The following is a 72,089-nucleotide window of genomic DNA, read 5'->3' as shown; positions in this document are numbered from 1 at the left end:
CCACATCTCGGGGCACTTCTCCTATTCTTTGATTGCAGTTTTACAGTTATATTTTGCACAACACTTGTGTCTTCTAGTATATGATATTATCTATTTACTTTTGTGTTTTATCTTTTCCTCCACTAAAGGTAACTGCATTCAGGTTCATTTTGTTCATTGTTGTGTCCTGCACACTTAATAATCCTGCAGTAAATGTCAATGAATAGTATTCAGTGGTGTGGGTTCTGCAGTCAAACAGGCTGGGTTTAAATCCCATCACTGCTTTCAGTTGCCCAGCGATGCTACATAAGTCACATGACATTTTATGATCTCATATTGTTTACCTGAATGGAAGGTTAATGATGCTCTCTCCTAGAGTCCTGGTAATGATAACTGAGACAGCACATGCAAATTCCTGAAATTTGTTCTGGACACACAGAAAATTCCGTAAAAGTTTGAGCTATTATTCTCTGCTACAATCTTATGAGATAAGAACTATCATGATTTTGTGTCTTACAAGTGAGAGAAATTGAAACCTAGTTAAACAATTTGATGAGACTCACAGTAAGTGGCAGAGGTAGGATACAAATTCAGTCAAATTCAACAACATATTTAATGTTCAATCTCTCTTTATAGTATGTGATGCTCAAGCAAATGGAATATAATTTCCCTATTATAACTCCTGACTGTGAGTATATAAGAAAGTATTGGTTTTTATCTATTTATCTTGTATAGCCTATCATGTGTTTTGTCCTTCCAATACTTATTTAAAATCTTCTTTCCAATATTTATGTCAAATCTTGCTCCAGATTTTTTTATATTAAGAAATATCAGAAAACATTTGGTAATAATGATTGGGTAACACCGCTAATTAAGTAGTTTATGATGTCTAAGGGAAAGTTTTTAATGTTCATTCTTTGTTATTATGTTCACCGTGGACTTAAAATGTATGTTCTCTATATTGCTGAAGAGTTTCTTATTAAGTGTAGATACTTTTCTTTTGGTCCAAAATTTTAGAATTTTTTGAACATCAACATATTACTTTAAATAACCTTGGAAGGATAAGTGAGATAATTGTTAACTCTTATGAGGGAAAGTACTTTGTGAAGTGTAGACACCATATAAACAACATGGATTTGAAGTGTGCGTCTACTCCTATAATATCTTGCCCATTTTAAGCCATATGTAGTGGTTCTTGTGCGTTCTGTGAAGAAGTTTGCCAGCCTCATCAGTCTTCATGAAAAACCAAAGCTTTAAGGGCTTTTAACCCGTGGCTCATAGGATCACACCTATGGTCTCTCTTCCACTCTCTAGTGCTAAACCTTTCTTTCAAAAAGACTTATTAGGAAAAGAAACAGGAAAAATAAAAATATTCATGAAGGGGCCGGTGCTTTGGCACAGCGTGTCAACGCCTTGGCCTGTAGCGCCAGCATCCCATATGGGCGCCGGTTCGAGACCCGGCTGCTCCACTTCTGATCCAGCTCTCTGCTATGGCCTGGGAAAGCAGTAGAAGATGGCCCATGTCCTTGGGTCCCTGCACCCACATGGGAGATCCAGAAGAAGTTCCTGGCTCCTGGCCTCAGATCGGCGCAGCTCCAGCCATTGCAGCCATTTGGGGAGTGAACCATCGGATGGAAGACCTCTCTCTCTCTCTCTCTCTCTTTCTCTCTCTCTCTCTGCCTCTCCTCTCACTGTGCAACCCTAACTTTCAAATAAATAAATAAATAAATATTTTTAAAAAATAAAAAATAAAAATATTCATGACATGGAAAGTGATAGGTGCCTTTAAAATTAAATATAGGCAGCATCTTTGAGTTAGTACTATTTAGTGTATCTTCCCCTTTTACTATCTCATATTTATGTATCTTAAAAAATAATATAGCCTACAACTTTATGAATTCAAATAAGAATTTCATCTTCTATGAAGAATGACTGTTGTTGGCAAATTCCCCACTCAGCAAAGAGATGATATTGCCCCGCCCACTGGTTTTAGGTACATGACAGAACTTGCAGTGGTCAAAATGTGTACAGAGGTGCCAGTGCTGTTGCATAGTAGGCTAAGGTACCACCTGCAGTGCTGGTTTCCCATATGGTGCCAGTTCATGTCCCAGCTGCTCCTCTTTGATCCAGCTCTCTACAGTGGCCTGGAAAAGCAGTGCAAGATGGCCCAAGTGTTTCAGCCCCTGCACCTGGGTGGAAGACCTGGAGGAAGCTCCTGGGTCCTAGCTTTGAATTGGTCCAGCTCCAGCCATTGCAGCCATTTGGGGAGTGAGCCAGTGGATGGAAGACCTTCTCTCTGTCTCTCCCTTTTTCTGTAGCTCTGCCTTTCAAATAAATAAAATCTTTTAAAAAAAAATGTGGACAGAATGACACATGCCACGTCTAAGCAAAATATTAAAAACCAGTAGCCCTGTGTCATGACTCTGCTCTCCCAAGGATAGTATGCCCCATGTAGGATTTTCCCCTTCAGCCACAGTTTCAGGACAAAGACCAATAGCAGTGGTAAGCAGTGTTCTCCCTGGGGAGGGTTAAGTGCATTGCTATGATGTGGTGGTGGTTTGAGTTTTTCCTCCAAGGTTTCTGTGTTAGAAGCTTGGTTTCCATTGTTGTGATGTTAAGAGATGATGGGGCCTTTAAGGGGTGGGGCCAAGTGAGGGGGCTTTAATGGCTTTATTGGGTTACCCAGATCAGTCTGGCTTTGTGATCTCTCCTTCCTGCACTCATTCTCACCTTGAGGCACCTGCCATGACATGACATAGCTGAGGGAGTCCTTGGCGGAGCTGGTACTGTGCTGTTTGGATCTGCAGCCACCTCAGGGTTTTCATTACAGTCAAGGAAAACAGACTAATGCGTGCATTATGGCTATGGACAGAAGAGAACCAAACACTTGTGACCAAGAGAGAAGATTTAGGACATTTTATTATTTTTCATAGGTACTCTTGGCTGTACCAGGTCAGAAGATTATCCACAGTGCAGTTAGTTGTATGTGGCATCTGAGGAAAGCTGTATTGTCTCTGCCACACCCCGAACAGCAAAACCCAGAGAAGGGCTGTGTTAACAGCCTCACTCTAGAATGATGACAAATAACAGCAGAATGCAGCCAAAATGCTGCATGAAGACACTACTTAAGACACAGTGCTCTAAGACAATGGTATTTTGGGACTGTTTGTTAACATTGCAAAAACTGCTGATTGATATATTTTCTGCTTCAAGCTTAGCTTCAATTTCTGTACCAACTAGGGTGACCAAATTTTCAGAAAGTCAACCTGGATATAGACATACCAATCAAGTAATATAATATATAATAAAAATGTATACACATATATTATGACCTTATGACAAAGTAATATAAAATAGGTAGTCATACAAAACAATATTCATACAAAAAATTGCTCTGTATTATTTACTTTTCTATTACATACATGCTTTCATTTAAGTGCAAATAAAGAGCTGGTTAATATGACATTTAATAGTAATGGTAGGACTAAGTAAATAATGTGTGCAAAAATATCAATATTTAATACTTTTTTTGGTCTCCTGGTACAACTGTTAACTTTTTGTAAAGACTTTTTTTGGGTATATAAGCTCATAGGTTATTTTATTTTTTAAAATATATAAAACAAGATATATTAAAAGGAAAGTATTCACTAATTAACACTAATTAAAAGATGTTACCTATTAATTTAAAAACTATCTGTTTCTTTCAGTGGCAAAATATTTTTATTTTTCCTGTTCTTTTCCTAGTAACTCTTTTATTTAGTGGGGAAACAATACTGTCAAGTATATAATCCACAATGACTTGCAGCTTTGCTTGTTTTTTTTAAGATTTATTTGTTTATCTGAAACGTAGACTTACAGAGAGAGAGAGGAGAGACAGAGAGGCAGATCTGCTTTTATCAAGCTGGGTTCACACTCGTTCCTGGTGTTAGACTGATGTGATGACATCCAGCCCAATATCTTGTCAACAAAACCATCTGAGCATGGACTACTTAAATTTCACTTACGAGCAACAGTAGGTTTTTAAATTTGGAGAATTTTCTTTTCAAAGATTGTGAATTGACATTTTATTGACAGATTTGCTTTGGTACCCCAGCTATTTGTCAACCAAGTCCTTTGCATTTTGATGTACCGTCTAGGGTCTCTTGTCTAAAATGTCATCAGTTTTTAAACAAATTTGATGCCATCATAAGCTAAAGTTCTTTTTCTCAAGGAAAAGGATTTTAAAATAAATAGATAATTTGAGCTTATGAAAGGAAAGTTGGATTTCAAAGAAGCTAGAATTTCAGAGGAGAAATGGAGAAAGTCCTATTAACTTAATTGTCTTTTTCTAGTGGTGGTTTCTGAGAACTGAGGCAATCCAATTTCCCTCAACAACAGCAGCAACAACAAAGAGTTGTTTTGTTTTAGGATAAGTTTTTGTCTGAACCTCAACTTAATATGACATAAATTAAAGCAACCACTGCATCTTTTTCTACGCTGTTTAGGACTACTTCAAGAATTAACAAACAGGATTGGAAAAAAAATAAAGTAAAAATTTCTGTTTTATTGTGGTTCTTTGAACCATTCCTATCCTCAGTGTATTTCCAAATTAGAGCTCATTATTCTTACCCTGCACAATGAAAATATAATTTTAGGGAGGTTCAACATTTTAACTTATTTTTGTGGCTGGTAACAATGACAGCCATTTGCAAGCATATGTCTGTGTGGCTATATTCTTCCATTTTCATAAGACAAAAATGTACTGATTCTACACATTTTTCGGAAACTAAAACATGACCCAAAAACTGAATATGAAAGCAGCTGATTAGAGATAAACATATTGCACTCCCTTGTGGTGGTATCATGCACAAAGTGTCCAGGATGCTTCACAGCTACCAACGTTTCCTGTCCTGGGTAAGAAACCGATGGAGTGGCATCTTAAATCTACATTTTTTTCCCTGACCTCCAAATATACTGAGAGATGAACAACATACCAACAACCTCTTGTTTCATGCTTCCAGAGTTTTTACAAAACTCTGCGTAGAAGTCAAGAAGAAAGACTTTTTTCAATGAAAAACATTTTTCAAATGAAATTACTTAAGAGCCTAGAGAGAAGATTTTTTTGTTGTTATTCAATCTTTCAATTTTGGTATTCAACTCAGCACTTTAAAACACTCACTTGTAAGTGCTGACAGAATCAGCTCTGCAATATGAGGAACTAAAGCATTCTCAAATACAATCAAAATTTCCACTTTCGTTTGTGAGCATTTTTGTTGCAAAATACGGATCACAATTTGTAACCTCACTCAGTTTCATGAAACAATGAAGAGGATGATGGGAAAATGTGAGACATTCCTGTGGTATGCCCAAGTGGCTTTGGAGCTTTCTATTTTCAAATAAGCATTGGTGGTTCTTGGGAAGCTGCGAAGTTTATTGATTTAGTAGTACTTGCCTAGCTTACTTTTAACTTGTGAGACTGAGTTTCCACATGTGCGCTCCTATCCCTTCTCCATCATCCCCAGTATAAAATCATTTTGGCATGTTATGCAGGATGTTTTGTTTTTGTTATTTTCCTTCAGAACTCTTTCACATGTCATAAGGTTAGCATAGCTATTTAGACTTCATTTTGGGACATGTCTGGTTCATGCTAGAATTGATATTATAAGCACTTTCAGTTTTGCTATCTGAACCCTTAGAAAACATGCCAACAGTTTTTACAATGTTAAAAATTAAAGTAACAGAGTTTTTTCACAGGAGAACTCAGAGATGTACTGTTAATGCTTGTGATTACAATGTGCTTAAATTGTGGCCTTAGCTGTATTATTTAGAGTGATGGAGTAAAGGGATATCTACTGTGGTAAACAGCAATCATGGCTAGTGACATGTCAGAGGCTAAATCAGTTACAGCAACAATGTGGGGGAGAAATCTATGCTATTCACTTAACACTGAAAACTGTTGCTGTCAAGCTCACTATTTTTTGGAATGTGCAATGGTTTTCTGTTTTCTCCAAACACGTTTGTGCTGGTTACTGAACAGCAGGAATTTTGCATTCCAGAGAGGAGTTTCGTGAGATGTTGAACTGTCAGTGCTAAAACTGCAGTAGTCCCAGGCAAGCTTGGAAACCTGGCCAACCCTTTCAACGCTGTTGCCTTATTTGTCTGTTTGCCACAACTTAGCTGAGACAGTGCCCTTTCTATTATCTTGGTTTCATCTTCTAGAACCGTAGGGTCAGTAGTCAGGACCCCTTTTTGGGAAATGTCCACCTTACCACACTTATCATAATGTACCTAAAAATGTTTATTCCAGAGCATATCACCCTAAAATATTTCATCTCAATGTCTCAGGTACTTTCTTATTCACAAAATTATATTCCTGAGTCCTTCCAGTCAGTATGGAAAGAAATCTGTCCAGCAGTTTGAAACTTTAGGACTTTGTGTGTGTGTGTGTGTATGCACATGGACATGATGTGAGTGTGCATGTGTGCTTTTGTGTGACTGTTTCTTCTCCTGAGGATATGATCAAGTTCTGGAGAATTTATTATGAATGTAGTAAGAACCATTTATTTGCTTCAAGCCCTCTCTTGTTAAGTGCTTTGGTCCCATTTTTAAATTTTTACATCTGTTTCCTGTCTGGGAATATCTACCATGATTTATGAAGGTATTTCTTGGAGTATCACAGCTTCTCCATAAGGTAAGCTGAAAATAAATGTTGGGGTGGTGGGAGTGTTGAGACATACTTATAAACACTGTGAGAAGAAATCCCAGGAGAGTACACTACCTAGAGTCATTCCACTTTTGCAACAGAGTTTTTCATGGCTCTTGAAAAACTGATACTTATGTGCTTGTTAAGTTAAAAAATGAGATCAATCATTTGCATCAATGTACATCTTGGATCATTCAATAAGAGAAAACAAATGCCCTTATTTTTTAATTTCCTTAAAAATCTTGTAAAAAAAAATGAAGTAATGCACTCACAGCAATCTATAACAGTATGGAATTAAAATTATAATATGCTTGTATATTATAAGCAGATCTTGAGGTACCTAGACACACCCTCCCTCCTCTGTAATTCTTGAAGTATAAAACATATTGGGGAAAGGTAGACAACAAAGGATAAACCTCTGTAAATTTATGCATGGAAATAAATAAATAGAATGATTCATGAACATAAAAAAAACCAGCATGTATTTTATTTTATATATAGCAGTAATGGATTAGAGATTTAAGAATGCCTGTATTGTGGTGCAGCAGATTAGGTCACTTCCAAGGATGCCAACATCACATGTGAGTTCTGGTTTGAATACCAGCTGCTCTGTTTCTGAATCATCTCCCTGCTAATGCTTCTGGGAGCAGCAATAGATGGTCCAAATACTTGGGCCCCAGCCACCCATGTGGGAGACCTGGATGGTGTTCCAAGTCGCTGGCTTCATCTGGCCCAGTCCTGGCCACTGTGGCTATTTTGTTAGTAAACTAGCAGATAGAAGAGCTGTCTCTCTGTGTGTCTCTCTTTATCTCCCTGTAACTCTACTTTCAAATAAATCAGTAAGTCTTAAAAAATAATTTAAGATACAACTAGAGTTTTTCCCTGACACAATAAATACTTTTATACATATAGGCTGTGCAATTTTGTTAATAATTCTTCACATTTATTGTTTGATCTTTTATTTCTTTTCTTTTGACAGATTTCTCAATAAAAATACTATTTCTTTTTACTGAAATCACATTGGCACCCTTTGTTCCACTGAATGAGAGGTCGACATGTAGAGAATGAATAGATGGTTAAGCAGAAAAATTGATTTGCATTTTAATTTCAGCACCTGTGATTGTTGAGAGACCTAGGATTCCCCAATTTGTAAGTTCCTTAAGAAGGACATGGACAACAGCTTTGCTGGGTTCTGATCCAGAGGCCCCTCTGGTGCTCTCTTCCTACAGGGGCCTCAGTAGCCTTCCTCCTTTAATTTCCTGGCATGTGAGCGGCATTCTTCCTGTAATGACCTCTTAACTCTCCTTCACACCCCTCTCTTCGCTTTGCTTCTCTGCTTCTCCTTTCTTACAGCCTCTACCACACTTTTCCTCTCTTCACCCTCAAACAGAATGTTCCCAGAGATTTTATTTTTCCTGAGTGAATACTGGAAGGTGCCACTAGGTGTAATAGAATACGGATGGGGCTGGCACTGTGGCATAGCAGGTAAAGTCGCTGCCTGCAATGCCGGCATCCCATAAAGGGGGCTGGTTCAAGTTCCAGCTGCTCCACTTCCGACCCAGCTCTCTGCTCAGCCTAGGAAAGCGATAGAAGATGGCCCAAGTCCTTGCGCCCCTGCACCTGTGTGAGAAACCCAGAAGAAGCTCCTGCTCCTGGCTTCCAATCAGCGCAGCTCCGGACATTGCAGCCAATTGGGGAGTGAACCAGCTGATAGAAGAACTCTCTCTCTGCCTCTCCTTCTCTCTCTACGTAAGTCTTTCAAATAAATAAATATATCTTTAAAAAATAGAATGCACAAAAAGAGAGAGTGGTGAAATAAGGTGTTTCATGTTATGCATTGCACCAGATTTGGCTCCCCAAACTCATACAGAAGTTTAAATCCCGAAGTCTTAATGGCAAATTGATTGATGTTCAGGCTTTAAGTAGTAAGGGTAGAGACTTGATCTGCCGGCGCCATGGCTCAACAGGCTAATCCTCCGCCCCCGGGTTCTAATCCTGGTTGGGGCACCGGATTCTGTCCCGGCTGCCCCTCTTCCAGTCCAGCTCTCTGCTATGGCCCAGGAGTGCAGTGGAGGATGGCCCAAGTGCTTGGGCCCTGCACCCCATGGGAGACCAGGAGAAGCACCTGGCTCCTGCCTTCGGATCAGCTCGGTGCGCCGGCCTCTGCGGCCATTGGAGGGTGAACCAACGGCAAAGGAAGGCCTTTCTCTCTCTCTGTCTCTGTCTCTCACTGTCCACTCTGCCTGTCCAAAAAAAGAAAAGAAACTGGATCCAATTATGGTGTCTGCATGATGAGTCTGGTGGAATATCCTTAATTCGCTAGATGGACGGTAGGCTCCTGAGATGATTGATAATATAAGCCAAGTGTGCTTTCTGTCTTTCTTTATTCCTGGCTCTCCACACGATCCTTCCTTTACACCCTCTATCATCCACTGCCCTCTTCAGATGCCAGACTAACGGGGTTACTTGATATCTTAGCACTCTTGGGGATGTACTGTTTAATACTCTCATCTCACTATGACTTGAATGTGATTTTCTCCACCAAAACTCATGTTGAGATTTGGTCCTCATTATGGTGCTATTGAGTCGTGGCCTGGTGGGAAATGTTTGAGTCAGAGTGGTGGAAACCTAGTGAATAAGTTGCCTTTCTTGGGTGAGTGAGTTCTTGCTCTGATGTAAGTGAATCCACAACCCTGAGTATGGGTTGTTATAACGCGCTTGGTTTCCTTGAGTCTTACTTCTTCCTTTTCTCCTATGTGCACCACTTGCCTTTCTACTTTCTGCTATGAGGTGAAGCAATGTGAAGAATTTCCCTCCAATATCCTTTGCATTGCCAAATCCTTTTGAATTGAATCGCCAGATAATGTATCTCTCCATTCACAGAGATGCAAAAGACAAAAGGGGAAATAGGTGTAAAAACAAGCACAAGTTCCTGAGAAATCAAAAGTTGTGCTTGAGATACATGAATCCTAGGAAGCAAAGAAACACACAAATAAAAACCAACTGCAAAAAAACAGACAAGGGTGAACAGAGAGAAACCACACAAATAGAGTCATGTTGATTTTAGTAAGTCACTCAAAAAATCTATTTAAACATGAGACTGAGACTGGATAAAAAGTCTAACCTTAAAAATATGTTCATAAGCAAAGAATATCTAAAATAAGCATAGGGTATGAAAGTTGTTCAGAAAACATAACAGAAACCTTTTCAATTAAAAGAAAACACTAATCACAGTCTTGGATGGATGGATGTAACATTGGCAGCACCGGAACCTCCACCAGTTATTTTTGATAGACATAAAGGCACTCAGACATTACTGTTGTTCGTGGAGTGCCTACTGTGTTTTCCTGCATTCTGTGGTTTATGTGCAGATAAGCAAAGCAAATATTAAGTATTAGCTCTGTTTTTTATTGCACAAAGTCTACTTGGGGAAGAAGGAATCCAGGTTTAAAGACAATATGCACTTGATAGCAAATCTGTTATAAGTGGTAAATGGTACCAAAACTCAGGTGCAAGGTTGAAGTCTTTGAATAGATTATTAAGAAAATAATTATAGTCAGAATTTGAAAGGTAACAGAAATTTTATTAAACACTACAGAGAAACAATCAAATTGTGTTGGGGAATAATCTGAAATATGAATAAAAACATATCTCTAGGGAAATAGTTTATATGAAAAAGAGTGCAAGTGTCAAAGAAATAAAAAAAGGCAAAGATGGAAATGTTGTGAGAGAAAATAGGTAACTTAATGATGAGCAATACAAACTTTGAACTTACATTTTACCAAAAAGGTCCTTCTGATAGAAGCTCATGCTCCAAAAGAGAGAGAGAAATATGCATTTCACAGATTTTCATACTTGGATCTTCAAACATACTCATTTGTGAAAAAGTTTCTATGGCTTCACATTTAACAGTGAACATGGGACACCTGAGTTCTAGGATCCTGGCTATGTATAATAACAAGACATTACAGGGGAGTAATTTAGTAATTAAAAACTGAAAGACAAGAAAGGAGAGCAAAGGGAAACAAAGCAAAAAGTAAGCTGATATATGATGTATCCACATACATCAGTCACTACAGAAAATAAAATAAAGACTAAATTACATGAAAAATGCCATGGTGCTTGGAATATAAATTGATACCAAGACTGGAAAATTGTTAGTGTTTGCTAAAATTATATACATGCAACACTATTCTGCAATTCTTTTAAATATAGTTCTTTAAAAACACATATATCTGTACAAAAAGACATGATGTTCATGACCACACTATTAGTAATTCCTTCAAATTAAAAAGAACCCAAATACTCAAAATCGGACTACTTAAATAACTCCTTTGTGAACTTATACAATGGAATATTATACAGCAATGAGAATAATGAACTACCACTAAGTACAACAATATAAATGAATATCACAAGCATAATGTGGATAAACAAAATGAACAAAAAATTCCAAATAGAAAAAGAGCATGTACAACATCATTAGATGTGTACAAAATTTAAACACAGGCAAAATGAATCTATGAAAACAGATGTCAAGATGTTGAAAATCTTAAGGGGTTTAGTAACTGGGAGAAGGGCATGGACTCTTCTTTTTGAATCTTTGTACATTTGCAATTTAGCATGTTATCTTTTAACAAAATATTTTTACAATCACCAAGTTTTGGTTAAAAGTACATTTTATGCTTACTAAATTCAAGGTGAAATTAAAGCCTAAGGTAAGATTTGGGCAAAGCAGCAAAATTAATAGCTGAGGGCTGATCTTTAGGCAGTTTTGCTGAAAATGTCCAACAGATTTCTAGAATTATTAATCACATTATTTGGAACTTAGGTTGATTGAGTTATCTAGCTGTGAATTAGTTGCTGAGTTAGATATTATAAATAGATCCTTTTAGAGAATTTGCATGCAGTTTTCTTATTGCTTATAAAGTGTTGTGAGAAGAAAAGGTGAGACACGTATACATGTATTCTATGTATCCAACAATAGGACAGCATTGACACTGCTTGCTGTTTTACATCTAATTCAATGGATGGAACCACAGAAGTTACTTTGCACCCATTGTTATGCATCAGTTCAGTCTTAGACAAGAGGATCATAAGTCTAACTGTTGAGACCTAAGAGAATATACTGCGTTTCGAGAAGACCTCAGGATACCATGCCTTCCTTCCCTTTTATTCAAATGACTAATTAATGCTTTTTCAAAATTGAAATTGGACCCTGCTTAGCTTTGGGCAACCTGCTGTGGTCATCATAGGTCATAAAATACGATAAGCTCTTTAACAGTCTGAGAGAATAATTTGATTCTGACCAATAAATGTAATAAGTTCCTTCAGCCTAACTCTGCCCTTCCTTGTGGGACAGATGAATAAAGGTGAAAAGTGAGCCACGGAAGTGGTGCATTGATTCTCTGAGAAGCCAGTGGAATACTCTGGCCACAGGGAAATCATGGAGACGAGATCTGGCTGCGCTCAACTGCCCATGAGGGAGAGACTCCTGAATGCAGTGCAGGAGGGTTGATAACTCCTGCCTTTTCCAGATTCCAGCTAAATGACAGAATTTTAAAAAATACTGTTAATAAATTTTTTAATGCTCAACTCTAACTCTTAGTTTTTGGCTGAGTAGGTTGGTTGAGTCATGAAGGGATGGTGGGACTTAGACAGAAATGAAGAGCATATAGTTCATAACTTCAAGCAGTAGCACATGGGACTTCACACAAAGTAAATTTGCGTCATTGCTAAAGACAGGAAGTGAGACATAAGGGGCCAGAGTTGTAACATAATGGATTTAAATGCTGCCTGCAATATCAGCATCCCTTATGGGGGCCAATTCAAGTCCTGGCTGCTCCACTACCAATCCAGTTCTCTGCTAATGGCCTGGGAAAGTAGCAGAAGATGGGACACTTGTTTGGGCCCTGCCCTCATGGAGGAGACTTGGAAGAAGCTCCTGGGTACTGCCTTCAATCTTGCCTGACCATTGAAGCCATTTGGGGAAGTGAGTCAGAGGATGGAAGATGTCTCTCTCTCTCTCTCTCTCTCTCTCTCTCTCCCCTCTCTAATTCTGCCTTTCAAATAAGTAAAACGCATCTTAAATAAAAAAGAAGTGAGACATACATGCAAATACATGCAGCTCAACATTATTCATGACATAAAACAATCTTCCTGACAAACGGACATTCAATCAGGATAGACAACAAAGTCAAATGAATTTTGCTGAATTTTCCTAGAAAAAGTTGATTTTAAAATCTTCAATTCATGTTTCCATTCCTAACACTCAATAATGTGAACAGATATACAGAGACACAAACAAACCCAAAACAAAACACTAGACTTCCAATTATCAAGAATTCTGATAAATGAAGCTTCCCAAATTCTAGTAAATCCAATTCAGAAAGTGTGTATTATATTTTATTTTCATTTTTATTCTGATACCTTTCATGTTATATGGATGTTTTACAAACCACTGCTGCTTTGTCATCCAAAGAACTGGGAGCACTAATTATGTGTTAATTACCAACTATTTCATAGTTACATTTAAGTTCTAAATCGATAATTACTCTTAACATACCACACTCATTATGAGAAGCCCCCTGTGCATGCACATTTTATTAACAGAACCAATATGATTGCTGCTTTACTTGTATGTTTTATTTATTTCCATATAGGTTTGATTTCTTTGCAGTTTCTCATTTTTGCCTGTTGTATAATTCATGATTTATACAATATTGTAGTGAGCATATGACAGACTCATTTTATTAGCTTACTATAATTTTCACATCATCTAGGAATCAAGCTTGGTCTTGGAATTTTTTTTCATTTATTTATTTTTACTTTTTGCCATCAAATATGTTTCTAACCATTTTCTAAAGACACTTTGAACATGGACCCTTATTGTAAAGTTGCTTTAGCTTCCTTGGGCCCCAAATAACATTAAAAAGTACTGACAGCTGCATTAATTGCTGTAGTTTGGTACATCCTATTGGTAGTTAGCAAGAAATTAGAAAATGATGCTTTATCATCTGACTGAGTCTGACTTCAGTCACTAAGAATTTGATGTGCTGGAATAAAAAATGCAGGACCACATCATGAAGGCATGACACTTAACCAGAATGGGCATCATTGTTCACCCTTGTATTTGTTATAGGATACACACACAAAAAAATCTACCTCTCCATTAGTGACTGAGGTCCTGCTAACCAACTGTGACCAATTTTAAAAGGATAAACATACTGATTAAATTCTCAGATTATTTTAGCTTTTGGATTCTGGAAACATTTAGAATTCAACTTAAGATATTACTTTAGCTGTAAAATTTCTGAAGCTACATTTTTTAAAGTATATGCTCTTTTTTTTTTTCTATTAACCTCTCAATTCATACACAGCCTCCAGTACCTGCTCCACAGTGTTCTAATCTCTAAAGGTTGTCTGGGCTCAGGTCTGGCATTAACAATATGGAATAGCAGAATAGTACTTCTAACATAGTCAAATGTATTTTGATGGAACACAGCCTGTTGGAAAAATGGTATGGGACAGAAGTTTTGTAAGACAGGTTACAACCAAAATATGAGGATGCATGGGATGTTAGTTGAAGCGATTCATTTGGAACAAAAATTACTCCTATCAGGTTCTACCTAAACTATTCCTTATAGATTCCTCACTGCAAAGTTTTTCTATCATTTATCTACCTAACCAAGGGAGAGTAGCTTGTGAATTGTAAATCTGTTAAAATCACACCGTTATGTACTTTCCCATGGTTTCATTTGTTTCATGATAAAATCCGAATTCCAAGCTCAGCACAACAGACCATTCATGATCTGTCACTGATTTCTTCTACAACTCATTTCATTTGTCCTCACCTAATCCATCACTTCCTCAAGTTGCTTTAAAGTAATACATGCACACATTTGGCAATAAAGCCTTCTCTGAACAAAAGGGCTCCCAGATCCAATTTTCATCTATCCCCTTCTTCTCTCTCCAAAAGGAGTTCTCAGACCCTCTTTCTCTCGGGTGTCCTGTGTTACAGAGACAGCATAGTGTACACGGTTGTAGTCTGTAATACCATAGAACTCTGAACTTTCCCTTATTTTGACTACTAGAAGTTTTAAAAATATTTATTTATTTATTTTATTTGAGAGGCAGAGAGAGGAGAGAGAGAGAATCTCCCATCCACCAGTTCAGTCCCCAAATGCCTGCAACAGTCAGGGCTGGGCCATACCAAAGCCGGAGTCTGGGAACTCAGTCTGGGTCTTCCATGTGAGTGACAGGAACTCAAATACTTAAGCCATCACTTGTGACCTCCCAGTGTGCAAATTAGCAGGAAACTGGAATTGGAAGCAGAGCTGGGACTTGAACTCATGCACTGCAATATGGGATGTGAGCATCCCAAGTGGCATCCTAACCACTAATATAAAACACCTAGGGGTTGGCGCTGTGGCACAGTGGGTTAACGCCCTGGCCTGATGCACTGGCAACCCACATGGGTGCTGGTTTGAGTCCTGGCTGCTCCACTTCCAATCCCGCTCTCTGCTATAGCCTGGGAAAACAATAGAAGATGGCCCAAGCCCTTGGGCCCCTGCACCCACATGGGAGACCTGGCGAAAGCTCCTGGCTCCTGGCTTCGGATTGGCACAACTCCGGCCATTGTGGCCATCTGGGGAGTGAATCAGCTGATGGAAGATCTCTCTCTCTCTCTCTCTCTCTGTCTCTACCTCTCTTTGAAACGCTTTCAAATAAATAAAATAAATCTTAAAAAAAAAAAAAACCTACCCTGACAATTAAACTAGTTTTAAATAGCCCAATTATGTAAATATTTTCTCTAATAGACCATGGCCTCTTTAAAATCAGAGATCTTGATTTTCCTGTTTACCTAGAAGGCCTGTTGAATAAATGGATGCTTAAGCCAATGTGTGACATGATTCAGATTGTACTTTAGAAAAATGAATGTAGCAGCAGTAAAAATGAGCTGGGCTGTAAGGAAGCCTACCACAATGTTGGGGACAAGGAGAAGGTGAGGAGTGCAATGTCACAGAACAGCTGTCTTTCAGTAACTAATAATTACTTGTATCAATATGTTGACTTCTCAACAGGAGTTTCTGTTATTCTTATGGCTCCAATATTAAATACACTTTAATAAGTATAATAAATAATAAATATGCTCCCAAATCAATATTTCAATGTTAATTTGTCTTCTAAATTTCAGAGGAGCCCTGTAACAGAGTTGAAATTACATGACTTTGAGTCAGATTGATCTGAGTTCCCATTGTTACCCTGACATTCAAAATTACCTGTTGTAATAATATTAACCAACATATTTAAAAGCTCAGAAGGGGTGGGCATTTAGCCTCGTGGTTAAGACTCCTGTAGTAGAATACCTGGGTTTGCATCCCAGCTCTGGTTCCTGATTCCAATTTCTTGCCAGTGCAAGTCCTGGGAGATGATGGTGAGAGCTCAAGCAATTGGTTCCCTGTCACTCTTTGAGACCTGCATTGAGTTTTTGGCTTCCAGCACCAGCCTCAGGCAAGCGCTGGCTGTTGTAGGGATGCTCTCTCTCTATCTGCCTCTCTAATAATTTTTTTTTAGATAATAAAAATTCAGAGCATTAACTTCTTCTGCAAAAGGGAATGGTTCTCATCGTGAAGAATTATTCTAAGGTATAAATTAGGTAACACTTCCAATAGTCTCCTCCCTGTCCAGTTTCAGTTCTTCCTTCTAGTCTGAGAGTCCTAAGAATGAGCATTCCAAAGAAGCAGTTGTAATAATGGAAGCTTAAAATGTGTTCCATCTCACACAAGCTATCAAATGGAGGTCAGACTTTCTAGGCCAGGCCCAATCCACAAGCCCTTGCCTTTGTTTTCAGCCTCATGCTCAAACCGTGCTCTGCCGCATACCCCTAGTAATACCATTCCTTTCTTGGAGCCATGCCTTTGTGTAACTGCTCCTGTAGCCAGGGTGCATTTTTTTTTTCTTCTGTTGATGCACTCTGCATTCTTCAAGAGAGGCCAAAGTACATTCGTTTTCTCTTTGGAGGGGCGATTATTGAATCTGTTATGAAGGACATGAATTTCCTCATAGTGTACACTAACAGGTATATTAAAATGTTCAAGTGTTTCAGTAAATATTCAGATGATATTGATGTAAAATTGAATATTTGGTCATAAATTGCTGACTACTGAAAGCACACACATGATCCCCTCCTAAAGCATGCTATGGAAATGAATTGAACTACATTAATTCATTGTTTATACACTTCCGTTTTGATTAAGTACACACACAACTGAAATTCGTGTGAAAGCAGCTGTGTGGCTCATAAAGTACTGTGAGGTATTGGAGGCTGCAGTGGTGAGGTAAATACGCATGGTCCCCTTCTCAAATGGGTAGCATTTTGATTGATAAAGAAGCTACAGTTAAATAAAGTCAACTAAACGTCTATTTAACACAGAGCAGAAAACGATTTTCTGGAGGTCTTTAACTTCTGCCTTGTAGGATAGACTGGTAATCACGCTTACTGGGCTCCAAGATGACAAGGTGGATAGGAGACATCTGTTACCCCAATGCCAACCCTCAGAGGAGAGAGATGAAGCAGCCCAGCCTTCAAGCCAATCTCAAAACAAATGCTGCACATTCCATGCAAATATGCCTGTAGCATTCCAGCCAGTAGTCGGTTCCAAGACTCCATCTCACAGTTAGAGAGTCTACTTTTCTGATGCTTGAGGACTTCACCACCATAAAGTTGTCATTCTTCAAAGTTCTGCTTCTTACACTCAATTGAAGGATTTTAGTAAATCCTGGCCAAAAAAAAAAAAAAGGGGGGAAAAAGAAAAGAAACAATAGATTGCATTTTATTTCTTAATTACTGGAATAATTACTTGCCACAAAAGTGTGCTTTTTTAAGAAAATAAAAAAAAAATCATGGGGCTGGCATTGTGGTGTAGCTGATACCAGTATCCCCATGGATGCTGGTTCATATCCCATATGCACAACTTCTGATCCAGCACCCTGCTAATATGCCTGAGAAAGCAGTGGAGTATGGCCCAAGTGCCTGGGCCCTTGTATGTCACATGGGAGACCTAGAAGATGCTTCTGGCGCCTGGCTTTGGCCTGGCTCTGCTCTGCCTGTTGTGACCATTTGGGGAATGAACCAATGGATGGAAGACCTGTCTCTCTCTGTTTCTCCCTTTTTCTCTCTCTCTGTAACTCTAGCTTTCAAATAAATAGATAAATCTTTTCAAAAAAATATTTGACAGGCAGATTGGAGAGGGAAGGAGGGAGGAAGGGGAGGAGGGGGACTGAGAAGGAAAAGGAGGGGGGTGGGAGAGAGAGAGAGAGAGATAGATTTAGGCTCCACTGTTTCATTACCTTAACTTCTACAATGACCAGGGCTAGACCAGGGTCAAATCCAGGAGCTGAATACTCACTGTGCCCTCTTGAATGGCAGGAATTCTATTATCTGAGCCATCACCACTATCGTCTGCATTAACAGGAAGTGGATTCAGAAGTGGACCCAGGTGTGTAGCCAAGACACTCCACTGTGGACATGGATGTCTTAAGCACTAGTCTAAATGCGCACCCCTGTGAGTAGATTCTAAATAAAAACAGGTAATTTGAAATTGGTCTTCCAGGATGGTTTGTCCATCTTGTCAGCAAGTAAGAGAAGAGGATAACTTGCCTTAAGCTATTTGGAGGAAAAGAAAACTTTGCAATTCTAATAAATAATGAAAATGCCTCCCTGGAGTTTTTGAGCCTATTCTTAAATTTATCCAATTTGGAATATACGTTCCTCTAGGGCAAATATTATATTATGTATAACCCCAAGAAATGATACAGATTTTATAAATATTTTAGAAACCCCAGAAATTAATTGCTAGAGGAGGGAGGTAACTCATTATTTCAACATGAACACTCATGGTTTCAGTAGTGCCCATGTGTATGATGATTGAAACCCTTAGACTCAGTGATACATTTCAACCAGACTGTTAGTATTTAGGACAGGAATGAAAATCGTGAGCTGTACCTTCTTCTCCAGAAAAGATATTAGTCAGATACTTTCTGATATCTCTATGGAAACGTTTCTTAATCATAGCTGCATATTAGAATTACCTATAGAGCTTATAAGAGAAACTAAAGGTCAGGTCTATTCCTGGATGTTCCGGCAAATGTCCTGGGGAATGCAACTGGGGGAGTGAAAATAATATCTCTGTGGGATGGTAAATGTGTTTTTTTTTTGGGGGGGGTGGTGGTGGTAGACATATTTTATGTGTGAATAACTCATGGTAAACTCAAAAGTTATTTTTCCAGATCTATGTCATTCTGGCCCAGCTTTCACTTTAAGTTCATGTGCAATTTTCATTATCAGATATTAGCAAGTCCTACAATTAAGACTGCACAGGAAAGATGCTCTTCTGTTGCTACACTGACCCACAGGTTGATGCCTGTCCTCTGAAATGTTAACCCAGATTTTTATTAATTCAGAGTCTTTGCACTCATGGAAGCTTTTTGTAGCTATTTTTGGTAGTTCATGAATTGGGGTGAAAGAAAAATACATTTTATTGGTGCCAAGGGCTGAATTATGGGCCCCCAAATTCATCTATTGAATTGCTAATTCCCAATTCCTCAGAATGCAACTGTATTTGGATTTGGGCCTTTAAGAAGTAACTCCACTGGGGCCAGCGCCATGGTGCAGTGGGTTAATACTCCACCTACGGCACCAGCATACCATATGGGTGCCGGTTCTAGTCCCGGCTACTCCTCTTCCAATCCAGCTCTCTGCTGTGGCCTAGGAAAGCAGTAGAAGATGGCCCAAGTCCTTGGGCCCCTGCACCCATGTGGGAGACCTGGAAGAAGCTCCTGGCTCCTGGCTTCAGATCAGCGCAGCTCCGGCCATTGCAGCCATTTGAGGAGTGAACCAACAGAAGGAAGGCCTTTCTCTCTGTCCCTCTCACTGTCTGTAACTACCTCTCAAGTGAATAAATAAAATCTTAAAAAAAAAAAGAAAGAACTCCACTTACATGAATTCATTATGGTGGGCTAATCCGATGACATGTATGTCCTTGTAAGAAGAGGAGATGTGGACACAGATATGTGCAGAGGGAAGAGTATATGAAGACATAGGGAGAAGACTCACATTCAGGAATGAAAATAGAGGCCTCGGTAGAAACAAACTCTGCAGGCACCACAACTCTGACTCCCAGCCTTCACATCTGTGAGAAGATTAATGTCCATGTTTTAAGCTGCTTAGGCTCTTGTACTTTGTATTGCACCCTAACACATGAATACACTTGGCTGCATTAAAAATCATGGTAAACATTTGCTGGTATCTTCCATTGCATTTATTTTCCTTTTTTTTTTTCCAGTGAGCATATCCTAATTTACTGTTTGGGAATTGATCACCATTGGTCAATTAGTTTGATCTCATCCAACCCTCTGCTTTTGGAAGGGGCTCTGCCTTGTGTAGTCTTAGACTACTTTTGTGTTTAGTAGTGTGGGTATTTAAAATCACCAGAGCTCATAAAAGTATTTAAATCACCAAAGCTCATAAAATAAATACTGGTGGGAGGAGGGTGACATTATGGCACAGCTTGTTAAGCAGCAAATTGAAATGCCAGCATCCATATCTGAATGCCATTTGAAGTGCCGGCTGCTCCACTTCCTATCTACCTCCCTGCTCGTGTGCCTGGGAAAACAGCAGAAGACAACACAAGCACTTAGGCACCCACCACTCCTATTGGAGAACGGGATGGGGTTCCAAGATTGTGGTTCTGTCTGGGCCCAGTCCTGGATGTTGCAGGTTGAGGTTATTTGTTGAACCAGTGGATGAGATCTCTCTCTCTCTCTCTCTCTCTCTCTCTCTCTCTCTGTGTGTGTGTGTGTGTGTGTGTGTTTCTGTCACTCTGCCTTTCAAAGAAATAAAAAAAAATATTTTAAAAAGTAAACAATACATAAAATCACCAGAGCCTGTGATATGCAGTGAGATGCCTGTAAGATGTACAGTTTGGGAACATTTCCTTTTTCCATGGTATATAAAAAAAGAGAGAATGGCAGATATCTGGGTGCTCCTAGGTGCTCTTTTGTTACTATGAGAGGAAAACTTTCCTGAGAACGGGGAAAATAGGCAATCAAATGGGCCAAAAGCAAATCAGTGCAGAAATACATCCAGGGCAGCTGGATCTTGGTTATATATTTCAAAGCATTAATCAAGCTCTACTTGTTGGAAATTTTTTTGGATTATTCAATAAATACCTCATAATGATTAAGCCAGGTTAAAATGACTTTTCTTTTGCTTATATGTTTACATACAAAGAGTTGCATAAGTTGCCTGTGATATTTAATTATGTAACTCTGGACCAGAACATACTTCAGCTCATCAATACACATTGTTGGGAACTTAGGAAGACGCAAATCCAGTCCTTGGTTCAAAAAGTCCTATATTGCCTGTAGTCACGACATCATTGATCGCGCTTCCTTTCACTCTCAGGTCTGTTCTGCCTCAGACTCACTGGCCTTCCTGATAGGGCCAAGTAAATGTCTACCTCTGGAACTTTGTGTGCATGTTATCCCTTCTGCAGGTTGCTCTTCCTCCAAATCTGTATTTGATATGTTCATTTCCTTGTTTCATTCAAAGCCTCTACTGTGAGATCAAGGATTATATTCATGGTGTTTACTTACTGGGTCCTCAATTTTTTGAATACTGCTTGTCACATAGTGATCACTCAGTAATACATCTCAGATGAAAGAGTGACTTAAAAATGAGAGATATTCTTCCCATTATGAATATGACCATTTGTCAGAAGTTTTCTAACTGGAGAGATAACTTGAGTTCTGTAGTATGTCTTGGATCCAAAACAGTTGTTAGGGATGGGGATTTAGGACAATTATGCTCTTGCTTTGCATGAGTTTGTTTTAAGGTTTCCACATAAGTCAGGAGAACAGATGTGGTCAGTTGTGCTAGGAAAGACTTCTCCTTGGAATTTACAATTTCCAGGGTTCAAGCGTTTCAGAATCATTTGAACCTAACCAAAAATACTCAGAGCAAGTTTTAGGATTATAACCTTTGGCAATTTATAATCTCATAGTTAAATACATAATAAGGCCAGCAAAACTATGGATTCAATTTATGGTGTAATTAAGCAACTCATGATTAGATTTTGAATATGATTCTTGGTTATGGAAGCCTGGAAGTTTTAAAGAGAAGTCTTTTACAGCTTCCTGGACCTCTGACTGTTGATTAAGATAAGAATTAAAATTTCAGCCATGGCATTGCCTGCGTATACAAAGGCTGTTGATTTTTGTGCATTAATTTTATATCCTGCTACTTTGCCAAATTCTTCTATGAGTTCCAATAGTCTCTTAGTAGAGTTCTATGGGTCCCCTAAATAAAGAATCACATCATCTGCAAAGAGGGATAGTTTGAATTCTTCCTTCCCAATTTGTATCCCTTAATTTCTTTTTCTTGCCTAATAGCTCTTGCTAAAACTTCCAGAACTATATTGAATAGCAGTGGTGAGAGTGGGCATCCCTGTCTGGTACCAGATCTCAGTGGAAATGCTTCCAACTTTTCCCCATTCAATAGGACACTGGCTGTGGGTTTTTCATAAATTGCTTTGATTGTATTGAGGAATGTTCCTTCCATACCCAGTTTGCTTAGAGTTTTCATCATGAAAGGGTGTTGTATTTTATCAAATGCTTTCTCTGCATCTATTGAGATAACCATATGGTTTTTCTTCTGCAGTCTGTTAATGTGGTGTATCACATTGATTGATTTGCGAACACTGAACCATTCCTGCATACCAGGGATAAATCCCACCTGGTCTGGATGGGTGATCTTTCTGATGTATTGTTGCATTCTATTGGCCAGAATTTTATTGAGGATTTTTGCATCTATGTTCATCAGGGATATTGGTCTGTAATTCTCTTTCAATGCTGCATCTTTTTCCGGCTTAGGAATTAAGGTGATGCTGGCTTCATAGAAAGAATTTGGGAGGATTCCCTCTTTTTCGATTGTTCTGAGTAGTTTGAGAAGAATTGGAGTTACATCTTCTTTAAATGTCTGGTAGAATTCAGCAGTGAATCCATCTGGTCCTGGGCTTTTCTTTGTTGGGAGGGCCTTCTATTACTGATTTAATTTCTGTCTCAGTTATGGGTCTGTTTAGGTTTTCTATGTCTTCCTGGTTCAATTTAGGTAGGTTGCATGTGTCCAGGAATCTATCCATTTCTGATAAGTTTCCCCGTTTGCTGGCATACAAGTCCTTATAGTAATTTCTGATGATTCTTTTTATTGCTGTGGTGTCTGTTGTTACGTTTCCATTTTCATCTCTGATTCTATTGATTTGGGTCTTTTCTCTTCTTTTTTTAGTGAGTTGGGCCAATGGGATGTCAATTTTGTTTATTTTTTCAAAAAACCAGCTCCTCATTTGGCTGATTCTTTGTAACTTTTTTTGGATTCAATCCTGTTAATTTCTTCTCTGATTTTAATTATTTCTCTTCTCCTACTAGATTTGGGTCTGGTTTACTGCAGATTTTCTAGATCCTTGAGATGAATTCAAAACTCATCTATTTGGTGCCTTTCCAATTTCTTGATGTAGGCACCTATTGATATAAACTTTCCTCTTAACACTGCTTTTGCTGTATCCCATAAGTTTTGGTATGATATGCTGTTATCCTCATTTACTTCCAGAAAATTTTTGATTTCTCTTTTAATTTCTTCTATGACCCATTGTTCATTCAGGAGCATGTTGTTCAGTCTCCATGTGTTTGCATATGCTCTAGGGATTCCTGAGTTGCTAATTTCCAAATTCATTCCTTTATGGTCTGAGAAGCTGCATCGTATGATTCTGATTCTTTTGAATTTGCTGAGACTTGCTTTATGGCCTAGTATGTGGTCAGTCCTAGAGAAGGTTCCATGTACTGCTGAGAAGAATGTAAATGCTTTATGTGTAGGATGAAAAGTTCTGTAGATATCTGTTAGATCCATTTGGGCTATAGTGTCATTTAAATCTACTGTCTCCTTGTTGATCTTCTGTCCTGTTGATCTGTATGTTTCTGAGAGTGGAGTATTGAAGTCCCCCAGTACTATTGTATTGGGGTCTAAGTCTCCCTTTAAGTCCCTTAACAAATCTTTTAAATAAACCGGTGCCCTGTAATTAGGTGCATATACATTGATAATCGTTATATCTTCCTGTTGAATTGATCCCTTAATCATTACATAGTGCCCCTCTTTGTTTCTCTTAACAGTTTTTGTGTTAAAGTTTATGTTGTCCGGGCCGGTGCCACGGCTCACTAGGCTAATCCTCCGCCTTGCGGCGCCGGCACACCGGGTTCTAGTCCTGGTCGGGGCGCCAGATTCTGTCCTGGTTGCCCCACTTCCAGGCCAGCTCTGTGCTGTGGCCCGGGAGTGCAGTGGAGGATGGCCCAAGTGCTTGGGCCCTGCACCCACATGGGAGACCAAGATGAGCACCTGGCTCCTGCCATCAGATCAGCGTGGTGCGCCGGCCGCAGCGCACCAGCCACGGGCGGCCATTGGAGGGTGAACCAATGGCAAAAGGAAGACCTTTCTCTCTCTCTCACTATCCACTCTGCCTGTCAAAAAAAAAAAAAAAATGTATGTTGTCCGATATTAAGATGGCTACGCCCACTTTTTTTTCATTTCTATTGGCTTGGTATATCTTTTTCCAGCCTTTCACTTTCAGTCTGTATGTATCTTTGTTGCAAAGATGTGTTTCTTGTAAGCAGCAAATAGATGGGTTTTGTTCCTTAACCCAATCAGCCAATCTGTGTCTTTTAACTGGACAGTTCATGCCATTAACATTCAGTGTGACTACTGATAAGTAGTAACTTTGCCCTGCCATTTGCCAAAGATATTTTCTAATATATGCCTTGTATTCCCTGTGATCTTTTGCTATGAGATTTCCTTCCTTTACCTTCTTTCATATTGATGACCGTGTTTCTGTGTTTCTGTGTGTAACACATCTTTAAGCATCTTTTGCAGGGCAGGATGAGTGGCGACAAATTCTTTCCATTTCTGTTTGCTATGAAAGGTCTTTCTTTCACCTTCATTCACAAATGAGAGCTTTGCAGGATATAATATTCTGGGCTGGCAGTTTTTCTCTCTTAGTACCTGGGCTATGTCTCGCCATTCCCTCCTAGCTTGTAGGGTTTCTGATGAGAAGTCTGCTGTGAGTCTAATTGGAGATCCTCTGAGAGTAATCTGACATTTCTCTCTTGCACATTTTAGGATCTTTTCTTTATGTTTCACTATGGTGAGTTTAATTATAACATTGAAATCCAAATGGCCAACAGGCAAATGAAAAAATGTTCAAGATCACTAGAAATCAGGGAAATGCAAATCAAAACCACAATGAGGTTTCACCTCACCCCGGTGAGAATGGCTCACATTCAGAAATCTACCAACAATAGATGCTGGAGAGGATGTGGGGAAAAAGGGACACTAACCCACTGTTGGTGGGAATGCAAACTGGTTAAGCCACTATGGAAGTCAACCTGGAGATTCCTCAGAAACCTGAATATAACCCTACCATACAACCCGGCCGTACCACTCTTTGGAATTTACCCAAAGGAAATTAAATTGGTAAACAAAAAAGCTGTCTGCACATTAATGTTTATTGCAGCTCAATTCACAACAACTAAGACCTGGAACCAACCCAAATGCCCATCAGCAGTAGACTGGATAAAGAAATTATGGGACATGTACTCTATAGAATACTATACAGTGGTCAAAAACAATGAAACCCGGTTATTTGCCACAAGATGGAGGAATCTGGAAAACATTATGCTGAGTGAAATCAGCCAGTCCCAAAGGGACAAATATCATATGTTCTCCCTGATCAGCGACAAGTAACTGAGCACCAAAGGGGAAACCTGTTGAAGTGAATTGGTCACTATGAGAAACAGTGACTTGATCAGCTCTTGTCCTGACTGTTGATGTACAATGCAATACTTCATCCATTATAGTATTTTTTTGTTCTAGTACTATTGTTTGGACTCTGTAATTAACACACAATTATTCTTAGGTGTTTGAATTTTAACCGAAAAGTGATCCTTGTTGGATGTAAGAGTGGGAAAAAGATAGGGAGGAGATGTATAATCTGGGACATGCTCAATTGGTCTTGCCCTAAATGGTTGAGTTAGAAACATGCCAGGGTATTCCAATACAATCCCATCAAGGTAGCATGTACCAATGCCATCTCACTAGTCCAAGCGATCATCTCCAGTTCACAATTGATCACTCTGATAGGCCTAAGAGTCAAAGGGATCACACAAACAAGACTAGTGTCTGCGAATACTAACTGATAGAATCAAAAAGGGAGAGAAGGATCCAACATGGGAAGTGGGATATGCAGCAGACTCATAGAATGGCAGATGTCCTAAATAGCAGTCTGGCCTCAGAATCAGCCCTTAAGGCCTTCGGATCTGGCTGAAGATCCTAATACTAAGAGTATTTCAGGCATGGAAAGCCAAGACACTCTGGCAAAAAAAAAAAAAAAAAAAAAAAAAAAACCTAAATGAAAGATCTCTGAGAGTGAGATCCCAGTCAAAAGAATGGGGCCATCAAAGAAGGAGGTACCTTTCTCTGAAGGGAGGAGAGAACTTCCACTTTGACTATGACCCTGTTGGAATAAGATCGAAGTCGGCGAACCCTAAAGGCTTCCATAGCCTCGGCAACTCATGACTAGAGCCTAGGGAGATTACTGATGCCATAAACAAGAGCATTAAATTGTTAAATCAACATCAGGAGTCACTGTGTACTTACCTCTCATGTGGGATCTGTCCTTAATGTGTTGTCCAATGTGAAGTAATGCTATAACTAGTACTGAAACAGTATTTTTACACTTTGTGTTTCTGTGTGGGTGCAAACTGATGAAATCTTTACTTAGTATATACTGAATTGGTCTTCTGTATATAAAGATAATTGAAAATGAAAAAAAAACACTTGGTTTTAAATTGGACATTGCATAGAAAATTAATCAATTTTTAAAAAAATATCATGTAGGATCTCTGTCCTTAATGTGCTGTACATTGTGATTTAATGCTATAACTAGTACTCCAACAGTATTTTTCACTTGGTTTTGCTATGTGAGGGCAAACTGTTGAAATCTTTACTTAATATATCCTAAACTGATCTTCTGTATATATAAAAAAAAGGAATTAAAATTTCAGCTTCTAATTTTCTTTAAGTGTAGATAAAGCAGATTCTCCTTGTCATGAATTTTCACATACTCTATAGAATTAACTCTTTTTTTGTTTTTGTTTTTAATGTGTGTGTGTGTGTGTGTTTTTTGTTGTTGTTTTTTTTTTTTTTTTTTTTTTTTTTTTTTTACAGGCAGAGTGGACAGTGAGAGAGAGAGACAGAGAGAAAGGTCTTCCTTTTTTATTGGTTCACCCTCCAATGGCTGCCGCGGCCGGCACACCGCATTGATTCGAAGCCAGGAGCCAGGAGCCAGGTGCTTCTCCTGGTATCCCATGAGGGTGCAGGGCCCAAGCACTTGGGCCATCCTCCACTGTAATCCTGGGCCACAGCAGAGAGCTAGCCTGGAAGAGGGGCAACCGGGATAGAATCCTGCACCCCGACCAGGACTAGAACTCGGGGTGCTGGCGCCACAGGTGGGGGATTAGCCTATTGAGCCATGGTCTCTTTATAAGGTAAAGTTTCTCCTTTAATAGACGCTTCCTGCCAGGTGATAGCACAACAAGAGACAATTTTATAACTTTCAGATGATGTGTACTTTGGATTACTAATATCCTATTTTCTAATGACATCTGGAACTCATTTTCTTGAAACTCAAGCAGGTGAAATAATCAATAGCAGATCTCATCCTCCCATTCTTGAAGATATGTTTGCATAAATAACTTCCCAAGTATTTCCAGCATTGTTTGTTGGTGTGTTTGTTGGTATCTATTCAATTTCACTTTCATGAAATTGAAACAACTCTACATTGTTTTTAGGCAGAAAGGGACTTCATACAGGTGCATATGGTTGAAGGCGTAGGATCTGATCATTTTCTTACATAATTTTTAAAGATTTATTTATTTATTTAAAAGGCAGAGTTACAGAGAGAGGGAGAAACACACACACACACAAACACAGACACACACACACACATGCATCTTCCATCTACTGACTCACTCTCCAAATGGTCACAATGGCCAGGACTGAGCCAGCTGAAAATCAGGAGCCTGATCTATCCAGGTCTCCCATGTGGGTACAGGGGCCCAAGCAATTGGGTTATCTTTTGCTGCTTTCCTAGGCACAATATCATGGAACTAGATCAGAATTATAGCAGCTGGGTCTCGAATGGTGTCCCAAAGGGTTGTCAGCAATGCAGGCAGCAGCTTAACCCTTTGTATCACAAATTTTGGCCTTTATGTTCCATCTTTTAATCCAGAGAAACGTCTTTCAGTGTAATATATCCATTCTGGAGTAAAGTTGAAAGACTTTAATTGGCTTATTTTGCTCATTTTAAAAAAAAATTACTCGAGAGACATAGAGATATAGATAGATTATAGACAGATAGATTGATAGACAGAATTTTCCCATCTGCTATTCACTCTCTTAATGCCTGCTACAGCTGGAGCTGTACTGGGCTGAATCCAGGAGCTGGGAACTCAATCCAGGGCTCCTACACGAGAGGCAGGAACTCAAATCTTTGAGCCAGCAGCTGCTGCCTCCAGGAGTACACATCAGAAGAACGTTGGAATCAGGAGCAGAGTCAGGCCGTGAACCCAGGAACTTTGACATGGGATATGAATGTATTAACTGGCAGCTGAACCACTGGGCCAATGGCCTTCTATTTTTTGACTACACAGAATTTTTGAGGTTGTCTTTAAGGCCCTCTGTAGGGTAGACCCTACCCTCCAGCATTCATTTACCTCACCCTAGGATTCCTCTTGCCTCTTGCCTGTGAATCTGTTCTGCCTTTCACGTTCTCTCACGCAGGGAACCTTGGCAAACCTCCACAGACGTGGTGAAATAGCTCGCACGTCAGGTCTCCAAAGCTGCCTTCTACTGGTTACCTCATGGATATCCTTTCTGATACGATTTTGGATTCCAGTATTTAGGTGTATTTATGTAAGATTTATATGATAGAAGTGAAGTTAAATCCATTTTCCTGCTGTTTAGGTGTTTCCTATGGTGAATGAAAGGCACAGAACATTTGTTTCAGTAGCAAAGTTCCAGGTCTATTAACTGTGAGTGTTGAGATACAGTTGGATTGCTGGTACGGAAGAATGCCCCACTTCTCTGATTTTATTAAATTCTTCCATTTTCTGTTTTTTAGGGACTCAATTTATATGTATGTTGTATATTTTTATTCCATTAAGCATATCATACATACATATTTTGTAATTTTAATCTTGTCTCAATATGCTATATTCTGTATTATTTTATTGGATTTATCTTTAAGTATGCTAAGTCTGATGCTTAACTTGTCTTTTATTACTTTTTATTTGAGAGTTATATTTTATATTCCCAGATGTACTTTTTTATTTTTCATATATATAAACTTCTTCATTCTGATAGGTTCTGAGTATTTTCTTATTTGAAATCTAGAGAGAGAGAGACAGACAGACATGCACACAGACATACACACACACACACACAGTTTATCATCAGCTGGTTCACTTCCCAAATGCCAGGCTGGACTGAAGCTTGGAATTGGATCCTCAGGAGGGTTACAGGGACTCAAGTATTTGAACCATCATCTGTTGCCTCCCACGGTGCTCATTATCAAGAAGTTGGAATTGAGAACAGAGACAGATCTTGAATCCAGGAACTCCAGTATGGGATGTGGGTATCCAAAGTAGGAAGTTAATTACCACAGATAGTTTCTCATTGCAAACTTAATTTGCAATTCCATCACTCATATCTGCATATGCTTTACATACGGCTGTCTTTGTGTATGATAATCTTCATATTTGAAACTTTTGTTGCTTACACATAGTATTTGTTATTTCTGTTTTCCTTATGCTGACCACTTCCTTAATTCCCTTGTTATCTTCTTGGTTGTAAACATATTGTTTGATCATAACCTATATCACCTGAACTGACACAGATTTCCTGGTGGCAGGGGCTATTTTTGGTTCTCCTAATGGTCAGGTGGTAAAATTAAAATTTATCTGGGGTCACAACACCCAGTTTAAGAATTGAGTTTATCCCAAGTGTATTCTGACTGGGTCACTCAGTTTTCTGGGGGAACTGAATTTTCTGTCTTCAGACATCTTTCTGCAACATCTTCCTTCAGAGTAAGCCTAGTTTTCTCGACTTCTATAGTGATCCCGTCTGCGATGCTGTGATGCTGTGGCCACATCATGTTTTAGAAAGCAAAGAATAGGCCGGTGCCGCGGCTCACTAGGCTAATCTTCTGCCTTGTGGCGCCGGCACACCGGGTTCTAGTCCCGGTCGGGGCACCGATCCTGTCCTGGTTGCCCCTCTTTCAGGCCAGCTCTCTGCTGTGGCCAGGGAGTGCAGTGGAGGATGGCCCAAGTGCTTGGGCCCTGCACCCCATGGGAGACCAGGAGAAGCACTTGGCTCCTGCCGTCGGATCAGCGAGATGCGCTGGCCACAGCGGCCATTGGAGGGTGAACCAATGGCAAAAAGGAATACCTTTCTCTCTGTCTCTCTTTCCCTCACTATCCACTCTGCCTGTCAGAAAAAAAAAAAAAAAATTTGCCAATGGCATCATATAGTATTTAAAAGTGGAATATCCCTTAGAACCCAGTCATATATAAGCCAAGAGCTTAAGTCTACAACTAATTATTTAGGACTGTGATATTATCCAAAAGCATGAAGAAATAAAATTCTTCAAGCTATTTTTAGGAATTTATACAACAGTGTCTTACTCTAAAATGACCAGAGACATGTAGGTCAGATCTTAAGCTCAAGTAGAAAAAGCCCAAGACAGCACTAGAGTATCTGCTCCTTCTCTCCTCCTTACTTTTCTTAATTCTGTTCCAGGGTCACATCCAGAACAGTCCCACGCAAACTTCACATTTTGCCTCCTCAAGTCAAAAGATTTTCTTAATTGGAAATGTGGCTTATCAAGAGATTTTTCTCTGTCTCTAATTCCTATCTAGGTTAGCCCAATTACAAAAGATTTTCTTTACATTTGTTCCCTTATCTTTGTATTGGAGGTGGATAGGGACTGCAGCTTTGTGAGAAAAAAAAAATGCACATTTTCAGCCAGGACGGAAAATAAGTTTTTAGATTGATTTTCAGAAGAGTGAAAAAAATAAACGTGCAGATAAGTGAATTATCACTATAAAATCATCACGGCACAACTGTATATTTTTATGTTGGCATAATTATTCATTTTATTGCTGTATCTCATTCTATTGAAATAATTTACATTTTTGTCAGTGTCTTTTGTACCATGTGCAAACACATTTGTGTTGGGTATATACCTGGTCATGAATGGTTAAGTTATTGTTAGAATAAAATATCATTCAAACCAATATACTTTGAGAGTGACAGGAGGTGCTTTGAACCATCATGTCAGAGCAGCAAGTATAAAATGTATCTGTCCTGTGCAAACTGGGATAGATGAACATTCTGGACATTTGGTATGGAATGTTAAACTTATGTAAGTTCCACTTCCACCAGCTCTCCATATCCTCGGGAATATTTGATATTAAAGTGCATGTTGCTTTATCTCATTTTGTTTTTAGCTAGGATTACTGTGATTATTGATGAGGCTAAGCAGTTCAAATATGTAAGGTAATATGGATTTTCACTTCAGTCTCTTGCCTATTTTTCTATTGTCTTTTTATATATTCTTATTCATGTGTACGTGTTCCTTTTATGTTCTGGAGAGAAGGGAGAATACATTTATATGCATTAGCATATAGATTTTAAAATTAGCCTGTCAAGATGAACAAAAACAAAGGCAACAAAATCTATTTTATTTTTGATTAGTATGGCATTAAACCTATAGATCAAAGTGAAGAGAAAGGACATTTTTGTAAATGAGTTATCTGTGGTATTTTGGCCCCTATAATTTTCCCAGTGATGCCTCTGAACAAAGAGATAACAAGTAATACAAGATTCCACTGCTTCATTTCCCAAGACAAACTGGAGCAGGGGGTGATGATGGATGGAAGTACTCCAAGTTTTGTGGTCTCTTCTCATATTGCTAATTGTGTAAGTAAGAATAGCATCCATCGTTGGTACAAATTGGTAGTGGTAGTGTCATTGCCCCATTCCCCCTTCCACCAACGTACAAAGAAATCATTTTAACAATGTGTCTCCCAGATCTAACGAGAAAATCAGAAGTCATTTAGTCATCTGGAACTAGATGTAAGCTACTAACAAAGAGGTTATCTACTATCCTTCTCCCTGCCAATTGCTATTCTTGCATCATTCTGTTTTAACAGCTCTCAGTATGAAGAGCCAACTTGATCCACTTTTACAGTCCTAAAATTCTTTGTCCCCCCCCCCCATATTTGTAAATCTCTGCATTTTTTATGACCATCTGTTCATTTTCTGTTTCCTGGGATACAGAGTAGAGTTCAATTCCAGAACCTCTATTTTTTTTTTTACTTCTTTCCTTTTATTCAAGCAAATTCTATTTTTTCTTACTTTTTTTTTAACTCCTGGAAGAATCCAGGATCTAATAGCATTCCATCTGAAGTGATAGCCACTTATTTCTCTTACATACCATCAAGATTTCCTTCCCTCTCTTTCTGTGTCCCAGTTCTCATTAACACAGCTCCAGATTTCACTCATGCTGGTGAAACAATTTCTGTCAATCTTCCTTCAGTAATTATCTTAATTCCCACAGAAAGCTCTTTTTATCCTAAAGGTTCAGAGAACCATTGTGTAGAAATGATGGTAATTTCGTTTCAAGCTTTCAAGTTGTTTTGTTCGAATTTTTCTGGGTAGCTTTGAGAAGGATGTTATAGCCAGTGCATCATATGATTAAAACAAGGGCTGGGCAAACTCTCAAAATGTTCTCTATTTCTCACTTCTAAGATAGACTGACCAAATGAATATTCTGCTATTTTAGAGATTCTACTCACAAATTCTCTTGGCTTTTTTTTTTAAAATAAGCAACTAATCAATTATTGTATCTTTATTGAAAGTGTTAGATGGGGAGCTGTGTATGTCGCATTTAAACTTGAGTGTTTTGAAGTTAGAAAACCTTGGTTTCAATGCCATTCTGTCAAATGATTACGTGTAATTATCTTCATCAGGGCTGCTAATGCACACTGTAACAAATTACCCTACAATTTCAGTGACTTAGCATCCCAAACGTGCATTTATTTCTAGCTCCCAAAAAAAGCAGTTCAGGTGTTCCCGGGCTTCTCTGGGTGGCCCTAATCTAGATGGTGACCAAAGACTCTGTGTCCCTAGATGAAGTGACTCCTGCTGTGTCCTGGGTGTCTGTTGACCCTCTGCTTTCATCTGGCTGCCAAGTGTATAGTAAACTATAAATCATCTCACGGAACATTTGTGAGTAAAGAAGTGGTGAGCATGATTTCCACTCACATGCCATTACAGCATAATCAGAAACATGGCCCAATCTAGGTGCAAAGATACTGGAAACTGTAGCCTTCCATATTTTGAGAAAATGAAATGGTTAATACTAAAGAAGTCCCTTCTTTAAAGTTTCTCCAAATGTAAGAAGGAAGTGACCGTGGCATTCACCTCCCAGGTTGGTGTGACTATGCTTGGCTATATGAAGTGTGTGAAGCACGTTACTTATTATATATGGAAGGGATAACACTATGGCATCTGATGCCAAACATCATAGGCAGTAACATCAAGCCCTCGAAGTATTAGGAGCCTCGGAGATGGAATGGGGACCTGAGAAGCACCTTTTCATTTGCAGCCACTAAGGGTGGGCTAGACACAGCATCACTCAGCTGACAGCTCAGAGACCTGCACATTGTCACCATGGAACTCCAAGAGATCAGGACTTTATTATCAGGTCGTTTTCATTTAAACTCAAGCAAGAGGAGTTCTTAATCTGATATCCTTGGATTTCTATGCCATTAGGGAGGTTGGTGGAAGGGGGAGCTGTGAACCCATTGAATGCTCTACAAAAGGCAATCTCATCAGTCAAGAGAACAGACCGCTTACACTCCCATAAGATCATGTCACTTAGTGACGTCGTATTCCTCTTCAGTTGTGTAAGTACATTCTGTGACAATTGCACCATGGCATTTATCAGAACGGATCCCAATTGTCCTGTGGTGCAGGACTGGAAATGAATGCGAACAGTTCCAAATACATTTTCCCTGAGGAGACAGTTTCTAGTTTTGGCACTTTTTGACACTTTTTAAAAGGGTGCTCTGTGGGAACACCAAGAACTATTGGTTTGAAACTGCTGTCTAAAATGCATTATGTCATGGTTGGCCTTCAGTTAATTACCTGTGGGCTTCTACTTTGGAGCTAGGGGGAAGCCTTAGTAAAAGGCAGGTAGAATCCGTGCCTGCTGCCTCCTGTGTTCTCCCCTGATGGGGTGCAAGTAGGTGTGGAGATGGTAATGTCTTTATTGTGCAGGTTCCAGAGGGGGCTTTTTCTGGCATAATTACATGGAGCACTGCATTTCTAGATTTCTGGCTTTGTCATTGATTTTATCTTGTAAATATTTGCAGCAGTGATATTCACATGCTCTTTCCCTGTCGAAGTCCATTTTCCTTAATGGAAATATATTGATTAAATGCTATCACAGCCTCTGTTCTTCCTGTGGGCTCTTCTGAGGCTACATGTTTGGATCAGCTGAAACACACTTCTCTGCCTCATTGCTTTATTTATTTTTATTTATGGGCTTTATTTATTTATTTATTTTTTATTTAGCAGAGGACACTTCTGTCCCTTTACTCTGCTAACATTCCTAGTGACTTGTCACTCCATGGACCTGTATTTTTTTTTTTTTAGATTTATTTATTACTATTTATGTGAAAGGCAGAGTTACAGAGAGGCAGAGAGAGAGAGAGAGAGAGAGAGAGAGAGACAGAGAAAGAGGATGAGAGAGAGAGAGAGAGAGATCTTCAACCTGCTGGTTTACTCCTTAGATGGCCACAATGGCTGGAGCTGTGCTGATCTGAAGCCAGGAGCCAGGAGCTTCCTCTGGGTCTCTCATGTGAGTGCAGGGGCCCAAGGACATGTGCCATCTTCTACTGCTTTCCCAGGCCATAGCAGAGAGCTGGATCAGAAGTGGAGCAGCTAGGACTAGAACCGGCGCCCATATGGGATGCCAGCACTGCAGGCAGTGGCTTTATCCGCTATGCCACAGCACCGGCTCCTCCAGTGTTATGATGATGTTCTCTCCTGTCAATATTGGCAGACTTGGAGTAGACAATGACCTTTTAAGCTCAAAGTATGGAAATGAATCCATGGTTTACATTCAGTTAGGTTTCGTTATTTCTGTAGTAGATATGATTGGGAAAGGTAAATCCTAATTTCCAAGAGAAAATGCAGGATCATTAAAGATATTTAATTCCAGCTGGATTATAAAAAAATGCATGGCTTTGTAGAGATGTTGTTTAAAAAAAAAAGGCAGCATGTCTTGGCCATGACATGAGTTATCATGAATGCCTTGTTAGCCTCTTTTTGGAAGAGGTACAAAATACAAGGTACTTTGAAAATTTCATGGAAAATGAATTTTAAATATATTTTGGTGCAAAATTTTTACAACATGCTTTTTCCATGAATTATAGAAAATATTAGATCCAAAACTTTCTTGCACCAGAATTAATTCTTATTTTTAATATTTCACATGGATTTTTTGAAATCTCATGCTTTATTTTTAATTATTCAAGAAATTATTACATATTTGAGAGGAAAAGGAACAGAATGGAAAAAGAGAAGAGAGAGAGAGAGAGAGAGATGCAGACAGACAAGAGCGATATCTCCCATCTACGGGCTGACTCTCCAAATATCCACAATGACTGGGCTGGGGTAGGCTGAAGCTGGGACCCAGAAAGTCAATCAAGGTCTCCCATGTGGGTGGCAAGGACCCAACTACTTCAGTGGTTGTCACCGCCTCCCAGGGTCTGCATTAGCAGGAGATGGACTCAGGGGCCGGAGCCAATAGTCTTGAATCTAGGCACTCTGATATGTGATGTGGATCTCTCAACTAGTGGTTTAACAACTGCACCAAATGCCCATCCATCACATACGTTATGAATGAATGAATAGCTGATTCTGTGGATTCTGAGTTTAAGGCTATTCTCTAACCTTCCTTGCACTCAGTGATTCAGAAAGAACATAACAGAAATGATAGTTCTCCAACCATTTATGGAATGGGCTTTCTTTATGTGCTTAGTGTGTGCCAAGCAGACTCTTAGAGGATGAAGATCCAAAGATCAGAGAAATAAATATCTTTCATACATTCAGAAATCCTATATAAACTAATTCAAAATGACAAAATATCTCATTTAATCAAGTAGTATACATTTGAAATTACAATATATGCTACAAATTAGAAGTATAGCTGCTCTAAGAGCACCTGGTTAAGAGGGAAAAAAGTGACACTGGGGAAAAGAGTCTCATGTGCAAGCATTGGAGAGACCCTGACAAATATGAGAAAACAAGGGAAAGTCAGGTGATGGCTGCTGAGCTGGAGGCAGATGGGGGTGAAGTGAGAGGAAGAACAGTGTCCAGATAGGGAAGAAGAACACAAGGCATCAGCATTTACCTGCTTTGTCAGAGCTGGAAGAGGGAGGTCAGGAGAACAGAGTCGGTAAGTATGGACATGATCAGAGTAATGCTTTCAAAGAATCAGTGTGTTTGCCAAAGTGTACATTATACAGTCTGGTAAAGGAGAGGCCATCAATAGCTTTAGGGAGAGTTTCAGTGGAGTGAGGTAGAAAGATACTTGAATGTCTGCAGTCAAGGAGAGAATTAATCATTAATAAAATGGCATGACACATGGAAGAACATAATTAAGCATCTATTATTAAATATAAATCTATTATTTGTTGGCCAATACCAGGAATAGTATATGGTGCACAATTTGTGTATGTACACAATTGACCATGAATTATAAATGGAGAATACTAATGCTGATTGTATTTGCACTTGAGTGCCATGTTTTTTTTTTTTTGCATATGCCTTAACCTAGAATTGTCAAGGTATCTCATGACCAATATGTTAAATTAAGCCAATAATCAATCAATAAAGTAGTTTATGGTATGCATAAAATACAGTGGGTCATGCTGCAGCTCACCTGGATTTTAACATGGGTCTTAGCACTAACTGAAGGCCCTTCGACCTAAGGAAGAAATCTTGCAAAGGGGCTGCTGTGACTATATATCTATATCTATGTCTATATCTATATCTATATACGTATATATCTATACACAGACACACACACACATATCGTAGCTGATATCTCCATTGCATACACACATTCCAAATTTATAGCTTAAATGTATTAGAGAAGTCCCTAAAGGGAAGGCTACTTTAACATTCATAATTTGAATTAAACTTGGACGTCTCTACTTCTTAAAACAGAGTTGTCTAAATTTCTCTTTGACTCTAGTGCAATCTCAGAGTAACTTTAAATGCATCACCATTTGTGCAGGTAGAATTCAACCCTTTTTTAAAACATATAGAAACATGAACCATCTTTCAAACTTCCCCGTCTCTTTTCCTGTTCTCTCAGATGTATCAAATGTATCGTATCTAAATTCTTTTGCCATCACTTCTCACAGATAATAACATGTTCCCATGCTGAAGTCAGTATAAAAGTTTATGATGTTATTGACTTCACACAGCTCCATCAGACCTCAGTATTATTGATTTAATGACTCTTTCCTCTTCCTTCTTTAAAAAAAATATTCAGCTTCACAGTTACCCGTTGGTTTATTAGAGTTCCAGTGCTCAGAGATTTTTATTATACATCTACAAACTTATTTCTAAGGATGCTTGCCCATAAATTACCCCCCAACAGCTCAAATGCAGAGCCAGAATATAATAAGTATCAAGAAATTGGGGGGAAAATTAGACCTAGGTAGAGCTTAAGCCTCTTCTTGCTCTTTGCCTGTTGAGTCTATAGCCTCATAAATAAAAAGGAGGAGAATTTAAAGTAAAATGTCACCTGGTATATGGGGCATCTGTGCCTCATAGCAGATGGCATGGCTCTGCATGGGGAGAGGGATGAAATGCCACATGTGTGGCTGGGATGGAAGGATTTTGAGCAAGTGGCATTCCTGGGAAGCTAGCCGGCAGGCTCTGACATTAACAGTTTTATTAAGTTCAGCTGTGGGCTGCAGCGGCCATGGCTTCCAGTGTTTGGTGGTGTTTTGATGCTTGTCCCTCTGGTTCAGGCAGGGTGGTATGAAAAGTAATTGTTGTGAATGGTAAGAATGATAGGCTTGAGGCAGATGGAGAGATCATCTACTTTATTCTATCTTTTTCATTTACTCCAAAAGAAACATGGATGAATTGCTCAAGGAATGGGATTTGCGTTTTAAAAAGAAATTATCTGAGAAAGGTGACACTGTGTCCCATTTTGAATATTTTCTAAATTATAGTTTCGATGAATATTACATTGTGCACAAAAATTGCACAGCCTACTGTGAAGTCATAGTTAGGGAGAAAGTGAGTCTGCAAACACACTGGTCTCTAAAGAAACATGGCATGCATGAAGCAGCGTGACACTTGCAAATATTGGGGTGTCATTTACAAACACCACAAGTGGTTTTTCTCTTGTTTCTATTTCAAATGACTCCAAGAAGAGAAGAGACAAAACTGTATGATTAGACTTTATTGTGTTATGTTCACCTATTGACCACATTATGTAGTAATACCTGTTTTCTTTGTGAAGAGGTTATTCTGATGTTTTACGATTTTGTAATTTTACGACAGCCTTGGGTGATAATGGATTATGTTTTCAGCAGTAGATAGTCTGCTTGCTGCCCCACTCACTTCCCCAAAGGACTGAAAACCGTATACATGAACTTTGGTGTGGTCCTCTGGATCATATAAATAGGTGTGTGCTATTCTCAGTTAGCCCTGTTGTCTGGAGGAAACAGACTACGCTGTTGATTGCTGGGTAATTAGGTGTGCACAGGATAAAATGTTGTTGATTTTCTTCTTTGCTACTTGACACAAAACATCGCTAGAATAAGATGAAAATTATGTGTGTATTTCTGTGCTGTGAAGCTTTTATCTACACAATACTAGAGTAACTAGTTAATGCAATAAATTTAATCAAGCCAATTATATGACATGGAAATATCCCAGTAACGTCTACTGTTGAGCTAGCAGTATTAGTGTTATGATAGCACTGCCTAAAACAATTACATTTTACTGTGAATTCATGAAGAAATACAATGCAGAAGGCTGTTGAAAGCTAAATTTAGTTAGGTAGCTTTATGCAAATTCAGGTTTTATTCTCTATTTCTCACAATCATGTTAATCTCTTTTCTGTTTTCTTATGCCTTTTTGAGGCACAGCCACTCACATTAATACCTTTAAAATTATGACAAAGGAACCAGTTTCCAAAATGTTTATGTAGCTTTCCTTCTAAAGCAGAATAATAATTATTTTTAAAGCAATGATGGTTAGATGTAAATAAACTTTAATGGGTATGGATGAACTGCAAGTACACACATTACAGCTGAAATCCAAAGTGTACCCAGTATACATGCATACTGAATTACATTTTAAGTGACCTATTTTCTTAGTTACTAGAAATGTGCATTTTCCCACATTATGATATCTTCTATATTTTACTCCATTTCTTAGTGAGGCAAAGCTGTCGTGTGGCAAAACATGTAAAAATGAGAAATGAAATTAGAAATATCAATAAAAGAACAAAATTTGGAGCTTCAGCAAAAGAAAGAAAATCTTGGAGTGTATATAAAACGCTCTCCTTTTTTTTTTTCCCTCTCAAAGTTTTATTTCCATCTATCAAGAAAATTGCCTAGAAATTTAACTCAGACAATTTCATGTTGTGAATCTGGAGGCAAGGAGACCTTCCTGAAAACTGAGTCTATTGAATTTAACTAAATAATCTCCCACACTGCCCTGGTGTCCGAAGAAAAGGTGTGTGTTCCCCTGCCTCCCTCCTCTCCCGGCCTGTTGGAAACACTTTGACACTAATCCATTATTTCCAACTTGAAGGCGCCCTGACCTCACCTTCTTCAGGCAGGCATTTGTTTGCACTGCTGTCATAAAGATGCTCTTTTGCCGAACACTTTGGCAGGAAATGAAATTGACTAAATGGATAGATGATGGATGGAGAGATAGATGAATGGGAGTTGTACAACGGTATTTTTATTCTCAGTAGATTTCAAGTTCATTGATAACTTTTGAGGATCTCTAAAAATAACCTAATGGCATCACAAAATAAAGATAAGGAGAATTTATGAGGACACCCTTTTGGGATGCTCAAACTTGTGTGATGAGAATGTGGCTCATGGTTCAAATGATCCATTAAGAGAGCTGACATTAGGGTCTGCAATGTGGCATAGTAGGCTAAGCCTCCGCCTGTCCTGCTAGTATCCCATATGAACATCAGCTGTGTCCCAGCTTCTCCTCTTCTGATCCAACTCTCTGCTTGTGACCTGGAAAGCAGCAGAAGATGCTCTACGCGCTTGGGCCCTTGTGCCTGTGTGGGAGACCTGGAAGAAGCTCTTGGCTCCTGGCTTTGGACCGGCCCAGCTCTAGCTGTGGTGGCCATTTGCAGACTGAACCAGTGGATGGAAGACTTTTCTCTCTGTCTCTCCCTCTCTATGTCTGTAACTCTGCCTCTCAAATAAATAAATAAAATGTTTTTAAGCAAGAGAGCATGTCACGGTTTTATCATTGCATATTAATATAGGCACAACTTCCTTTGGCCTTTGTCATTATTTCTGGGGTCTTCAGCATCCAGTGGTAACTTCAACAATATTGAAAACAGAAACTGCACTTGTATGAAATAATCAGAACAGGGGAGTAAGTAAACAGCGTCCTAGGGCCCCTATTAAAGGCATTAATCCTGTAGATGATAAATGTTTGTGGGTCGGGGAAGTTCAAAGGAAGGAACAGATCAGCAGAGGCACTGATGGTGGTGGGTGTCTTGGAAGAGGGCACCCGAAGAGCTAAGGGTACTGGCTATTTGTTAGCCAGTGAAGAAGTATTTTCTTATTTCCACAACATATGCAAATGGGTACATGTTGATGAGTATCTTCTGCTGTAGTTTGAATGTGTGTCTCTCCAAAATTCAGGCTGAAGCTTCATTCCCAACATGATACTATTAAGAGGTGGAAACCTTTAAGACATGACTATGTCATGGAGCCTTCACTCTCATGAAGGCAACTAGTGCTCTTAGACAAAAGCCTGAGTGCATTTCTTTGGTCCTTTTTGCACTTCCCACTTTCCTCATGAGGATGCATCAAGAGGCACCATCTTGAAAGCAGAGAACAGTCCTCAGTAGACTCCAGTTCTGCTGGTGTCTTGAACTTGGACTTCTAAGCCCCCAGAATTGTGAGAAATTTCTCTTATTTATGAGTGACTTGGTCCAAGATATTTTACCATAGTTACATGAATAGACTATGACACCTAACTTTATAGTCTCTCTTAAATATATCTTTATTTTTAAAATCTGTATTCTGTACTAGTTTTTTTTTAAACATCAACAGCTGATAAAATATGATTGCATTCATATTACTGGCTTAGGAGTATGAAAGCTTGGATTCTAATCCCAGTAGCCTCACAAAATAAATTCTGTGCTTTTGGTCAATGGATTTACCTCTCTAGGTCAGTTTCATTTTCTATAAAATGAGGATTATAATATTTGTATTTAAAATAACTCCTGTGAAAGGCACTAAGAGCTAATTTTATTGAATATTTAAAATTCATTGACCATATTGTGAATATTTTATAAAGAACCACTCATTTAAGTTTCTTAACGGTCTGATGCTGTAGATACTATTATTTTCTCTGCTGTGGAGACGAAAGCACTAGGACACAACAGGTGAAGACACTGTTTAAGATCGCATAGATGGAAGGCTGTAGGAATCAGATTTGAAGCCGGGTGATCCATCTCTAGCATCTTCATCATTAAACACTGTACTGTCTTTGTAAGAAGGACTTTTTATAAATGTATCGTACATATGAAGGAAACTATCATTTTCAGTGTACTTTCTAATCATTCTTTTGGTTGTCTTTTATGACATCTATCAATCCCATGTAGAAATTTGGCTTTGGCAAACCTTTTTGACTAGGAACCTGCATCTGGTGCGCTGAGTTTGTGTCTGCAAGCTCTTCTTCTGAGCGTGTAAGTTCATTTACATTACAAGCAATGTGTACTTTCATTGATTATAAGCAACTGTGTTAAACCAGTTTAGACTTTATTCATCAAGAATCCATGGTCAAGTATTGGTACGCATTACCTGGGCTCAACACGCATACCATAATAAACCTTTAGCATTTGAGTATTTATCATATATTGAGACCTGTGCTAAGCACTTGGAAAAACCTATTACATTTAGTTTTCCTAAAAAAATTGTTAAGATAATTTTAAAAATAAATTTATAATTTACCAATAAAAAACCTAAGACATGGAGAGTATATTATTATACATGCAAGGTAGAACTTGACTCTAGGTCCAAGCAGAATTATGCCAGTCCCTAATGACAAAGCTGTATGTCAGACAAGATACCTACTATGAACAGAAGATTACAGAATATATCCAGTGAATCAACATGGACTCTACACGGAGCTATTAGCAAAATAGCCCCAACATTAGTTAACAAAAGATGACATCATTAAAAAAAAAAAAAAAAAAAAAAGGCCGGCGCCGTGGCTTAACAGGCTAATCCTCCACCTTGCGGTGCCGGCACACCGGGTTCTAGTCCCGGTTGGGGCGCCGGATTCTATCCTGGTTGCCCCTCTTCCAGGCCAGCTCTCTGCTATGGCCTGGGAAGGCAGTGGAGGATGGCCCAAGTCCTTGGGCCCTGCACCCGCATGGGGGACCAGGAGGAAGCACCTGGCTCCTGGCTTCGGATCAGCGAGATGCACTGACCACAGCGGCCATTGGAGGGTGAACCAATGGCAAAAAGGAAGACCTTTCTCTCTGTCTCTCTCTCTCACTATCCACTCTGCCTGTCAAAAAAAAAAAAAAAAAAAAAAAGTGCAATGATTGATTTAATGTTCCTGGGGAAAAATAACCCATTCTAAAAGTACCCTGTGTAGGTAAAGATGATTTAGGAGAAAAAAAAAAATGTTTAATCAAGGAAAATCTGATTGGGATAGGAGTGTAATCACAGAAAAGAAACTCTAGAGAATGTTCTGTTAAATCTTGTTAATATACTAAACAGTGGTCAGCAAAACATCTTGAAAAACAAAGAATTTTTTATTATTTCTGTGCTAAAGACAGAGCACTTAGATTTCTCATTAATTCAGTAAATCTTCAGTTTATGGTCATTCCGTAAAAAAGAACTGTGGTGGAGGTGTTAACAAATAAGACAAAATCCTTGCCCTGATGGAATTTATGCATTAGCAGAGGTAACAGAAAATAAATAAACCATTAAACATAATACATCAGGAAGAGAATAGTGCTTTGAAGAAAGCTAAACCAGGATCAGGGGACACAGACTGATAGATTGGGAAGGTCATATCTGAGGACACGTGAGAGCAAAACCAAGAGCACAGACCAGGCTCAGGCATTCAAAAACAGGGCACAGTAAACGCACAGACTTTAAGGTAGTTATGTACAGTCTTACCTGATATCCATGGGAGGTTGTTCCAGGATCTCCCTGCAGATACCAAGATCCATGGTTGCTCAAGTTAGTCCCATATATAAAATGGTGTAATAGTTGCATATAACCTGCACAATCCTCCCGTGCAGTTAAAATCATGTTTAGATCACATATATTACCAAATACAATATAAACGCTACATAAATAGTCATTATATTGTATGGTTTAGTGAATATTGCCAAGCAATATTGTTGAGTGTTCAGTTACAGATATGATTTTTTCCTAATATATTCAACACACCATTGGTTGAGCTTGTGTTTGTGGAGAGAAGCCACAGTGCATACTGTACATGTACATTTGAGGAATAGCAGGGAGAGCTGCCTGGTGGAGCAGAGTGAGAGGGGACCATGGTGGGAGATGGAGATGGCAAAGTAGAGGGCAGGTCGTGGAGGGCTTCTTAGGTCACAGTACAATCTTAGCATTTACTGAATGAAGAGAAGTCACTGGGTGGTTTCATGGAGTAAACAATATCAGTTCTGAAAGATCATACAGGCTGCTCCATGGAGAAAAATTTGAGGCCAAAGAAACAGTGTCATCAGGCAGGAGAATTATAACTGCCAAGTGAGGCCAGCACCGTGGCTTAACAGGCTAATACTCTGCCTTGCGGCGCCAGCACACCAGGTTCTAGTCCTGATTGGGGTGCCGGATTCTATCCCGGTTGCTCTTCTTCCAGGCCAGCTCTCTGCTATGGCCCGGGAAGGCAGTGGAGGATGGCCCAAGTCCTTGGGCCCTGCACCCGCATGGGAGACCAGGAAAAGCACCTGGCTCCTGGCTTCGGATCAGCGCAATGAGCCGGCCACAGCAGCCATTGGCGGGGTGAACCAACGGCAAAAAGGAAGACCTTTCTCTCTGTCTCTCTCTCTCGCTATCCACTCTGCCTGTTCAAAATAAATAAATAAATAAATAACTGCCAAGTGAAAGACGGTGTTGATCTGACTCATGCTGTAAGTGGTGAAACTGATTACAGTTATTGCTCTGAGGATACAGCGTAGGATGCAGCAGGACAAAAACACCCCACATGGTTACACCCCATTGCAGATGGTCCATGGAAAGAGGAAAGTGGCATATATAACCCCTGAGGTATCTCTCTTCTGATTCTTAAGAATCAGAGTGCTGGTTCAAGTCCAGGCTGCTTTATTTTAGATCCAGCTCCCCACTAATGTGCCTGGGAAACTGGGAAAGGAGCAGATGATGGTCCAACTACTTGGACCCCTGCACCATTGAAAGAGACCTTGATAAAGCTCCTGGCTTCTGTCTTTGGCCTGGTTCAGCACCAGCCGTTGCAGCCATTTTGTGAGTAAACTAGTGCATGAAAGATCTCTCTGTGTGTCTCTCCCTCTCTTTCTGTAACTCTGACTTCAAATAAATAAATAAATAAATAATATATTTTCTCAGAAACATGTTAACTTAGGAGAGGTTCTGAGTAAGAGCACTTCAAATATTTAACCTTGGATTTCTCAAATCAGTTTGACCTTGAGAATCCTTTTCTTTGTGTAATAACTATCAATGTCCATGAGAACTCATACTCTATAAACATGCTACAGAAAAGGCTTCGCTAAAGTCATATAAGCGATTAGCATTATTTCAAATTCAAGGTCACCATGTGTACTTCTAGATAAAATTTGATTTTTCATGTAGATTTTGATTAGAGAAGACATATTTTTCCAAAGGAATGAAAACATACTTCTTTTGGCAATTTATTAATAGAGAATAATATACTTAATCTCTGGTTTAAAATTTTAATTTTTGGTCATATAATTAATTCTCTAGGATCTCATCATTTCTAGGTATAAGGATAAAACTAAGTTCTAGACATACCACAGGCCAGATTTTGATGACGCCAAAGCAGTAATATTGATGCATTGGCATGAATCAGGAAAGAAGTCTCAACTGAATTTAAACAAAGACATATTTATGGGTTCAAGTACCTTTAATCTGATCTGACTCTAGCCACAGCTTGGTGTAGCTTCTGCAATTAGAGTTTGATTAGACTTTGTTTTTTGTTTCTACATTTTCAGTTCTTCTCCCCGTAGTTGATTCCATTCTCATCAGTCTTCCCCATTGTAAAATGGCTACACAGGATCTTGGAAAAGCCCATACTTTCATTGTATTCCACAGGGAAGAGAAGCTATCTCTGTAGACGTCCTATACTTGCATCTCATTGAAACAACTCTGTATGAACATCTCTGGAACAGGATATGAACAAGTATAAAAATGACTTAAACGTGAAGTACCTGGGCTGCCTGAGGAATAGAGGGTACCTGAATTTTTTAAAAAAAATTGTATTAAGGACACGAATTCCATGTCAGTTTTAAGAACATAATGATACATCTCACCCTACCATCCCTTCTTCTCTTCTCCCTTATTTTTGTTCTAATTTTTACAATGACATACTTTTAATTTACTCTATAATCAAAAGCCTAATTCTCCACTAAATAAACAATTCAACAAGTAGTAAGTAGAAAAGCAACTGTTCTTTAGAAATATAGACAAGAGTTATAAATAATCAAATCTCATAATGTTGACTTCATTCTTATATATTACATTATTTTGTACTCTGTATATTAGTTACCACAAATCAGGGAAAACATATGATTTTGTCTTTTGGGGACTGGCTTATTTCACTAAGCATAATGGTCTCCAATTGCATTCATTTTGTTGCAAAAGATGGGATTTCATTCATTTTTAATGGCTGGGAAATATGCCATTGTGTATATATACCACAATTTCTTTATCCAGTCATCAGTAGATGGACATCTGAGTTGATTGCACATCTTAGCTATTGTGAGTTGAGGTGCTATAACCATAGAGGTACAGATAACTCTTTAATATGCTTGTATCATTTCCTTTGGGTAAATTCCCAGGAGTGGAATGGCTGGTTCCTATGGTAGATTTATTTTCAGATTTCTGAAAAATCTCCATACTGTCTTGTATAATGGTTGTTCTAGTTTACATTTCCACCAACAGTGGATTAGGCTCCCTTTTTCCAAATTAAATGTGGTATGCCACCAAAAAATAACAAAGAAGAACAAATATATCTCAGGTGTCTAAATACGAAAATTTCTACCACATCTAGTTCTTATTGTTTCGACTACCATAATAGCTATATGGAGTTGGTTTCAATTTTGAATATTAAGAAACTATACTGAGGGTTTTGTTTTCATAACCCACTTTATTTTTTCTGTAAAAAGTAAAATATCCTAAGCTTTTTATTTTTCCATTTCTAGGTTTTTTTTTTTTAACTAACAATTCGTGCTTCTTGACAACTAGCTTGATTTGTGGTGGGAGCCCTAATTGTCTAAGCTGTATTTTTCTCATTTATAGATAATAAAATGGTTTATTATGCTTTTATAAAACTCTTTATAATGCAAAGCGGTGTCTTAAAGTTAATGGTCTTTTTTTTTTCTTTTTTGTAGATTAAAACACCCTATGTTCGTGATCTGGACAATTTGTGAGTATCTTTGATCTGATGCTTGTGCTACATTTTAACTTTCCTTAGGAATATATGTATGGAACTTTATATATGTTGATAAGATGGAACCTAAAAATCTGTTTTCTCTACCAGTGTCATGAATGGTGTGGAAAAAGCGGTATAATCTGGGATCTTAAAAATGACAGTGCTTTCCAAGCAATATTTATTTCCCCCTATGGCTTGAAAAGCTATGTAAATAATTGGGTTCCCAGTTGGTTAAAAGTTCTAAGAAAGACAAAGATAAAGCAAATATGAAAGCCGTCCTTTATTGTTGAGGATTGACTCAGCTCCAACCCTCCAAACCACTGAGCCAGGCAGTCACAGGGAACAATAAGCCATCTGTCAACGATCACCTCTTCTCCCACTGTCTACTGCTGCCCTACAGAATCTCATCAGCATGGGCTATGCGGCATCTACCTCCAAGAGAAGCACACATAACTATAACAAGAAATATGAAAAATCCATGCATAGCTTTTTCATAATACACATTTTATATGACCTTTTTGAGGATCCTTCTTATGTATGAATTTCAAGATTTTGGGGGACAAAATAAACATACTTTTTTTTTTTTTTTTGACAGGCAGAGTGGATAGTGAGAGAGAGAGACAGAGAGAAAGGTCTTCCTTTGCCGTTGGTTCACCCTCCAATGGCCGCCGCGCGGTGCACCGCGCTGATCCGAAGCCAGGAGCCAGGTGCTTCTCCTGGTCTCCCATGGGGTGCAGGGCCCAGGCACTTGGGCCATCCTCCACTGCACTCCCTGGCCACAGCAGAGAGCTGGCCTGGAAGAGGGGCAACCAGGATAGAATCCAGTGCCCCGACTGGGACTAGAACCCAGTGTGCCGGCACCACAGGTGGAGGATTAGCCCGTTGAGCCACGGCGCCGGCCAATAAACATACTTTTTAATTCCATTTTTTCCCAGGAACTTTTCAAGTTCTCCTTGGAAGTACAGGTCAGGTTCAAGGTGTGGCTCTAGCTGACAGTGGGTACAAGGACAGACAGGACATGGTTTCTGTCTGAGCAGGCTTCCAGGATGTTTTGAGGCTCAGGAACATATGGATGATTTTCCTTTTACTGTAATTAGAAAATTAAGGACAATGCCATAATTATCTCTTCAGATTGTGAGTAAAGAGGTTATTAATAACCTTGGAGTTGGGGAAGTTAAACAAATGTGGTTTTAAGGAAAGGTGATGAGGGGTTGTGTCATCCTTACACAATAGCCACTAAACTTAGTATAATCATCACCACTCTGGCCAGTGTTTATGTAAAAATGGAGAAACTGTATATGCATCTGTATATGCATACTCCCATCTGTGCATGTTATCACAGCCCTCATCCCACACAGAACTTTTCCAAGGATTGTTTGTTATTTAAACGAAAAAATTTGTAAAACACAGATGTACTGGGTGACCTCTAGATTCTTGTGCAGCACTAGCATTCAATGATTCTAAGAGAATTTGGCATGACCCTGTGTTCCTGAGTTATCTTCAAGTCTCTCACTTTCTTACATAGACAGGGTTTTTTTGTAAGGAGAGCAGGCCCGGAAGCTAGGAGCAGAATGATAATTCATGATTAACAGGAACAGCACCTGTCTCAAGATAGCCTTCCTGAGAAAGGTCAGCTGTGGCTGGGAGTAAATATGCTTCACTGGCAGGGTGAGAATGCTAGATGATACTTTCCCTTTCCTGTGTATTTTTTTTCCCTTCTGTATTCTTGCCTTTGCAAATGTTGACTTCTTGTAAAAGCGTGAAAGGTCAGAAGTGGGCATGTTAAGGAGAGGTGAAAGCATTTCGTTTCCGCTGGCATTTATGTAGCTCAGGAAGATTGAGCTGGTGTAGAAGGTGATCCATGTTATTGAACTGTGGGACTGACACTTTGAGTACTGAAGCTGCTGTCTTCTTGGCTAAGACTATTACAAGAAAAGGAAGAAGTACCACATGTTGCCCGGAATGATGATTTAGAAGCAGTAGAAGAAAACGTGTGAATGTTAGGAGGTGTAGTGATTTGCTAACCGGGCAATCACACTTAGGCAAGCAAAATTCAGCTCCACAGAAGTCCCTGCCTACATACCTAAGTAGAGAGATGAAGGAAGAAAAATGACAATTATGCACGAGAGACAGCTGAGCAAGAACTGATTCTGCCACAGGACACTTTCAAGTTCAACCCGAACAAGGCAAAGACACATACAAATCTGGAATATTATGACCTATGACACAGCATTCAGACCAGGAGAAATTTACCCTCTTGCCTTTCTTCCTGTGTTTATTTTGTTTTTCTTTATTTTTCTGTTACTACCCCCTTTACTCATTTTCTTCATTTGTATCTGTCATGTCTTGAAATTCAATGGGAATAACTCATGCTTTTGAACCTTACAGATGTCATAGTAGCCAGCAATTGGAGGAGAGACTTTTTTCAGTTGTTTAAATATGTCCCATGTAGGCTGCCATACAATCAAGTAGTGAAATACTCTCTCTGTACTGAGACAGCCCATGTTAAAATGAAAAATGGGGTCAAAGGAGGAAAACGCTTGGTGGTAAGGATAAGACTGAAGACTTAAGTACAAAATTGGATGAGGATAAAGGCCATAGGAGAATGTCAAATATCAGAAAAATAAGAATTGACATTTACGTCTGGTGAGGAAAATCATAGAGCAGGTTCTTATTTTAATTGTCCCTAATACTTATGAATTACCAAGGTTTCAGGTATTATTGACTGCTAGTCCTTCCTCTTTGACAATGAGTTCTTCATATGCCAGGCACTGTGAAATAAAGTATATCTGTTGGAATCAAAATGTTAAAATACAAATTCTGTGTTTCCAAGGAGGGCATATTACTTTTTACTTCTTAGTTGATAATGTAGCTTAAGAAAGTTATACATTTTCTTAAATGAGAAGATGGCTTGTTAAGAAACTATTAAAGTATTCTTGCATAAATATGTGTTCATGTTCATCATTCATTTCCTTCAAAATTGTATTAAAAGGAAATGAGCCCCAAAAACATTGGCTATATTTCTTATTTTAATTTAGTTTACAAGCCTTTTATGATTTATAAAAATTCTGAGCAGTGTGAGTCCTCTTAAGTTAATTCTCTTCCACATAGGAATTATTTGAACTACCTTCTGGAATGTTCCATTTGTATCTGTGAGCATAGTAACATCTGCCTATCTCCACTGGCTAACTTCCTCTCCCTTCTCCTAGGTTCTGTTTCTGTGAGTTCCTCTCATATGCTCTTAATCATCTATAAGTGAACTCACATGTCTGCTGCACTTAGCCCCTCGCTCTGCCTCGCTCGTATTTGTCATGTGTGCTTGCTTCTGTTTCTGTAACAATACTTCAGTCACCGTCTCTCTACTTTTTCATTCTTTCTCCTTTGATCTTCATTCAATCATGACGCTGTGATTCTCTCTTACCTAAATTTTTGAAAGAATTTGTATTTTATTTGGTTGGGTTGGGGGAGAAAGAGAGAGAGAGAGAGAGAAATCGTCTATCTGTTGGGTTCTGCACTGGGTCCAGCTAAAATCAGGAGCCAGGAACTTCATCTGAGTCCCCTACATGGGTGGCAGAGACCCAACTACTTGAATCATCACCTGATTCCTCCAAGTGTGCACATTAGCTAGAAGATGGATTTGATGTGAAGCCAGGTCCTGAAACCAGGACCCTTTCATGTAATTTTGTGAGCAGCCCAAGTGACATCTTAAGCACTACATCAAATGTCTACTGTCTTGCCCAAATTTTTAACAAGACTAGCTTTGTTTTGTTTTTGCTTTACTCAACCAACTCATACACGAATCTTTATGAACTTTAATTTTGAACATATTATTCTTACTTCAGTGTCTCCTCATTACCTATGAAATAAGAAGCAACTTTATCACCCTAATAATTAACATCTTTATAACCTGATTTTAGAGTCTCCTTGCAGTCTAACTTTGACTAGACGATTTCCATCACTAAACACGTTTTTATTTTTTTCAACTTACAAAGCTGTAAAAGAAAGGGAAATAATATCTGCACCCCACTTCTTTCTGCAACTGTCCCCTTTCTACCCTTCCTTCAAGCAAACCTTGTCCAATGGGTCTCTACTGAGTCTTCATTTTTCCTTTCACATGTTTTCTTGAGATACACTCCAATCAGTCTCTGCCCTAAGAGAACTGGCTTTCATTAGGGTCATTCCTTTTGTTTGTTAAAGGTCATGGTAATCTTTTTTGGCCTGCTCACTAGGCTAATCCTCCACCTGCGGCGCTGGCACACCAGGTTCTCGTCCCGGTTGGGGTACCAGTTCTGTCCCAGTTGCTCCTCTTCCAGTCCAGCTCTCTGCTGTGGCCCGGGAAGGCAGTGGAGGATGGCCCAAGTTCCTGGGCTCTGCACCCGCATGGAAGACCAGGAGGAAGCACCTGGCTTCTGGCTTCGGATTGGTGCAGCGCCGGCCGCAGAGGCCATCTGGGGGGTGAACCAATGGAAGGAAGGCCTTTCTCTCTCTCTCGCTATCTAACTCTGCCTGTCAAAAAAAAAAAAAAAAAAAAAAAAGATCATGGTAATTTTTAAAATATTTATTTAATTGCTCTGTCAAAAGCATTTGACACAGGTGACTATTTTTCTTTCCTTCTTGAAACACTTTATTGACTTCTACATTTCCTTGCTTTTCTTCCACTTTTCTGGTCTCCCTTAAATTATTTTCACTAATGTCCCTTCTGATCTCCAACTCTCAAATATTGCTCATTTACAAGGCAGAGTTTCTGTTCTTCCATTCTCTATCTACCCTCACTCCATGGATAATCTCAGGCAGTCTCATGGTTTTACAGACATTTATATTGTGCTTACATCTATGGTCTATGCTTCTTTGTTAAACCTCAACCCTGATTTTAGCTGCCTGATCAACACCTCCACTTGAGTGCTTGATATCGGTATCAAAATTAATATGTCCATAATTGAGTTCCTGATATTCTCAGGTCAAAAAGCAAAGCAAAATAAAACCAAAGTCATTCTCTGTCTTCCCTTGTCAATCATTCTTTATTTCTTAATAGTTACTGAGGATAAAAATCTAAAAGGCAAATTGTAAACATCTCTCTCTCACACACATATCACTTTCTTTTTTTTTTTTTGCTCTACTTTTTTTTTCATTTATTAAACTTTTATTTAATGAATATAAATTTCCAAAGTACAGCTTATGGGTTACAATGGCTTCCCCCCTCCCATAACTTCCCTCCCACCCGCATCCCTCCCCTTTCCCGCTCCCTCTCCCATTCCATTCACATCAAGATTCATTTTCAATTCTCTTTACACATATCACTTTCAACCTTAGAAGGCATTTAAAAAAGTTTGTGGACAGGCTGGCAGAAAGTTATGTTGCCACTTTTGATGCCTCTCATTCTCTGTAACTCTGATTTCAAATAAATAAATCTTAAAAAAAAGAAAGAAAGCAGGAATCTGGCAGAGATTTTATTCACCGGTGAGATCAGAAGTGGCAGAAGTTAAGAAAATGTGGTTCCAAGAACCTTTCCATATCTATAGCCATAGCTCCCAAATCTATTTGTGATATGTTTGTTCAATGTACTGAGGCTATACACATGCCCCTTATCTGTACCTTAACACATGTAAACCCCACCACCAGCAAACACATGTCTTTTATTTGGCAAAATGATTCTGCTCTTAAAGATATTTTTGAAAACTTAATATATGACTTACATTAGCACAGTTCAGTTTCCATTTTCTTCTGAATCAAATTCCAATGCACATCTGTGATTCCATTTTCAACTTGATGAGCCGCAAGTTATGGTCATTGTCTAGGTTCAAGTTCTTCCAAATAAAATCATAGATAATAGGCCTGTAAAGATGCTTTTTAAACTTCCTGTACACCGATGATGAAAATTGGCCCTAAGAGGGATTGATTTGTTCACATCCACAGTTGCTTAGCATGAAAGTCAAAATCAAAAATCAGAAATGGATTCCAAGATAAATGCACATTCTGTACTCCAACTTGCCAAAATAACCAGTATTTTCTTTTACCTTATGTTAGTTCAAAAGCTTCCATAATCCACTGAAAGTGAAAGTTGCCTCAAGGTAAGTCGAGGATTTACCAAAAAATCTGTGCTTAACAGACTAAGGTTTTGAGGTATTCCAGTGCTATTTCCACAGCACAGTTCTATCCAAGGTGGATTTAGCCATAGGTGTCAGTTTGAGAGCCTGTATGATGATATAGTGGTAAAGAGATAACAAGACAGAACTAAAGAACAAAATCTGTGAAGGTGAATTATATAGGAAATGTGTGAGGAAGAAATAGCTACCTTTCAGCTCCAGAAAAGCTAAAAAAATATTAGAATGGTCAGTATAATATAATGCAAAGATCATGGGATTTAGGAACACACATAGGAAGTTAATTTCCTGCTTGTGGTCTACAGCGTGTGACCTTGGGCAAACTGCTTAATATTTCTGAGCATGGGATCCTCATCAAACATTAAAATTGCAACAATAATGGTATTGTTGTATAGACTAAATTAGATAAATTATTTAAGAGATACTGAAGTAGATTAGTCTTTTAATAAACGGTGGGTATTGGTAATTGAGTTGTATAGCTACACTAATAATATAAAATTAATAGAGAACATATTGCATTATTAATATGACTCCTAATGTGAGACACACAGATTGAATAATCCTCCCTGCTCTACTATAAATGATCACACCAATTGTATATTTATGATAAAGTTCTAAAGTCTCCTAATCCCACATAGTGTATCCACCTCTACTTGTCTGAGAAAGAAGGCATCTACCACCCAGCATAAAACAAATTCTTATTTCTCTATCTTTGATAGAAACGTGGCATCAATCATGTAATATTCCTTGCTTGCAACTTTAGCAGATCTTCTAATGATGTGTGACTGTGTTTTATTTTATTCAGTTAGTTAAAGCAGAAGGAACAAAACAGACAAGCCTACCATGCCACCAGTTCTTCTGAGCAGGTATCAAATGCTAAGGTGAGATTAATGTGATTTATATGCAGATTCCTGGAAAGAAGGGGGAACTGCTGACCTCCTGTTCTACTGCCTAGAATCTCCCCAGACTCTGAAACAACAGAGAGCTTAAAATATTAATGCCTTGAATAATAAATTAGAATACATAGTAAATGAGGTATGAGCACAACAATTTTAATTAGTTTTAGGCACATTTTAATGATTGTTTGGCCATTAACTCTGGTAAACATAAAATGGAGGGGAAAAAGATGTATGAGCTCCTTATTACTTAGCTTTGTTTTAACTGAAGTCTTTGCAAAGATGTATATCATTTTAATTTTGGTTCCAAAGGCTTTTATGTAAATTAATTGCATTGGAGAATTGGCAAGAACATTTTATTCAATTTGGAACAGCAGTGATTATAAGCTTTACATTAATATAACAACAATTTAACAATGGCTGATAGATGGGCCACAGCCATGCAATTATCAAAAGTGAGCCACTCTCTTGATCTCTAATTAGGTCTATAAGCAAATAGAGTTTTGCCGGCACTAATTGCCATAATAAAGCTGGCAGTGAGGTAGCAAGTGAATGCATGTTAAGGTAGGCAGCACAGGGTGCTGTTTATCCAAAGATTTTTCCATTTTCTGATTCGATCAGATATGTAATTCAATTATATATGTGGAGGAAATAGACTTTTAAGTGAATTGAAAAGCATTCTCCTTGCTCTACACACCCATAAGCCATGTTAACTGTAGACATCATGCTATCAGTGCTCAAGACTAAAGAATGAGCTTTAGTTTGCATCCCCCACACCCCCTTCATTTGTACAGCTTTCTCAGATGCCCGTCCTCGGACTCAGTACCTCAGATGCCCAGTGCTGCATGGCAGGCAAATGCAAGAGGGAAGGAGATGCACAATGCCTTGATTTGTTGGTCCATTTTAGTGGGGATTAAAAAGCACTCAAAGGGGATTTGGAAGGCATTGAGCACCAGGCAAGATGTTGTGGGACCAATTTTAAAGAACTCAGGAAATCCTTTGATTCCTTTCTGTCTTTTACTAAAAGCTTGACCCATTATGCATAAAAGCCTATTTGTTTTATTGTTTTTTTTCCAGCTTATCCCAATGTGTCCATCAATAACATACAAATGGAAAAAGGATTTTCATTTAAGCTTCAGGTTGAGTTTAATCTAGATCTGGAAAAGACAATTTTCTAGCAAAAAGCCTATAAGAAGAAGTCAACCCAGAAAGACTGCTAGGAGAGTAGATTTCAGGTTTTCTCACCACAATAAATAAAGCATGTGAGATAATGCATGTGTTACTTAACTAGATTTCACCATTCCACAATATACTATATATATTCAAAAACTACTATAGGTATTCCAAAACATCACTTGTTCAAAACAGATATATACAATTTTATTAGTCAGTTTTAAGAGATGACAATATAACTGTAGTTTTTAGAAAGAAATTGGCTTTTATGACTCCTCTAACTCCTTACCTCCAGTCAAAATAGAAAGTGAGGAGCATGAATACCTATGTCAAAGAATCTGATATAATCCTATCAGGAAATCAGTTCCAATTTGGGGGCAAGACTTTGTTACTTACAATAAGGGTCATGAAGACAAAGTTCAAAGCCCCCCAAAGGGTAAAATTGATAGCAGGAGACAATTATTTACATAAAAGTATGTATAATATTCATATCATTATATAGAGAGGCACCTTGTAAACTATGAAGTTGTTTGAAAGATGTATAACCTTTTTTTCTTTCAAACCTAACCTTCACTGTCACTGATAATTATTATTTATCCTGGGACATTGCATATATTTGTTTGTATGCTTTTGCACTTGTCAGTTGCTCTTTGGAAAGTCAATAGGATGAGTAGGTGTACCTGTAACACGCACAGAGAGGTTATCAAATGACTTAGCATTTTCAGGCCAGGCCTAGAGTGTGTGCTGCCACTTAAGAAGGCAAAACTCAAGGGCCAGTATTGGGGTGCAGCAGTTAAAGCCGTTGCCTACAATGATGGCAGCCAATACGAGCACTGGTCTGTGTCCCAGCTCCTCCACTTCCAATCCAGCTTTCTGCTAATGCATCTGGGAAATCAGCAGAAGATGGCCAAAGTGCTTGGACCCCGGCTGCTCATGTGAGAGACTTGGAAGAAGCCCCTGATGCCTGGCTTTGGTCTGGCTCACACCTGGCTGTTGAGGAGTGAACCAGTGGATGGAAGATCTCTCTGTCTCTCAGTCTCTCTGTAGCTCTGACAATCAAATAAATAAATAGACATTTGTAAAAAGGACAAAACCACCTGGTAAGCTATTCCTACGACTAGAGGTATAGAAGACCAGCTATGATGAAGCAGGATCCAGTCCTCTTTCTGTCCATTGCTGTTACTTACAGATCCAGCCCCAGGGAATCTATCACTGCCCTCAGGATAATGAACATAATTCCTAACACATGGGTATGAACTTACATAGTGCTGAGTAGAAGAAGGAAATGCTGAGAGAGAGAGAGAGAGAGAGAGAGAGAGAGAGAGAGAGAGGGAGAGAGAGGAGTCCTTGAAACAGTGGGGGAAGGTAAAGAAGAGGGGGATTTACAGGAGAACCACCCAGCATGGGGCCATCTTCTTATCTGCTTCCCTAGAACTATGAGAAGAGCCGTAGTTAGCATATGGTTCAGGCTTTCTTCTTTTATTAGACTTTACACAGATTATTTCAATCCTGGTGAAATCATTAATAGCTACATTCAAGGGTATGGTTGTGTTGTGTGAAAGATAATGATAGAGAAAGTAAAGTATGGCTTCTTTTATATCAACCTAGGATCTGACATTCCTCAGAAGAGCATTGCATCCTATTGAGGTCCCGTGTCCAGAAAATATTTCTGAGGCTAATTGGCAGCAAATGCTCACTGGGCCATGTTGCTGGAGCTTGTGTGGGGAGGCACTTCTAAGAAAATCATCCTGGATGGTGCACCAAAGCACATTCTCCTATGAAGGTGGTAGAGAAGGGGGATGGGTTTTCCTCCAGTTTATATAATCTTTGTTCTTAAAAATCAACCTTTACGAGATATGGATTTGTGTGTTGTAGCAGAAAGAGCATCTCATGGAGGATGAAGGACAAAGCCTTGTCTTTTCTGGCAAGTCCAAATTTGCTTACTTTTCATACAGTTATTGCTACTTTGTGACTAGGATAAGCTCCCATTCATACCAGACTAGAAGAAAGTAGTAATTCAGGCAATTCTCTCTCTACAGTAATTAAGAAAGCACTGTCCTTGCACCTGAATAAAAAAACTTAAAGAATCAACTACTCTTTTTACTATCTACTCTGTGCCAGAATTCTGTCTAAATGCATGTATATATGGGCATATAATGTCTACTTATCTCAATGTCATCAAATGTAGGAGTTAGTATTTCTATACATAAAGAAATTAAGTCAAAGGAAGGCAAACATCTGTTCAAGAAAATAGTGAGGCTGACAATAAACTCAGGGCCAGCAACTTCCCAAACCATGCAATTTCTTCCTAGTAGGTTGCTTCTCTGCAACATAGCTTCTGTAGTCCAAGGCACATCAAGGCCTTATGAGGACTATACTTCAATGATGTATAAATATTTCCCACATTTTATCCTTCTGGTTGCTAGTAATAAAGATGTTTTTACCCTATGTAAAGAGAGGCATAGCAGGTGGACTAAGGGGCCCCCAAATGCTTACCTCCCTTGCACCCAACCCCAGAACCTGCCAGGAAGCCGAAAAACTCAGTAGTCTAGAAGTCTAGAATTACGTCTTAATAAGCTATCAGAATGGGTCAACAGAAAGAGCACTATGTCCCACTGGTCTGACTAGCCAGGTTCTTAGGCTTCAGGGTCATTGTCAATAAAAGAAATTTCTAGAATATACAGTCTTTAAATTTTCTTCTTGTTATAAAATTAACGTGTGTCTGATTTTTATTTGTATTAATATTTTGTGCTTTCCTGAGCAGGGAACATACTAATCTTTCATAGATTATCAGGACTAGTATCTTAAATTAATCATGTAGCAAAGGGTAGACCCTTAAGCAAATGGAACAGAATGGGTCAGTTATCCAGGTGGCAGTAGAGAAAGACTGAAAAATAGGCAGTAGTTGGAGGAGGATGGTTAAGAAACTGCAGAATGCAACTCTGGGTTCCATAGAGAATGAGGGATATCCCTGGATGCCAAGAAAATAAAAGAACAACATGTGCCTGAGTAACACTAGACAAAGGGAAGAGAACCATGAAATAGAGAAGTCTATATGTAGAGACTGTACGTTAAAGTGGTTCTGCCTGGTAATGCCCAGAGAGGCTAAAAATGTAGAGCTTTAGCTCCAAGTCTTGATTCAAATGTTTAGTTAATTATGCCTTGTTTGATGTCTATTTTTTCTTTCTTTCTTCCTTTTTTTTTTTTTTTTTTGTGCCCTTAACCTGGATATGCCAGTAGTAAGTCATGTAATAAGAAATCCCGGATGCTGAGAGTCAGCCAAGAAGTCAAGAAGCCACTGAAAGTTGGACTTCTGGCTGCACAACTCCTGCTCTAACCTTGTGTCAGTACTTCAGAGTTCCTGCAAGGTCTTCATCACAAAATTCTATCACCAATTTACTTGGCAAGAGACATGCACCATTGGACTAAGGCTAAATGGTCATCTTTCTCATTTTGATGTTCTTGCCCTTAATTAATAGTTTAGTCTTTCAGACCTTCATTTGTTACACTTAAATGGATTTTGTAATTGACTGTGCCTCAAAGTTAGGTTTGTTGCCCCAATCCAGTCCAAAAAAGGCAACCAATTAGTTCTAGTTCCCCATTCTTCCTCAGTTTCTTGGGAAAAATTGCTCTATTTCTAATTGCTTGAGTACAGCTGATGCAATCCAACAAGATCATAGGTAGACACTGCTAACACATTTAGTGAAAAGATTATTGAATTTATTAAACATTTGGCCCAACAAAGCTCCTAACAAATGCATTTTGAGGATATGACAGTCCTGGTGAGTGAGTTAAAGGCTCATTATTTGGACTACTAGTATTCTTGCATGAAAACTGTGATTCTTGTCAAGTCCATTAGCTACTTTACAAAACAAGAGCTGTCATTTCATTAAGCTGCTCCACACATATCAACAGCTCCAGGGTGAATTCTGGTCACTTCTAGTCTACATCACAATTCTTTCTGAAAGCTGACTTCCCCCAGTGTATGCCAGCTGCCTACAAGTCTTCAATGAGTAAGAAGATGCCATGAATCTAACTGAAGAAGCAAACATTGATTTAAAAATCATAGACGCTTACATTTTAAAAATTTTATCTTGTTGGTCAATCCTCTCAATTTTTAATAATAAAAAAGAACAAACTAAAATATTGAAAAGTACAGCATTGTCTAACTCAGTCTACCTTTTGGTTCTTGGCAGAAAATGGGCAAGAATTCAGGTCTTTTATCTTCTAATCCTGTGCTATTTCCCTCCGGTTTGTCATATGTAACCCCTGTGATGGACTTTCTATGTAAATGTCTTTAGTTCTCCATTTACTTAATAAACATTTATTGAGTGCTTCTTTCATGCCAGGTACTCTTCCAATAGTGACATTATGGTCAGTGAACAAGAATATGTTCCTGCCTCCATGGAACCTAACTTCTAGCTAGATAGACTAATAAATCCATTTAATAGTATGATATCATATAATTTTAAGTAAAATAAACCAGGATAATAGGGATGTAGAATAATGGTGTTCCTTTAACACAGGTGTTAGAAAAAGCCTCTTTGAGGCTTTGTGATAAGAGCAGTGCTTTGGCCAAACTGAAGTTAGAAAAACAAGCCATGCAGAGAGGAAAATTGCAAAGGCCCTGAGGCAAAAATAAACGTTGTGTGTTTGTGTTCAAGGAATAGCAATGAGGCCAGTGTGTCCAGAACAGTGAGGATGGTTGAGAATAGTGGGAGATGAGTACTTATTTATAGAAAATGATTATTTCTAGCCCGTATATGTGGGGAATTGCAATTTCAGTGAAAGCCAAAAAGAACATGGATGCTATCCAGAAGACATATAAGTAGATTCATAACCTGGAAAAGTTAAATTATCTTGACAACATAAGAAAAGCCAGATTCAATGCAACAAATGACCCACAGAGGCCAATATTATATCTTTATTTCAAGCTAAATCAAGTGCTGACTGTGTGCAAAGCAGAACAAAACATACAAGAAGCAGGTGAACCAGTGGATGGGGCTGCTTGCTCTCTCTATATTGCCACCTATATTTCTGCATTTCAAATAAATAAAATATAGACATAAAAACAGATTTTAAAAAGCATTCCTTTAAAAAAATCTATGAGATGTCAACAGAAACCCTGCTGTACTCCATCCATTTGAATAGGCAACTATTGGTCATGAGGCTCACTGCTCTCTCCATAACTGAGAGACCAATTAGAGAGTATGACTCATTTGGAATAAATACCTTATAATGGACTTTAGAACCTTAGGATAATGCAAATAGATTTTTTAAGATAGTTTCACCAATTCTGGAAAACATGAGAAAATTTGTCAAGAGTTATTATGGTCTGTTCTGTTAAAAGGCTGTTTTACTAACATGAACTCTTTAATGCTTTGAAAAGCCATTATCAGAAGATGCCTGTAACTATAGATTTTTGAGCTTAGGCAACCAAAGTTTAGGAATGAGACTAGCATCCCCTTGACTTACACCCTCGTAAAGATTGCCTCTGTGGTCTCCTTTACCAGAAACCAGGAGGAGAGAGGAGCAAGCTGGGCAGCAGTGGCAATGTAAAGCTAGGTGGCAGGTCAATGAATGGTTGCTTTACACAGTGATCTGCCATCAAGGAGATCCAACAGGCCAGTCCACCACAAATGGCATTGGTTTAAAGTGGAAAGCCAGGGCTTCAGATGGACATGGAAGTCAGCTTTCAGAGAACCCTGGCAGCTCTTCCAGCCAAGAGCTGGGTTACTGGAAATGGAACTGCCCTAGGGGTGGAAGGACTCCTGGGTCAGAGCCACAGAACTTATTGGCTCTCAGCTGAAAAATAAAGCCCTTCACTCAGCCCAGGTTCCAAAGTAATCACCACTGTTGAGGGGATGGCCAAGAAGGCTCAGTAACATTGCAGGCAGAGCTGTAAATTTCCTTTTAGAGATGCCACCTGCGTTCTATTCAGGCCAGTTCTCCTCCCAGGCCAGCTAGGTAATGGAAGTCAACAGGGTGCCCTCCCTAAGGCGGTTCACACCTCCCTTATGATGTCTCTTCCAGTACCCTATGTGAAGAGATAGGTCTGGACCTTATATATACCTGACCATTGCCTTAGCCCACCTGATTGTTATCAGGTCCCTCCTGTCAGTTTCTATTTGACTCTCAATGCAAAAACTTCCTCATAATTTAGACAGCTCCTTCCTTAGGTTCTTTGTTTTAGACCCTGGGAGTTTAATCTACTTGTTAGATTCATTTTCTCCAGATTTAAAACAGTGAAATTCTAGGCAGTCATACACATGAAACCTCGGATGGAAGCAGATTCTGCAAGTTGGCACTGTGTCTCCTACCTGCTGCTGTAACCCTGTCTTGAGTGCTACTCTGCCCCTACTCAGCTGGAAGAAGCCAGAGCAGTCATCATCCCAAAGCCCCTAACAGAAGGTAGGTTCCATTCTTCTGGGGGAAGGAATGTGGGGTGTCATTTGGGTTAGTGGGCAATTAGGGTGGTCCCATTGGAGGTTTAGGGTACAAAACACTTGCTTTCCCCAGAGGTTGTCTTTAGCAAGTCAAAAGTGCCTGTCTGCCCACTCCTTGGAACCTTCCAATCTTATAATGGGGATGGAAAGGGAGTGGCAATTCCTTCTGAGCCCCCAGTTTACTGTAAAAATTAGGTATCCCACCCTCTTGATGGATCTTTTTGTTTTATCATGAGGAAGCCAGATAGGATAAAAGATTGGAAAACAGGTCTTTTGATGGGTTTTGTCCCTGCTGCCTTGGAACTGAATGTCAAGTATTTTTCATCTGTAAAATTGTTCTTAAAAACCCCAGTACTATCAGCCAGTTTAGGTTTTGCCTCTCTTGGACTGCCTTTCCAGACCATTCTGGCTGGAGGTCTCTGAGTCTAATAAATACTGCTTTTAAAACTTTTAAAAAAAGAAAACATTGATCTTCTGAGTAGCTGAAACTGGATGTAAGGAAGAGGCCAGTAGAGATCTTCTTTGTCAGAACAAGATATCAGAAAGGGCAAAAATGAATTCATGGTCATCTTCTTCCTTAGTAGACACATTTGGGCTTGGAATCTGAGTGTGAATTAATAATACAACATTGATTTGTGCTTCAATCTATTTAAATTGGTCACTCTGGTTCAACAAGGGAAGAATTTCAAAGTTCTCATAAATGCTACTGCTTCCATCTCTCTCGGTTCCTTCCCTACACCAATCAGCTTCTCTAACTTCTGCCAGAGAGCTCAAACACCTCTCTAAAAGTTGTCCTGGTGCCTGGCAGGGCAGCCCTGTACATCAGGCCACCTCTATGGGTTTGGTGTGAGGCTGGAGCGGTGCCTTCAGGATGTTCCATGGGGACTGTGAACTTCCATGTTGAACCCTCATGTTGTAGTGGACATTGTAACCAATTCTCCAAAATGTATTCCATCAGTCTGCAATTCTGAAACAGAAAGATGGCTTGGGACACTGACTCCAGGCCATCGTAAGCCCTCATTGGTGTGACTTTTCCCATGGTGCTATTGGTCCAGTTAGCCCAGAGGATGAGTGTTAGAGTTAATGCAGCCTTGACCTGTTTTTATTCTAGGACTTAGCTTATGCTTGACTGGAGAATTCATTCTTATTTGCTTCCAAAGATAGGGATGGCAGTTAGAGTAGACAGCCCAAGGAGGATGTAAATAAGAGATTGCATTTTGCTTTGTGGAATGCTATAGTATTAATGGATATAGCGAGGAAATTTAGATTCAGGCTTTGGTGTAATTACTGACTAATTCCATGAAGTAATTTAAGCTTCCCGAGCATCTTTAATCAGTGGATTGGGAAAGAAGCATGTACCTCACAGTATTATTGTGAAGATATGATTAAACTGCATGAACCCACCTAGAAAAGTGTAAAATGTAAACACTTCAGTTAAACCACACTTCAACATGTGACACCTGTGTGGTGGTAGCATTGTGAAACACTTTTCAGCAAAATACCAGAGGTTTAAATTAAATCACCCACATATGTTCTTTCTCACCTCAAACTGGGAAAGTGGTCAGAGGAAATGTGAGGGAACGGAACAAAATAAATGGATTTTCACTGAATTAGATCCTGTTAGTGTTTACTACAGGAAGTAGGAAACGGCCAGCACTTGGATCATGGATGAGGCAAAGCAAGAGGGAAGGAAGAAAACATTGCTATTTGCTTTGCATAAAAGGCCAGAAGATGGAACCCTCTGAGGAACTCCCTGACTGTGACCACAGGAGAGACTGGGGAATCGAGAGCTGTGGAGGTGAACCAACAGGAGCTCCATGTCGCTAGTTTGAGAATTCGAGCTTCCAGTTTTGTTAAAGAAAAGAGACTAATGGTAACCGCGAAAGCACACCTCATTGACCTCTGCCTGGTAACCATCTCATTTGAGGCAACCCTGCGTGTCTATGGATAGCTTTGGCTCTTAGGAAATCTCATTGTGTTGAAGGCAAATCTCTTTCTTGCACCGTTTCAACTTGTTTCTATCATTTAGGCTTGGTGCCTACAAACACTTTCCAACCCATCTCTTCCCTGACAGCTTTTCAAATACAGAAGTTCTACAAATGTGCATTTTCCACTTTGTCCTTGATGCTAAGATAAAATAGCCCCTTTTCAGATGGTATGGTTTCAAGGATTGTCACTGCTCTGCACTGACAAGGGTGCACATCAGCTTGTGTAGATGCCTACAGAGAAGCTGCTTCAAAATGACCCTATTGATATTGTGTGTATAACGTGAAGCAAGCTACAATATTGCCTGTCTTGATTTGGATAACTATTGGCACATATTCCTATTTGTAACCCAGAAATCTACTGGGACCAGTTTCCTTTTATGATCTTTTATGATTTACCACCCTTCTTGCCTCAAGCTCCAGTCCATGCATTTTTGGAAAGTTTAATATCCTTTCTGAGAATTCTGGAAAATAAATCAAGTCCTCTGCTTTGCTGGACACCAGTGGCTCTGAGCATTTACTCACTCTGAATTTTAGTTGGACGATTGCCTTGATGCCCTCAATGTCAGCTCTTTCTTCCCCAACGTTGTACCCTCCCTGATGCAAAGTTTATACCTTTATACTCTCTCCTCTCATGTCCATGTGAACATATATCCACATGATATTTTGTTTGTTTGATAACTTTGCTGACGATTTCAGTGGATAGAGCGATTTGCTTTCAACAAGCTAAATTCCTGTAAATACATTTTGGTTGAAAAACTAGGTCTTGGGCCATTTCTAGGGAACCCTCAGCCCCTGGGCCCCTGACTCAGGCTCCTTTTGCATGCTTTCTCCCTTCAGGAGCAAAGCCACAAACCCTTAACTTTCTTCATTAGAGTAATTTTGTTCATTTGACCTCATGTTCCAGGCTTAGGGAGCAGGAGTTTCTGTTAAAGCTTTAAGATTTGATATGAAGGTACCTACCAGGTTCAGTGTCTGTGGAAGTAATTTTACCAGCTCTTATCTATGAAGGAGCTTTTTTTTAAAATGTATTTAATCATTTAGGTATACACTGAATAAACCCTAGGCTATTTCTTAATGCGGCCTAAGTGTCATCATGCATTTTGGGGATTGGTTGCTTCTGCTTAATGCTTTTATTAGACAAGCTAAGTCTATAATTTTAGCAGAGAGTTTTGGATATCTTGCAAGTGGTGGTGTCCTAAGAGACAACATACCCAAGAAACATGAAACAATCACATTGGCTGATTTGAATTTCATTTCTCAGGCCCTGGCCACATGCTGGGGAAAGCATTAAATGTAAGTTAGACTAAGAGGCAACGGGAGAAAAAAGGAATCAAGGAGGCAGAATAATTCTCAAACTGGATAATTCAGCCATAAAGTAGCTGACTCCAGTGTACTACCTCCATGGTCTCCAAGGAGCTGTAGAAATACCATTCACAGCACTTTTTCCAGAAGCAGTTCTTCCAGACCTGCTGAACAGCTGCTCGTGAAGTTCAGCAGGGAAACCCGGGCAGATGTTGCCTAACTCCCTTTTTATCACCTCCTACAGGAGTGCAATGTGAATTAAAAGGGCATTTATAGTGTGACACCCACAGAAAAGGAAATAGCAGCCTCAAACCACATGAGACAGAGCTACAGATGCTCAGTGCAACTGGATTTTCCAAGGGAAGGGATTCTGATACCTGCTCTTGATGTTTAGGCAAAGAAGAAGAAAGAGGAGGAAAAAAGATCATTGAGGTAGAAAAATACACTCAGGAAAGGAAATGCATGTGAAGACAACAGTCAGAGTCCCAGTTTAACAAACTTGACTCTTTCAGGGACCTCTGCTTAGTCCCATTTTAACAGTGATCTCTGCTTAAAATTATAAGCTGGATGAGAGAGTATGACTTACAGCAGGATTACTCAATGCCTGTGGTCCACGTTCCACTGCAGCAGAGTACAACAGGAGGGAAATGCTAGCACTTCCACTTATTATAGACTTTCAATCTCATCTAATACAATTTCCATTTTAGAGCTTATTTTTCACATATATGTGCACATGTTGATTTATAGAATTTACAAATAGGCAAATGCACATATAGTTAATGAATTTATTCTTTTGCAATTTGTAATTAATAATAAAAAACCGTGGGCAGCATTATTTCAAAGCACTAACGAGTCATCAGTTTATGAGAAAACTTTGAGGAAGGAACTCAGTCTCAGTCTGGTTGCCTATAGTAACTCCTTGGCAAGTTCTTTAGACCTGGCCTGGATCTTTTCTTGCTTTAGAACTCTACAGATAGGAGATCTCTTTGCAGACATCTGCCTAGCATAGGCTGATTTCCAGGAAATAGGACTACTATAGAGAAATTATATTAACATCTAGCAGGCCTCATTTAAAATTCTACATAAATGATAGACTTCAATGGTTTTCCTTTGCCTTATTAAATTGTCACCTATTTGGACACTGTCAACCTACATACGTAACTGAAACCTAGAATCAATAAGCCCACATTCCAGTTTCTCTATCACTGTGTGTGACCAAAGATGAGACATGTCACAGCCAAGTGCGGAGGTAAGGAATTCTTAATAACTCATTCTCACCAAAGAACTAAATAGAAGGGAACCTTAAAAAATTCACAGAAAATTTGAATTAAAAGCTAAATCATTTGATGTAAAGTCTTTTAAATTCAGGCATATGAAGGAATCTTCAAAAATGTTGCGGAACACACATTTTGAGAAAGTTATGCATGGATTTTAAAACATTTTGCAGCAGAATTAAGGTAATTGACTTATGTTAATTCCATTTTCTATTAACTTTCTGAAGTACCCTAATATATTTAGAGTTCAGCATTCTCATGTGACATAATTTTTAATTTTAAAACTATTCAAAATTGAAACATCAAAGTCTTGTCATAAATAGCGCTCTGAAAATAATGTGAAGTAATGAGACTGCTTTATTATGAACTTGAGGTTTAGGTATAGGCCAAAACTTTAACTATGCTTTCTGGGGACAAAAACATTCACACAATATTGCTATCCCTGTTACCCCCAACAAAAGAAAGAAAGGCGATTCTGCTGACTTTAGAAATCTGCCAGATATATTGGTTTAGTCAAGTGAAACTTGATTTTCTACTTCGCAGTTTGAGCATTTTTTTTTTTTTTAAAGCTGGATTCCTCTAAAGTGAAGCTGCCAATGCCTCTCAGTTGTATGAGGCAAGACTCATGAAGACTTGTGCTTTCCCAAAGGGTGATATTTTTACTCCACACAACTGGGAAAATCAACAGATATTCAGAATTGCTTTTCTAGGTCATGAAATAACAAGGGATTTGAGCGTATCTCCCCTGATCTCCGCACAAATAAAATAAACTAAAAATAGCTCAGTTGGAAGACAGATGGGGCAAACCCCTGGGAAGGCCTTTATTCTATGGGAATCTTTGAGGCATGAATGATGGGACTGCCGCTTTTTAAAAGTTTTTCTTACTGGGAAGAGCACAGCTTAGCTAATTCTATCAGCAAGAAGGCAAACTATTTAATCATATTCATATCCTCTTGACTCATTTTCAATTGCCCTCCCTGCTTGTTTTGCCTGGAAATTTGGTTTGAGTGCCAATATTCCCTGGTGACTTAGGTTAAAGATGAAAAACAAAAACAGAATGGGAGGCTTTAGAGGAACTTGAACATGGAATCGCTCTTTCCTAGTGCCCCAGTGGGGAATAGAGTCTAAGTGAATTAGGAAGAAACTCTGACAACCAATGAGCAGGCCTCAGATTGGCCCTGAGTCATTCTATCATCGTTTTATAATTACAACTTCATGTACAGAGGATTTACATGTGTTAAGATTCATTTAGAAACAGCACATGAGCACCTGCAATTTGGCATTCCAGTTAGAGCCCCAGTGTATCACATACTTGATTAATAAAGTCTGAAGTGCCGAAATGATTCTCTGTCATTAATCATATTCTCTTCTACCTCTATATTACCTGAAATCATTAGAGGAGAAGAAAGCCTGAAGTGCAATCAGCTACCAGCATGTTAATGCCATGACTAGACTCACGGCTCCAAATAGGATAAAAAAAAATTAAATGGGAAATTGCACTAGACGTGTGTTTGATTTTGATGTAACTCTGCAGCAATCTTTCCTTAAAATAGAGGGTATCTTGGGAAAACCACCTTTTAATAAAATCTAAGAAAGTTATGATGACTGGCCGACTCACAGTTTCATCGGAAGAGCTCATTGATCCAGGTATCAGGAAGCCCCAATAGGAATAAAGGCATTATAGTTTTCATTAAGCAGTTGAAATCAACCACACAAAAGCAAAAAGCATTTTGAATTCATCAGTCCTTGTATTCATGTGGAATTCACTTGGCAGTCAACACAGCCTCTTTGAGGTACGTATGCATGTGTCCAGTTGTCTTAGATCTATTCATCTCAGCCTCTAGGTGTTTAAAAAGACTGCAGCCAAATCCAGGACCTGTCGGGTACAAAGCCATACCATTTACATCAGATGCTCAATGGGGACTTCTTCCCTAGCAGGCATACACTGGGTTATTGTGTACTTAAGAACTGATGCCTTGTTGCAAAACTATAAAGAGAAATAGACTTTTGCAAGGCAAAGGCAAAGAAAGGAGCAATCTTTTGACTAAAACTGGCTAAATCTCTAGAAGTGTTGGATGATGCTATTGAAAGAGATTTTAATATTGATTTGGGAAGAAATATTTACCTAGTATAAAATCAACCTTGTGTACATATTATTTCTTATACCTTAAATGGTAATTCTTTCTGTGTCAGGGATCCTGTAAAGAGCAACACTACTCCCTAACTTTCAAGAAGACGTGTTAGTGACTTCTTAAATGTTCCCTCTTCAGATCATCCAGCCTGTGATACGTTGGGCTGCTCTTTCTTGATTTGTACATTGAATTTGTACACTATTTCCCCCTAATTATTATATATTATTGATTTGGCCCTGGAAATGACTAGAACTTGGATTCAAAAAAATGCTATGCTGGATAAGCATATAAGTCCTTCTCACAGTCATAGAAGCTCAGCAGTTCAGTCCTGGGGCCTTCCCTCATTAGTCAAGAGAAGGCTAGGTGGTCTCTGAGAGGGCATGCAACTCGCACTCTCCAGGAATCTTCACTGAATGCACAGAGACATGAGGTGCAGGACACAGCGAGGACTTTGGCATTCCTGTCCACTCCAGTTCTTCAGGGGACATTTACTTGTCCCCCACAGTGATTCCATCACGCAGGTGTATCAGAGACTGCACTCTTGCCTTCACAAAGAGAAGCCTGGAGCTAAGAAGCTAAATAAACTTCCAAATTCTGCGTATTGGTGGATAAGCCAGCACTGGATCCTGTGTTCTTTTTAAGCTCAGGCTTGTGTCCAGTGTGCGCTCCCATCACAGTGACTGACTCACACCCTTGGACTAGAGCCAGTGGCATCTGGGGAATGTTAAACAAAATTTTATTTCTGGGGAAGAGGGAAATGAATACATATAGACATTTGTGGAAAATTGAATTAAACTATAATCTTATTTTGGTGCAAAAATTGTTGAAGCACATGCAAAAAATGGAATTTTTTCATACTGTGTATTTTGGTGAATTTTTTTTCAACCCATGCACTGTTTTTTTTAGAATATTTATTTTTCTATAAACTTCTTGAAGACTCATCATAGACACATGAGTTTATTACCAATTTTACTAATATGAAGGATCCTTATCACAAGTTAAAGATAATAATAAAAGTATGCAATACTGTTTATGCTACATTCATATAGTCATTGATTCTCATAGAGTATGTTGATTGTTATCAGAATTTTGTGTTTGAAGCCAGCCTACAGTTGCAATTCAATCATGATTGGACACCTTTCCTCTCAGTCTATCAATTCTTTACCAATAAACTTACCGTCAATTTATCTGATAAGCTTTTAAACTATTTCTCAGGGGCCAGCACTGTGGCATATTGGATAAAGATGCTGCCTGCAGTGCCAGCATCCCATATGGGCGCTGGTTTGAGTCCTGGCTGCTCCATTTCCAATCCATCTCTCTGCTATGGCCTGGGAAAGCAGTAGAAAATGACCTAAGTCCTTGGGCCCCTGCACCCATGTGGAAGACCTAGAGGAAGCTCCTGGTTCCTGGCTTTGGATCGGCCCAGCTCTGGCCGTTACGGCCATCTGGGGAGTGAACCAGCAGATGGAAAACCTCTCTCTACTCTCCTTCTCTCTGTATGTGGCTCTGACTTTCAAATAAATAAATAAATCTTAAAAAAATTTAAAAAAACTATTTCTCACTCTTGCATAAATTATATTGATTAAATTGAAACTTCTTTCAACTTAGCTTAGATCAATCCTTGATGTTTTGGGTTTACTGATTTTCATGGTGTGAATATTCCATGACCAAGTTCAAGTCACCAGTGTAATGCTACTGAAGAAGAGTTGGGAAAAGATGCACAGTAATCTACATTATATACTATTTCCATGGAGTCAAAGGAACTCAACACTATAGGTAACAGTATAAGGAAGTAAAATAACTGGTCAGTAGTGAGTTTCAAATATTGATTACCTTTGTGTTTTTAAATATTTATTTATTTATTTATTTGAAAGAGCTATAGAGAGAGGGGGAGAACAGAGACAGAGATCTTCCATCAGCTAGTTCACATCCCAGATGACAGCAATGGCTAGGGCTAGGCCAGGCTGAAGCTAGGACCCAGGAGCTTTTGTCAGGTGGCAGGGGCCCAAGCCCTTGGGCCATCTTCTGCTGCTTTTCCCAGGCCATTACCAGGGAGAAGGACATGAAAAGGAGCCCATATGGGATGCTGATGTTGCGGGCTACAGATTTATCCACTTTGCCAAAATGCCGGCTCCCTTATCTTTGTTTTAATAAGATTTATTTAATTGTTACCATTATATAAGTTCAAATAAAGATTGTGTTGAAAAAACAGTTTTGCTGACGTGGGATATGGATATTTTTACTGCTAGACTAAGTGACTTCACCATTCAGCATTTTAGACTTCATTGGGGGGTCTTTTGCCTATTTTAAGGTATAGATAGCTTTATGGTACACATACTATTTTCATTGTTGTTGCTGATGTGCAGTAAGATAATAAACACACATAGAGAAATATGAACTCTCTGGCCGAAGTTCAGAGAGCTTCGCAAGATGGAAAATAACTGCATTTGCTTCTGCTCTCCTACCATTATTCTGACATGGGCCCCCTCTCCTTGCTACATGAATGCACTTTGCAGCCTCCTCATTTCCCCATTCCCTCCTTGGGCATCTCTCTGGTTTTGCTCTTGCTTGGCCTATATCACTATGGGCACCATTCTATCCAACCTTTCCCTCTGATACCATGGCACACTACATACTTAAATGCAAACTCTTTTAAATCTCTACTTCTAGCCATGCAGAAGCACAAATCAAGCCAATAAATCCTGAGACGCAATAATGCATCAATTGCATCTCAGTGCAGCATTTGATTTTATACAAAATACCCTGCAGGTCTAAGAATGGCTGAGAATGAAAGGACCCTTAGAAAGAAATTTCGCAGCAATATCTCCTTCTACAGGAACATTGGCTGTTCCTGGACACCCAGGCTCTTCCTACAACTGAGAATCTTCCCCAAAAATATCACTTTTCCCAAAGCAGTGTCACCATTCTTCTTCCTAGTCAGAAATAGTAAAAAAAAAAAAAAAAAAAAAAAAAAAAAAAAAAAAATCCACCTCTAGTGGAGAGTGAAGTCCATGCTGATTTCTGTTTAGTAGTTTTCTGTCTGTGGTAGGCAAAAATCTAAGATGTTTTCAAATTTCTATCTTCTGGTATATACACCTATAACCCATTCCCATAACTGTATGAGAAATCTGTAACTAGGACTGGAAATTATTCCTGTCCCCTGTTGCTAATCAGGTGGCCTGAATTAATCAAAGAGCCCATTCTGGGTGAATCTGATCTAATCGTAATATCCTTTAAAAATGGGAAGTGTCAGAAAATTATGTTCTTATGTCCTGGAAGGAAACAACCGAGTTATGAATTGCTTGTGGGCTCTGGGTGGCTGGGGCAGGGCAGCCTCTACTCACTGAGACGTCTCAACAGCTAAGAAGCGAGCAGGGACATTGGTCATACAGCTTTAAGGAGATGAGTTTTGCCAGGAATCTTTCTTGGGAAGAAGATCCCGACCCTCAGAGGAAAATCACAGCCTGGCCCACACCTTGATTTCAATCAAGTGAAGGCCAGAGCTGAGGACACGGATAACCTGTACCTGGACTCCTGACCCATGGAGACTATCAGGTAATGTATTTGTGTGATTTTAAATCTCTAAGTTTGGTTACGCAGCAATAGAACACCAACACGTTGCCAGAGCATCCCATAAATTGTTCTTTTTAAAAGAAAGATTTTTTTTAAAAAAATTGTGTTTTGTTTATTTGAAAAGTAGTTAGAGAAAAAACAGAGAGATCTTTCGTCTATTGGTTCATTCCTCAAATACTGCAATAGCTGGGGCTAAGTCAGTATGAAGCCAGGAGCCTGGAACTCAATTCAGGTCTCCCAGGTGAGTGGCGGGAACTCAAGTACTGCAACCACCATTGGTTCCAGCAGGGTGTGCATGAGCAGGAATCTGGAATCAGAAGCCAAGGGGACTCAAATCCAAGCACTTTAATACGGGGTGAGAGTGTCCTACGCTGCATCTTTTTATTT

Source organism: Lepus europaeus, chromosome 16, assembly GCF_033115175.1.
Source record: "Lepus europaeus isolate LE1 chromosome 16, mLepTim1.pri, whole genome shotgun sequence".
Lineage (NCBI taxonomy): Eukaryota > Metazoa > Chordata > Mammalia > Lagomorpha > Leporidae > Lepus > Lepus europaeus.
This window is presented reverse-complemented; position numbering follows the sequence as displayed.